This window comes from Salvelinus namaycush, chromosome 6 (genome assembly GCF_016432855.1).
Source record: "Salvelinus namaycush isolate Seneca chromosome 6, SaNama_1.0, whole genome shotgun sequence".
Classification (NCBI taxonomy): domain Eukaryota; kingdom Metazoa; phylum Chordata; class Actinopteri; order Salmoniformes; family Salmonidae; genus Salvelinus; species Salvelinus namaycush.
The window spans coordinates 15416586-15477533 of record NC_052312.1 but is presented as its reverse complement, the minus strand read 5'-3'; the positions used below and the strand labels follow the sequence as shown (position 1 = coordinate 15477533).

Sequence of the window (60948 nt, the reverse complement as noted above, 5' to 3'; positions counted from 1 at the left end):
AAGAACGGTACATCCGGTCTTTGGCCTTTTATACAGGCCCTGATTGCGCAATCGACTCCATTCAAATTGTCACCTCTTACTGACATCTAGAGGAAGGCGTGGGCAGTGTTTGTATCCTCATAGGATTTACAGGGACTTTAAAACTGACCTGGGACCAGAGGCCAACATTTCTGAAATCTCACTCCATATCAGGAAAAGTGCTGTAGAATGAGTTCTGTTCCACTCAGAGACATAATTCAAACGGCTATAGAAACTAGAGAGTGTTTTCTATCCAATAATAACAATAATATGCATATTGTACGAGCAAGAATTGAGTACTAGGCAGTTTAATCTGTAGAGCAAATTATGCTAATGCGAAACAGCACCCCCTATAGTGGCAAGAAGTTAATTTAAACCGTTTTATAGCAATTTATATCCGTTTAGTGCGATTTTGAGGCATTGCTTTGTGATGCACTTTGAAGCGCCGGGCACGTTTCGGGGTCCCGGTCGAACGTTAGTGGGCATTTCGACGGACAAGAGGACATCTTTCGACCAAAAGAAGATTAGACCCAAGAAAGGATACATTGCCCAAGATTCTGATGGAAGATCACCTCATAGTAAGAAATATTTAAGATGATAAATCGTTGTTCTGTCGAAAAATTTTAAACGCATATTCCGCCATTTTTTTTGGTATAGCTTCGCTTGGCGAACCCTGTATTGCACAGTAAGGATAATTTTAGAAATGTAATTCAGCGATTGCATTAAGAACTAATTTGTCTTTCGATTGCTGTCCACCCTATATTTTTTAGTAAAGTTTACGATTAGTTATTCATTACGCCAGATCACTGTCCAAAATGGCGCCCGACATTTTCAGGCTAGTTTTGCTAGTATTGTCATTGTATAACCACGGTTTTTTGTGGCTAAATATGCACATTTTCGAACAAACTCTATATGTATGTTGTAATATGATGTTACAGGAGTGTCATCGGAAGAATTCTGAGAAGGTTAGTGAAAAAATTAATATATTTTGGCGATGATTACGTTATCGCTCTCTTTGGCTTGAATCAATGCTCGGGTAACGTTTGCACATGTGGTATGCTAATATAACGATTTATTGTGTTTTCGCTGTAAAACACTTAGAACATCTGAAATATTGTCTGAATTCACAAGATCTGTGTCTTTCCATTGCTGTGAGCTGTGTATTTTTAAGAAATGTTTTATGATTAGTAATTAGGTAATACACGTTGCTCTCTGTATTTATTCTAGTCGAGTTGTGATGGTGGGTGCAATTGTAAACTATGATTTCTACCTGAAATATGCACATTTTTCTAACAAAACCTATCCTATACAATAAATATGTTATCAGACTGTCATCTGATGAGGTTTTTTCTTGGTTAGTGGCTATCAATATCTTTATTTGGCCGAATTGGTGATAGCACCTGATGGAGTAAGAAACTGATGGAGTTAGAAAAGTGGTGTCTTTTGCTAACGTGGTTAGCTAATAGATTTACATATTTTGTCTTCCCTGTAAAACATTTTAAAAATCTGAAATGGTGGCTTTATTCACAAGATCTGTATCTTTCATTTGGTGTCTTGGACTTGTGATTTAATGATATTTAGATGCTACTATTTAATTGTGACGCTATGCTAGCGATGCTAATCAGTGTGGGGGGGGGTGGGGGGTGATCCCGGATACGGGGTTGAGGTTCGTGAAAGGTTAATAACAGCTACCCCCAAGCCATAAGACTGCTGAACAATTAATCAAATAGCCACCTGGATTATTTACATTGACATGCCCACATCCCTATGGTTTAAGATTGGAACCCACCCATGTGGGTCTGGGCGTATACCTTATTTTACTATTTCAGTATTGATACAGGAACCGGTTTGGGTTTTTACTTTACCTTCTATGACGGCATTGTTTGTTTTGTTAAATGTGATATGCAATTCTGGAGCGTGTAATGTCCGACGTTACGGTTTACTGTTTGCTGCTTGAGTTGTCTTTCTCCCTCTCGTCCTGCTGAATGCTGCTTTGCACACCAAGCCCTGCCCCCTGTCACTCAAGGAGAGAGCAGTTGCTCAACCACGTAGTTACAAGTGCCGTTCATTCTGCTGTCTCCATGGTCAAATGCAAAAAGATGTTTGTGAGAACGATGCTGCTTTCTACAAGCATTCTATAATTACACTTTTAGTTTGTGTATTTTAATGTCTGTAAACTACTGTCTGCTAGTTTTTCTTTTCTTAGCAAGTTCTAGCTCAAATAAATTGCGTTAGCCGCTAATGCTAATCGCTAGATAACTGGCTAGCTAGTGTGCTAAATGTACTAAGTCAGAGCAAACTTAGCTAGTTATTAGAATACCACAGTATAAGTCATAATAGCCATAAAACCTCGCAGTCAAACAAGAAAATGGTTCCAATCATTTTTCCCATAGATTTTATAAACACTTAAAGGGCTGTTTTTCGTGTAGGCTTATCCTGGCGTGACATTTCGATAACCGCGTAAATTTCTCTACAACAAGGTGACTTATAATCAACATATTCGCCTGTATTTATCCATGCAAAATTAAATGCTAATTAGCTGTTAATGTGGCTGTCATAAAGAACTACAAATGCCATGATGATCTGGACAAGACTGTCAAATCGAGGCAAAGGTACAAATCTCTGGATTAGCTATCTAATGTTAGCAACATTTGTAATGAATGAATTGGCTAAGTTCCGTGAACTGTCTTGTGCAGGTTTTAAATTGACACAATAATTGTGAGCAAAGGTGTCAGCTAGAGATGACGTGCAGGAGCTTGCAGGGATGTGTAGTCTTGCATGATGTCTACTTTGATGCTAATTAGTGTTTTCAAATCTGAGAGTAAATAGAGTTGAATATAGTGATAAAAGTCACCTTTTACATGGTTATCAAAATGTCACACCAGGGTAAGCCTACTCAAAACACAGCCCTTATTTGAATGAATGGTGGGAAAATGATTGGAACCATTTCCCTGTTTCACTGCTAGGCTTTATGGGTACTAGGACGTCTCCATTGTGGAGTTCTATACAGCCTGGTACCAGTGCTGGTGTAGGCCTACATAAGAATGTTGTTTGTGCAACGGTATCTTCCAAATCAGAGAGGAATAGGCGAATCATGAATATGTTAGCTAGATAGCTACACGAGGTAAGAAAACATGTGATGTAACATCAGATTAGTGTCCCTGGAAACACTGACCAACACTTTGGTTCCTACCCTGTCAAGAATTCCTCCCTGGCTTATTAATTTATTGTCATGTCAAACAATGTATTAAAGGTGCTGCCCACTATATTCCAACTATAGAATTAGATTAATCATTATGTTTCCATGATTCCAACACCAGCAATTATTTAGGCATAGATATTTGGACCATATTATGCAGCTCTGTGGGGCACAGTGGAAATTATAACAAAAATGCAGAAATTGATGAAAATGCTGAAAATTATTTTTGTTTGAAGTTGGATTGAACAATATAAAACATTCAGAATGGAGAAAGAGCATGTCACGATCGTCTTGAGGATAATGAGTGGACCAAGGCGCAGCGTGTGAAAAATACATCTCTTTTATTAGAGACGAGTGAAACACGAAACGAACACTTATAACCAAACAAAACAACAAACGACCGTGAAGCTACAAACGTAAGTGCAAATACAAAAGCTACAAACGTTCTACATAGACAATTACCCACAAAACCCAATGCCTATGGCTGCCTTAAATATGGCTCTCAATCAGAGACAATGAACCACAGCTGCCTCTAATTGAGAACCAATCTAGGCAGCCATAGACATACAAACACCTAGACAAGACTCTGACCCATTTAACATACAAACCCCTAGACAATCCAAAAACACGTGGTGCCGGAACTGGTGGTACCGGGCTGGGGACACGCACCTGAAGGCTAGTGCGGGGAGAAGGAACAGGGCATACTGGACCCTGGAGACGCACATTAGGCCTAGTGCGTGGTGCCGGCACTGGTGGTACCAGGCTGGGGACACGCATCTCAGGGCTAGTGCGGGGAGCAGCAACAGGACGCACAGGACTCTGGAGACGCACAGGAGGCTTGGTGCGTGGTGCCGGAACTGGTGGTACCGGGCTGGAGACACGCACGATAGGGCGAGTGCTTGGAGGAGGAACAGGGCTCTGGAGACACACTGGAAGCCTGGTGCGTGGTGTAGGCACTGGTGGTACTGGGCTGGGGCGGGGAGGTGGCGCCGGAAATACCGGCCCGTGCAGGCGTACTGGCTCCCTTGAGCACTGAGCCTGCCCAACCTTACCTGGTTGTATGCTCCCCGTAGCCCGACCAATGCGGGGAGGTGGAATAACCCGCACTGGGCTGTGTAGGCGAACCGGGGACACCATGCGTAAGGCTGGTGCCATGTATGCCGGCCCGAGGAGACGCACTGGAGGCCAGATGCGCTCTACCGCATAACACGGTGTCTGCCCGTACTTTTGCGCTCCACGGTAAGCTCGGGGAGTTGGCGCAGGTCTCCTACCTGACTTCGCCACACTCCCTTGTATCCCCCCCCCAAGAATTTTTTGGGGCTGACTCACAGGCTTCCTACCATCGTCGTGCTGCCTCCATTCACCGGTATCCCTCCTCGCACTGTTCCAGAGAATCCCAGGCGGGCTCCGGCATTCGCCCTGGGTCGATGGCCCACCTGTCGATCTCCTCCCACGTAGTATAGTCCAGATCCTGCTCCCATTGCCATAAATCCTGTGTATGTTCCTGCTGCCGCTTGACACGCTGCTTGGTCCCGTTCTGGTGGGTAATTCTGTCACGATCGTCTTGAGGATAATGAGTGGACCAAGGCGCAGCGTGTGAAAAATACATCTCTTTTATTAGAGACGAGTGAAACACGAAACGAACACTTATAACCAAACTAAACAAAACAACAAACGACCGTGAAGCTACAAACGTAAGTGCAAATACAAAAGCTACAAACGTTCTACATAGACAATTACCCACAAAACCCAATGCCTATGGCTGCCTTAAATATGGCTCTCAATCAGAGACAATGAACCACAGCTGCCTCTAATTGAGAACCAATCTAGGCAGCCATAGACATACAAACCCCTAGACAAGACACTGACCCATTTAACATACAAACCCCTAGACAATCCAAAAACACATACATTCCCCATGTCACACCCTGACCTAACTAAAATAATAAAGAAAACAAAGAATACTAAGGCCAGGGCGTGACAGAGCAATTGAAATAACTTATAATTCGTATTTCCACTCAAGGGTCATGATCTACTCAAAGCATATTCAGAACTTTTTTATTGTTCAAAAACATAAAATACCTGTCAAACTGTAAAAAATTCAAAAAATATTGTGACATGATATTTTGTCAATTGGTAGTATTAGACTTAGCATCCCTTCAGCAGAAATGCTTTCCCTTTCATTTCCTCTCAGTCTCTCAGTTTGTTGGTAAGCTAACACATATTTTTTTAATTCTTTCTTCAGTCTGCTGCCTCCAGCCTTTTGCCACTCTTGTTTCCTTTGTGGTGGGTGGGATGGAATTTCCCCACCATACATTGTACAGGTTGGCACTGGTTTCTACAGTGCCATATCCTGTGGAAGCTTTAGGGTGCAGCGTGATTACATTTATGTATTTATTATTTACAGATTATTTATTTGCAGGAGCTGTGAAAATGTGGCGAAAAACAGCAGATAATCATGTTACTAACGAACAGTACACGGTACAACTGCAAAATGATATGCAATCATGCAAACACCCCAGTTACCATAATCAAAGATGTAGTGAAAGTGTATTCTGTGGTGGGTCTTTCTCAGTCATTTGGTTATTTTGCTACTTCTAGCCCCTGTTCTAGATGGGAATCGTGGTTGTTTGTATGTTTGAGAGGAAATCCTTTAGCTCACAGCCCATGGGTGGTGGTTGCAGCTCACCCCAACACAAAGCACTTGGATAAGGCCTCGAGTCTGCCTTTGCTTCCTCTGTTGCTAAATGCACTGATGAAATGCGCCCAATAAAAAAAATACAAATCGTGTGCAGTCAAAATGACTGCTTTAGCGGTTCTAGTGTTAACCACACCTATAACCTATGAGTGAGCTCAGAATTGGCAAGACATCTCACCTTAATTTTGTCAATAGGGGGGCGCTATTTTCACTTTGTAAAAAATTGTGCCCAAATTAAACTGCCTCGTACTCTATTCTTGCTCGTACAATATGCATATTATTATTACTATTGGATAGAAAACACTAAAACCGTTTGAATTATATCTGTGAGTAAAACAGAACTCATTTTGCAGCAAACTTCCTGTCAGGAAGTGAAAAATCTGAAATCGAGGCTCTGTTCCAGGGCCTTCCTATTAATTTGCCTGAAATCTATGGATATACATGCACTTCATACGCCTTCCACTAGATGTCAACAGGCAGTGAGAGGTGGAATGGGGTGTCTAGCTTGATCTGAGGCCGAAAAAGAGCTTTTGGAATGACGTGTCTGGAAATGTCATTGTCTTCGAAGGCGCGAAAAGGAACCCCAGATTGCCTTCTGAAAAGCTTTCGGTATACACGTTAGATATCTCCGGCTCTGATTTTATTTGATAGATGTGATAAAAACATCATAAAGTAGTTTTTTTCAACGGAGTTATATCAGTTTATTGAACGTTTATTGCGAGTTTTGGAATTTTCTTTTCTTTGCGTCATGTGAAGTTGGGCACGTTTGCGCCACATGGCTAGCTATCGTTGCTAATTCGACAGGAGAAGAGGACATTCTAAAACCAAACAACGATTATTCTGGACAAAGGACTCCTTGTACAAGATTCTGATGGAAGCTCAGCAAAAGTAGGAACCATTTATGATGTTATTTCGTATTTCTGTGGAAAATGTTTAGTCCTATTTTCCGCCCTCAATGCGGGCGCTGTCTCGCTATAACGTAAGCTGTATGTCGTACTAAAGTTATTTTTAAAAATCTAACACAGCGGTTGCATTAAGAACTAGTGTATCTTTCATTTGCTGTACAACATGTATTTTTTAGTAAAGTTTATGAGTTATTTGATTAGATTAGGTGACTGTCCAAAATATCTCCGGACAATTTTGTGCAGTTTGGCTACGTATTCACATTGTAAAACCACTATTTGTACCGCTAAATATGCACATTTTCGAACAAAACATATATGTATTGTGTAACATGATGTTATAGGACTGTCATCTGATGAAGTTTGTCAAGGTTAGTGATTAATTTTATATCTTTTGCTGGTTTTTTGCGATCGCTACCTTTGCGGTGAATGAATGCGTTTGTGTGGTTGGCTATTGTGGTAAGCTAATATAATGCTATATTGTGTTTTCGCTGTAAAACACTTAAAAAATCTGAAATATTGGCTGGATTCACAAGATGTTTATCTTTCATTTGCTGTACACCATGTATTTTTCATAAATGTTTTATGATGAGTATTTAGGTATTTCACGTTGCTCTCTGTAATTATTCCCGGCTGCTTTGGTGATATTTTTTATGGTAGCTGCAATGTAAAACTATGATTTATACCTCAAATATGCACATTTTCGAACAAAACATAGATTTATTGTATAACATGTTATAAGACTGTCATCTGATGAAGTTGTTTCTTGGTTAGTGACTAATTATATCTCTATTTGGTCGGTTTTGTGATAGCTACCTATGCGGTAAAAAAATTGTGAAAATATGCGGTTGAGTATTTTGCTTTTGTGGTTAGCTAATAGAAATACATATTGTGTTTTCGCTGTAAAACATTTAAAAAATCGGAAATGATGGCTGGATTCACAAGATGTGTATCTTTCATTTGTTGTCTTGGACTTGTGATTTCATGATATTTATATGCTAGTATTTACTTGTGGCACTATGCTAGGCTATGCTAGTCAGCTTTTTTACTGATGAGGATGCTCCCGGATCCGGGATGGTGACCAAGTAGAAGTTGAAGCCCATGCCTCCCATAATCTGAATTCACTCATCAGTTACTGTCCACACTACTTCCTGTTAAATAGAGAAACTGTCAACATGCACACACACCACAGGATCATTAATTTGTCAAGAAGGCTTTCCAGTAAATTGTCCCCCTAAATTTGAACTCTGACACAGCCATTTCCACTTCCCCTGTTAACAGCTAGACTTCCACATAATAAGGAAGATCACAGACAAACATAGAGAAACAAGATGGCAGACATTGTTGTCCAATGGATAGGGTTGAATATGTAAAGGCAAATAGGCAAAGATCTTACGGATGGCAGCGTCAATCTGGACTGCATGGACCACAACAGTGTTAGTTGCCAGCCAATGAAAATTAGAAGCTGTGTGTGTTGTGTATGTGGTGACCTGTCCTCTGTGACAGTACATCATGGCCATGTGGGCCACCTTTTCCTGGATTGCTCTATAGTTGTGGATCTTGTCAAACTGGATCCTGTTGGCAGCATGGTCCGCCTGAGGGAGACAGGTCCTAATGAGCATGAGGGGGATCTGACTTAAGAAAAAAGACTGCAAAAAGTCAAGATATATTCATGTATTCTTAACCCGCAGTAAGAGAGTAGTTCTCCTTGCCACCATTGTGCTTTGACTTCTACCTATTGGGGTTTCCAAAAGAAATGCCCCAAAATCTATAAAAGGTTGAATTGAGTGACACAAATACTATTGTTCATTGTCACAAATTGAGGAAGCTTATACTTAATCTAGCTTTGTCAGAGAAAGAGGACTGTGAACAATAAGAAACATCACATCTTGAGACACAGGCTTGAATACTGGGTCTTGGTTGCATGTTTTGGGGATTGCCATTATTTAAGTCATGTCACCCTCTGTCCTTTACTTTTTATAAAGAAGACTTTACAGTATAACACACTGTTAGTGTTAGAATCTTAATATCACGCAGAAATGGAGTTAGAACTAGTTTTAGGAGGGCATGTCATTTAAAAAAACAAATGTTTTCCCCCAGTTTCCCCTCCTCCTTGACAGAAGGGTCTGCTCTGCTCCTTCTGACAGTTGAAAGTGCTGTGTCCAGCTAATAATCACCCCGATAATTGCCTCGAAACTGAACCTAAACCATACCGAAACTAATTTCACACATAACAGATTAAATAAATTAAGTAAAGGATGATGGGGAGAATGGGCGAGTTGATGAGCGAGGGGAAGCAAACGATGCTAATTGCCTATTTACTGAATGAAACAACCAACTGTGAATGAAGAACAGGGCTGAACATTCTATTGTATTGATACACTAATTATAATCAAATGTTATGTACTCTATATCAGTCCACCGACTAAAAGCAGTCTTATCAGTCTACTCTGGCCTACTTGGAGTATGCTCCTGTCACGTCGTTCGTAATAATGATGGTCGGACCAAGGCGCAGCGTACGTAGAGTTCCACATACTTTTAATGAATAAAGTGAAACTTAAGCAAATACAAAACAAATAAAGATTAAACGAACCGTGACGACAATGCAGTGCTAACAGGCAACTAAACATAAACAATATCCCATAACACACAGGTGGCAAAAAATGCTACTTAAGTATGATCCCCAATTAGAGACAACGATAACCAGCTGCCTCTAATTGGGAATCATACAAATCACCAACATAGAAAATCAAACATAAGAACCCCACATAGAAAATATAAACTAGAACAACCCCCCAGTCACGCCCTGACCTACTCTACCATAGAAAATAAAAGCTTTCTATGGTCAGGAGGTGACAGCGTGCGTAATTATACATGCTTAACGGCTTTCAATATCTGGAAAAAATATCCGCAGCAGCTGAGCGATTGTAGGAGAATGTAGTGATGATGTAGTCTTATGTTGACAAGGGGAGAAATGTCACCATCGACAATTTATTCACTTCACTGTCAATGGCAATGCTTGCAAAGAAAACAAGTCTGGCTTGCACCATGAACAAAGCGAGATGGGAGCTTCCTCCCTCTGCGCAAAATAAGTAACCTGCACAGCCGTTGCAACCTTGCTGAAGAAGAACAAGGCGACTGGGACACAATAATGAGAAAACCGGAGACTATTAGCACTACCAAACAAAGATGTGTCAAGCAAGTGAAAGTTACAACATTTGTCAACTATTAGAAGGGATAACAGCTAAAGGAAACTCAACTGATGCCATTGTGTGAAGACGCAAACAAGCACCAGCTGACAATAATTGACTATTTTTGACTGCTGTCATATTATATTCATTATAATGCCATTATTGCTTTTGTGCTGAGTTTTACTATTTATCAAGGCCACTTGGCGCTTATAATGTTGTTTAGGCAGCTGATGTCTTGACCATGGTAGGGGTATTTTTGTTATAAAAATAAGCTGTTACCTTGTTCCAACACATGCTTTCTTTTTCATAATTGTAATAAAGGCACTCCACAAATAAAATAAATTGAAGTATACATTTTTTATTTATTATTTGTGTAACGGCTTTCCTCCTCCTCTTCATCCGAAGAGGAGGAGCAGGGATTGAACCAAAATGCAGCGTTTGAATTCGACATAATATTTATTTACAAAACGGAAAAACACGACAACACTTTAATAAACTACAAAACAATAAACGACGTAGACAGACCTGGACGACGAACTTACATTAAACACGAAGAACGCATGAACAGGAAAACTGACTACATAAAAGAACGAACGTACAAACAAACCGAGACAGTCCCGTGTGGTGTGACAAACACAGACACAGGAGACAACCACCCACAACAAACAGTGTGAAAACACCTACCTTAATATGACTCTCAATCAGAGGAAATGAAAACCACCTGCCTCTAATTGAGAGCCATATCAGGTCACCCTCAAACCAACATAGAAACAGAAAACATAGACTGCCCACCCAAACTCACGTCCTGACCAACTAACACATACAAAAACTAACAGAAAACAGGTCAGGAACGTGACAATTTGTTTATTTTTTATATATATATATGTATATATATATTTTTTCTTCGTATTATTATTATTATTTTTAAATGTAGCCTACAGTAACATAAATGAGTGGCGCAGCGGTATAAGGCACTGCATCTCAGTGCTTGAGGCGTCACTACAGACACCCTGGTTTGAGTCCAAGCTGTATCACAACCGGCCATGATTGGGAGTCCCATAGAGCAGCATGCAATTGGCCCAGCGTCGTCCGGGTTTGGCCAGTGTAGGCCGTCATTGTAAATAATAATTTGATATTAATTGACTTGCCTCGTTAAATAAATACAAACTGTACGCAACCACATTATTATTTTTGTGGCACTCCAGATAGAATTTACGAACACAACCGAATTCGTAAAATGTTTAGTTAGTCATTTGTTATGCTAACAAGCTAGCAAGATGTAGCATAGTAACAGCATCAACTTCCGATAGACAGGTGAAGCTCTAGTACACTCAACTGAAACGATACCGTTCGTTTACAGTATACTAAAATGAACTAATAGTATATAGTATGTATACTCATTAAGTATGTAGTATACAGTATGTTAGTATGGGTATTCGAACACAGTTCTAGGGTTGCTACCCAAGCCGGCTGGTCATTCGCTCTATTAGTTTGGTTGCCAGAGACGCGACCCAGTCGTTCAGTCTTTTTGTTCTGTATCTATGGACGCGACCCAGTGGCTGGCAACGTTCTTATCCCTTGCTTGCTAGCTAGCCAACTATGGCTAACTTACAGTCACTTCAAACAGTGCAGACAGAATAACAACAGTAGCTTCATTTGTTTAAGCTGTTTTCTAGTGACATTTATTTGGATACATCCATAACAATGAGCTAATGAGGCACGATTTCTCCTGACATAGAAAATGTGCTCTCTCGTTAAGAGGCTGTTGTTCAGAGGAGCTAGCCAACAATGTCATAGATTTAGCCAGTGATAACTTGTGCAATAGACACCGTCTGGAATGCACTTTTAACACATCAGCCTCCAGGATTAGACCCACCCGAATAAACAGCAACGCACACTTCAGAAACCTAAGTCATGTTCAAACAAGGCACTGTTGTTAGGGGTCATGGAAACATTGCTGAAAATGACATACAAGTTCCGAGGAAAAAGTTGTGAAAGATCGTTGAAGATGATACAGCACCAAGAGACGAGCCTCGCTGAGCTAAAATGTAGGTCGCAGACACAATGTTGGTCACTGTTTGTAAAGGTATGTGTTTAAAACCTCTTGGCCCCAGCTCATAGAATAAAAGGTACAACCCAAATTATACCAAGCAAGATATTGCCCTATCTTGATCAGGTCGTTATTGTAAGAGAGAATATGTTCTCAATTACTAACCTGGTTAAATAAAAATGTAATAAATAACAGATCATTAATCTGCTCACCATCCCTGGTCCAGGGAAGCCCCTGGGTGTGCAGGCTTTTGTTCCAGCCCAACACTAATACACAATCTTTAACTAAGCCTAATCGATGAAGTGTATTATTGATGGACTGGAAACAAAAGCCTGCAAGCCAGGTAGCTCCCCCGTACCGGAGCTTGTGACAACTGCTGTAGGTCGTCCTCTATTAGTTATTGTACTGCACTGTACTGTTGACCATTAATCAGGAATACAGCAGCTCAGTTTAGTATTAGTAGAATATAAACTGGGTGGTTCGACCCTGAATGCTGATTGGCTGACAGCCGTGGTATATCAGACCATATGACTAAACATGTATTTTTACTACTCTAATTATGCTGGTAAACGGTTTCTAATAACATCGTACATCTGGCCAGTGTGAACACGAAGCCAATAGACACTACAGTATGTACCACTCAGTCTATTTTCAGAGCAGCGATAGTTCCTCTTCTGCTTCCTCTCAGCTCACTGTGTCTTCTCAGAGTGATACTGTCAGCGACAAAAACATACTCATTGCAAGCGGAGTTGGTTGCATCATATTGTTGGTTCTACGTCCAACTGGCCAAACCGTTCACTGTTCATGGGATAGTTCAGAAAATAAATAAAGATGTCTAGGTTGTTAAATTGAGCTTCACGCAGTTTGAGTTTGAGTTTATTTTTACAGGGACAGTGCACATTAATCAACGTTTCAGTAAAAGTGCCGGTTTTAGCCAGCCGGCTAATTTTCAACCGCAGTCCCTGGGCAGGTTATTAAAAACAATTACAATATAGACAATAGCAACATAGAACAAGACATAGCATACAGACATAGCAACATAGGACAAGCAAGACATAGCATACAGACAGAGCAACATAGAACAAAAAGCAGCAAGACAAAATTCATAAAAGCAACAAAGTGTTTCCACACCTCACAAGTTACAGACAACAGACATGGAAAGCGGCAACACACAGCTAGGGACCATGTTCACAAATCTGATTGACCTTTAGCCATGTCTTCAAGCATTTTGTGAAAGTGTGATATGTGGTGCAGTTATGTGTGTCTGATGGCAGGGTATTCCAGACATGGGAAGCTCTCACAGAAAAAGCAGATTTACTAAAGGTGCTTTTCCTTAGGGGAACTACACAGTCACCTCTCATGGCAGACCTTGTGGATCTGCTGCCATATGTTTGGGTTTTCTGTTTAACAAAAATACTGAGTGGAGGGGGAGCCAAGCCATTTAGGATCTTGAATACAAGACATGCATCGGTGTATTGCACAAGATTTTCCCAACTCAGGAGCTCATGCTTTCTGAGGATGTGACAGTGATGATGGCTATTGGGCTTCCTATCAAGCACTTTGAGAGCCTGTTTGTAGACAGACTGAATAGGTCTTACTGTTGTACAGCAAGCTTGGGCCCAACTAGTCAAGCAGTATGTTAAGTGGGGGAGTATCATAGATTTGAAGTACAGTTTTGCTACCTCTGTAGTCAAACAATTTCGTATAAATCGGAAATTAGCTAGGTTGAATTTGGTTATTTGAATTACCTTTTTCACATGCTTTTTAAAAGAGAGGTTGGAATCAAGTATGATGCCAAGGTACTTAAAATCAGATACCACCTGGGGCTTCTCCCCTGACACATAGACATCTGGCTCAGTAGCATCTGTTGCTCTCTTTGTGAAGAACATGCAAACAGTTTTTTTCACATTGAGATGCAAACACGAGTCACTGAGCCACTTTGTAACCTGGACCATTACAGTAGTGAGTTCTTGTGCAGCTTGTTGTTTGCTCTTTGCATGCACATATATCACTGTATCATCTGCATACATTTGAACTTCAGACCCAGTACAGACAGAAGGCAGATCATTAATGTACAGGCTGAACAGGAGGGGCCCCAGTATTGACCCTTGGGGCACGCCCACATCATAGCTAAGAGTGGGCGACAGCTCATTGCTCACTCTGACACACTGAGTTCTGCCTTCAAGGTATGATTTCATCCATCTCAAGGCATCGGGGGAAAAGTTGAACTTGGACAATTTTGTGATGAGAATCTCATGGTTAACAGTATCAAAAGCCTTCCTTAGGTCCAGAAACACAGCCCCAACAACGCCCCCTTTGTCCATCTTGGACTTCACATTTTCCAGAAGAAAGCAGTTGGCCGTTTCTGTGGAGTGTTTCGCTCTGAAGCCAAACTGCATGGAATGTAATGTGAAGGGGCTGTTGTTGAGGTGGGCAATCAGTTGTTCTGCTACACACTTTTCAACAACCTTTGACACCACAGGTAGTATACTAATGGGCCTGTAGTTACTCACGTCAGCAGGGTCGCCTGATTTAAAGATGGCCGTTATTATGGCCGACTTCCATACCCTTGGAAACACCCCGAGACCAATAGATGTGTTGGTGACCTTAGTAATGGGGCCAATGAGTGACTCTTTGTAGTTTTTAAGAAAGGTAGAGTCCATCCCAAACACATCTTTGGCTTTAGAGTTCTTTAGTGAGCTAATCACCTTGTCCACCTTTGACTCAGAAACCTCCCTTATGATGAAGACAGGTTGAGCATCATTTACTAGCACTGAGCCCAAGAAACCAGTGGAGGGGTTCTGTGTCAGTACCCTGACAGAGTCAATAAAGTAGGAATTGAAGGCTATTGCTATTTCGACTGCATCCTGTGTTAGATTGTTATTCACCATGATTTCTAGTCTTTTTGCAGTGTTACTATGGTCTTTCCCTGTTAACTTTTTTAGATTCTCCCAGATCAGTTTAGAATTTCCCTTTGCTTCACCAATTATGTTAATAAAAAAGTTTGCCTTGGCCTGTCTGATTTCTTTCATCACCTTATTTCTCAACATGGTAAACCTACGTCTGTCATGCTCTAATTTGGATCTTAGGGCTATTTTTAGATAATAATCTTGTTCTTTCATCAATTTCCAGATTTCTCCATTTAGCCAAGGAAGAGTGCTCTTTTGGCCAGGTTTGGATTTGATTTTCTACTACTAAGAATATTAGTAGTCAATCTTAGCTTAGATTCAACCTCCTCAACTTGAAATGTTGACACGTTTTGTTGTTTTGTGTGTGTGTGCATGTGTGTGTGTTCGTGTGTGTGTGTTTGCTTGAGCACAGAATCTTCCGGATCTTCAAGGGAACTAGTGGCATCCTCTGGCGATTCATGGCTCTCAACAGTTTCCGGCTAACAGAGAGAGTCAAAGGTTACTAAGTAGAATACCAGGAAGCAAAGATTTAATGAAACATATTTGTCAGAATGTAAAGTCCCCTACTGTACTGTGAGCTGTGTGGACTGTATCAGGTGCAGTAACCTGCTTTGATATTATTTTCTGTTCTCTTCCTTTCTGACTTGAACTCTGTGTACATACCATTTATAGCATCACTCTTAAGATGTGAATCTAGCTATACAAATTGAACACAAATTGTGTGTGTACAGAATGCTGATAATCAGCTAAAACGCCTACAGAAGACTGAAAAACCCACTGGGCACCGGTAGGTTGCTGGTTTGAGAACTCACCAAGCAGGCCAAGAGGTTGGTCACACACACACACACACACACACACACACACACACACACACACACACACACACACACACACACACACACACACACACACACACACACACACACACACACACACACTTAACGAACACACACTTTACGGACATCATGCCTTGTTCCTCCATCCTTCTCTCTCCCTGTCTCTATGTGTCGGAAGGCAGATTGGGGCACAGGGCTGACACTACAGGGAACCCATAGTGGAGAACTGGTGAGTATATTAGTGTGTTTGTGCCTGACTGTACGTGTTCCTCAGTTTGCTGTTAATATTTTTTTGTTCTGTCTGTATTCTGTGGACGGTTCAAGCCAGTGAGCAGTTGGGAGCCCTTGTTGAAGTGCTGCTCCTCAAACACGGCAGGAGGATCCTAGTTGAGTGAATAAGAGCGCCGTCCACGTGACTGGATGGGTGCTGCTATGACAGTGGATTGGATGTTGATACTGTGGTATGTAAGCCACTGCAGTGGTGAACATGGTTGTTGTGTGATTGTGTCAATCAGAAGGGTGTTTGATTGTATGACTCTGTTTGTTTGTCGTTGGTACAAATGCGCAGTTTGTGCTGAAGAGACTTGCTGACAGTGCCATTGACCTGTACGCCATGGTGGTCGTCCTGTTTCGCTATAAAGTAGTACACTGCTACACACATACTCAATCTCTGTCTCTGTACCTCACACGTTCATCATCACACTGTGTGTGTTTGGTGGACTTCGGTTTAACCCAACCTCTCTGATTCAGAGGGGTTGGGTTAAATGTGGAAGACACATTTTGATTGAATGCATTCAGTTGTGCAACTGACTAGGTTATCCCCTTTCCTTCTTTCCTTTCCCAGGGTGTCATGTTCCCTGAGTCAGGGCTATCCCTCTGCCCAGCATGAGAAGATGTTGTGTGAGAACTGGTATTTTGAGATGTGCAGGTGCAATGTTCTGTCTGATTATAGATAAAGACAAGTACTCCTCTTGCCTTCTCTGCTTCTCACCGTGCTCATTTAACATTCTCCTCTTCTTCTTTTCACTCTCTCTCCTTTCTCTCCTCCCCTCGTCAGGCCCGTGAGAGGATTATGCAGAACATCAAGACTCTGAGCTCCCGCAATGCCGAGCAGATCTTCAAGAACCTGAGGGCCATCTCTACAGTTGTGGTGGAAAACGGAGGAGCGGTCTCCCCTCCGGCTCTGGGCTTCTAAATGCCCCCTCTCATCCCTGTTCTTAGCTCTCCCTCCTCTCTTTATTGCCTCTCCCTCCCTCTTTCCATCTCCCCTTTCCTCTCTCTCTTTGACTACAGCCACACTCTGTTTCTCTTACATTCCGACCTCCACCTCTGACCTCCTTCTCGAAACTTTCACCTCTGCTCTGTGCATTCTATATCAGTTATATCATCCTCCATATAGTGCCAAGGGACTGAATATGACACCCGATTCCATCCTGAGAAATGTATACTTGTTTTTATTAATTGGCCAGAGCAATGACAGTACTGTCAATGTGTCTCAAATCTGTAATCCAATGCTGGAACTTGAGGTTGGAGCTCTTAAATGCACCATGAATGTTAAAGCTCATATGTACGTAATGTCAACACGATCGTTCTATGATATATATATGATTGTTCAGCTTAATGTAACACTGCAAGCAAGATGATCTGTTTATCAAATGCTCCGTCCGCATCGCCAGTAAGCTGAATGTGTTAAATTATGTTTATATAATTATTTAAGTCAATGAGACGCAGAGACTTTAAGCATTCCTCCCATTGCCGTTCTATGGATAATTTCAAAGGAAGGCTATTTTGTTTAGATACATTGATGTATTGAAAGCTGGGCTTCTATGTGTATCTTCATACCTTTTTGTGTGATTGGTTAGTCCTGCTTAGTTTCAGTCCATATTAATTCATACGGTACATGCAACAGCTTAACCCGTTAGGTTATAAAATCTTTGCCTTGGAAACAAATCGCAAAATGCTGTGCAGTACCTCTTTGTGACTTGATATCGAGAAAGTTCTACACGTTAGCTAGAAACTCAAATGACTTTCATAATTTCTTAAACAGGAAATGTTTTCTGTAGAGTAAATGTGCTGGTAAAGTCATTCCTTCACATCTACCATTACTATAACCAAAGTGCAGCCGTTTCCTCAGCTAAAATTAATATTAGCTCAATAAACTGTAATAGGGTCTAATCTACCAAAATGACTTCAATTTACATCGAGATATTATGGACATTTTGCTACATAGTTTCTGATGCCCTCGCAGGATTCTAACATGGCTCTTATTTGCCCCGTTCTACCCCCAGAATGTCTGCTAGCCTTACAGTGCCCAGTTCAATGCTGTTTTTTAAATATTTTGATTGCAAGGAACAACAATATTTAGTATTGTTGTCAGTTACGTACTACATACATATTAAGTGAAGATAATAGTTTTAACTGAGTCATTGGAGAATTGTCAGGTCTTTTGAAACCACACACACACATTTGGCCAGTGCCTGTTCTCATAGCAGTCGCATGATGGTAGTGTGTACTCTGTAATGTTCAAGGTTCGGAAGGAAATCTCTGTCTTCTGTCTGTCTGCACCAGAATGTAGCATTGGAACATTTCTGCAAACTGAGCTGTCCTGCTAGCTTATTGTCTCTAAGCTTGGCCAGTGCACTGCACCACGTGGCAAAGGAGGTATTGTGATGTGTTGACAAAATAAATACAATGTCTAAACTGAAGTATAGTCACTTGAACTGCCCTTTAAAAGTTGTTTGTTTGATAAATGTTACCCTTTGTTATTTATTATATGTTTCCCCACATGTGAAACGGAAAAGAGGGCGGCCATGAAACACCTGGAGGCGAGAGCTAGAAGAAGACAACAAAAGATCCAGCATGGGGTGGAACGAATTGGAGAAAGCTGCCCAGAACAGAGTGCAGAACAGTGCGATTCGTCTATGCCTTATGTCACCTGGTGGTACCCCAAGTATTCATAACAGTATAATTCTGTTAGTTTGAGAGAAAGGCCAGGTACACTAACACTTAACCTAAACAAAAAAACATGTTGAGACAAGTCTTCATTAAAAGCAATTTATAGTCCAGGACTAAAACCTTTTGTAATGTGGGTCTGAGCAGGGAAACCCCTCCAGTCCACTCATCTGAACCTTAATGGTAGTTTCACTTCATCAACACCCTCGTTTACCGAACCTAACCAGGCAATTACAGGAATGAGTTGTGGTGTATGAAGACTGATAATGTGTCGATGTCAAACATTGTCCCCTGCTTCATTCTCTGTGAATGTGCACTACGAATCATAGTTTGGTTGTGTTTTTTCATGTAGGCTATCTGCTGCACCAGTAATGAGGAACTCTTGCGGTTTGCCGTTGAGAATTTCCCCTTGTCTGAGTGTACAGTGAGCGCCAAGTCTGACAAACTGAAGTGAAGCGAGCTCAACCACAGAGCTGCTACTGCTCCAGATCACATGCTGTTCATAGTATTAACTCTTGTATTACTGAAAATCTCTCACGCGTCCATATGGTGGTGATGGGCAATAATGTTCAATCTGGCTCCTGCTTGAATTAATTGGAGTCTTTTAATTTCAAGTAGTATGTATTGTCTTGACTTTATCTCACAAATAAAGTAATTGCTGCTTCAATTATCATTAAGGAATCAACTTTTGCATAGTAGGCTAAATTGCACAATGCTCATGCAGTCAATTCTGGTGTCTTCTGGGGGATTTGTACTAGCGGAGTAGGCGCAGGGAAGCCACACCCACCCAATGAGATTGCGCAAAAATGCTCTTTACTTGTCTGTTTTCCAAACAAGACATTATTTGTCTTTTTACCTAAACGTGCAAACACCATACGATAAAATTCATAGCAAGCAGTGCACTGGGTTAGTCAGATTTGATGAAATATAACAACAGATTCACTGAAATGACATTCACTCTTACGGGATGGGTTGCCAAAAAGAACTAACTGAAAGCCACACCCCCAATAAGCCACGAAAATGATTGCATTGAGGCATAATGTCACTGTGCTTCTATGGCTATATATACACCATGTCGCGGTCTATTTCATTTGTTCATTTAGCACACCAGACAGCTCATAATCCAGTGCCTTTAATACAATCAACACACCTATTTTTTTTGTTGTTGCTTCAATTAGCTTTATAAATGCTAAATTTTCTCTCAGCCTTGTGGAAAAATGTGTAGAATAGAATGAAATGAGCTATAAAACTATACATTTTCCTCTATTGTAGGAAAAATATATATACTACTGTTCAAAAGTTTGGGGTCACTTAGAAATGTCCTTGTATTTGAAAGAAAAGCACATTTTTTGTCCATTAAAATAACATCAAATTCATCAGAAATAAAGTGTAGACATTGTTAATGTTTTAAATGACTATTGTAGCTGGAAATGGCAGATTTGTTATGGAATATCTACATAGGAGTACAGAGGCCCATTATCAGCAACCATCACTCCTGTGTTCCAATGGCACGTTGTGTTAGCTAACTATGTTGTGTTAGCTAGCAACACAACGCTGTGTACTACTCCCTTCACAGAACAGCGCAAACTGTCTCTAACAAGAATAGAAAGAGGAGTGAGAGGCCCCGGTGCACAACTGAGCAACAGGACAAGTACATTAGAGTGTCTAGTTTGAGAAACAGATGCCTCACAAGTCCTCAACTGGCAGCTTCATTAAATAGTGCCCGCAAAACACCAGTCTCAACGTCAACAGTGAAGAGGCGACTCCGGGATGCTGGCCTTCTAGGCAGAGTTCCTCTGTCCAGTGTCTGTGTTCTTTTTCCCATCTTAATCTTTTCTTCTTATTGGCCAGTCTGAGATATGGCTTTTTCTTTGCAACTCTGCCTAGGCCAGCATCTCAGAGTCACCACTTCGCTGTTGACTTTGAGACTGGTGTTTTGCGGGTTATTTTAATGGACATAAAAATGTGCTTTTCTTTCAAAAACAAGGACATTTCTAAGTGACCCCACACTTTTGAACGGTAGTGTATATTTTTGGCCCACCCATCAACAAATCTCTGGCTGTGCCACTGTTTTGTACTGTATATTTTCGGTCAAATTAGTCAAATCCTCGTTGGACTCTTCTCTGACACTGTACAGTTAACATAATACAGGTCTGGGGCCGGTATGTTCACAGTGATACCCATTCCTATAAAGTCACTACATCCGGGGTAGAACAGAAGCACTTTCATAGCTTTGTGCAGATGCTGGATATTCAAGTACTGTATGAATGAATCAACAAAAGAGGGTGAATCCACACTGTATGGATATACAATATGCTCCCAAATGTGTTGTGATGTCTAGTTGCTACACCCTCCATTCCACCAGCGTCTCCATGGCATTCGGGTGGCAGTATCAGTCTGGTACAAAACGTCTTTAGCCCAGCCTATGGAGCACTGGAGACATACTGATGGGTCTGTTACAGGAGTAGTTGAGTTAGTAGTGAGGGCTCCCTCTTCCCTTATACTGGTGTCTGTGGAGGCTCCAGTGAGATGAGTGTCTGGGATGTCAATGTTCTTTCCCTGTGGAAAATAAGCCAAACATGCATCTGAGTAAAACAAGATGTCTCCGAAGCCATGTGATGTTTGTCAGAGACATTATTGTTTCATTTTTTTCAACTATGGTAAGAATAGCTTGGTCTGTAGTCTCACATCCCACATTTTCCAAAACTGAAGTACAAAAAGGGGAAGCAGGAAACACAGCAAATGATAGCTATCAACTTTCTTAACTTTGTCAGAGAATATACAGTATAAAATCATAAGGTTTTGTGAATAATCCCTACTGTTTCTGGTTGGTCTACACAAGTGAGTATTTAGTCATGCCTATTGTCTTTCAGTATTCATCCATTCATCATTCTCCAAGCCACTGGGCTCGACAAATGAGTGTGCATAAAGTGAGTAACACATTTTGGCATTTAACCACAAATATTTCAACACATACCGTGGCTGTGGATGCAGACGAGGCGTCGTGGCACGCACGGTCCACTCGAGAACGCTTTTCAGTTGGCGGGAACAACAAGGGAACCGGCGATGCACCTGCTCCAAGAGTTCCTCTTTACGCAAACCGTAGACGATTGGTGCTATGCACTGCGCCAAACTAAAGAAGGCAAAGCTAACCACCGCTGACAGTTCTTTGGTCCCCGGCTGAAGGTGTTCTTGTTTCTGGATAACTATTAGCACAAAGTTGGGGAGGATGTACACAGCGAGTTGAGTAAAGTGCAGGGCGATGGTCTTGCATCCGACACTATTGCGTCGATTTATCACTCCCAACCTTCGCCCCTCAAACAGTATCCTTACATAACTGTACAGAATCAGTATCGTACACACAGATATCAGCAAGATTTTTTTCACTTCACCTTTCTTCAACTGTTCCCGTCCACATTCCCCATTTGGACCAGTGGCGTCCAGCTCCGTCTTGGGGAGCAGAGTGAGGGGAATAACCAGCGCGAGCCCCCACGTCAGTAGTCCAACTAACCAGGGCCAATGCCAGACAGAACTGTACTTCATAGGGTGACAGACAGCAAAATAACGGTCCAGCGCCATAGCAGTGAGAGTCAGGAGTATATTGGACGCGCTGGTGATTAGGACAGTTACCATGGCCACACAGATGGATGCCACCAGCCTGGCGCCGAGGTAAATCTGGAGGTAGAAAACAGAGCACATGCCAAAGTACACCAGAGCTGACATCAACAGGTGAAAAACTAACACAAAGCGCGCATGGCCCCGAAGTCGCTCCTCGCGCACTATAGTCCAGTTAATGACGATGTTGAAGAACGCCAATATTATGAAGGAGACGGTCGACGCACAAACCCGTACATAGGTGTAGTCCTTTACGCCCGTTTCTCCAGTCCCGTTTGGTATCGACATTATCCCTCTTTTGATGGTGTATTTTGGGTATTGGATTTTTTCATCGTGGCCTCTTTCTTCTCATAGTTTCCAACACGTGTAAAAATTGAGTGATTATCTCGTCAATCTGAGTACGTCCAAGACATTCAATGCAATGGTCTAGTCTGAGTGAGAGAATTCTCTCTCTTTCTCACCCCCCCCCCTCCGTCCTCTTTCTCTGTCTGGCTGTTTGTCAATCACAAAGTGAGCGAGTGTGCAAAGTGCCTAATGCCCACATTTCAATATAGTACTTTTCCCATCTTCAACTGGAGACTATGCTTTTGGGTATCTATATAACCAAAACTCATGCTAAACAATAACATTTCTCCATCAACATGTGCTGCTCTGATACAGGATAGGACTTTTACTCTGAGGGGTACAGGCCCTTTATGTTACCACATACATAATTTACTTTATCAAAAAACGTAACAAATATTCCAATACAATAAATTCGATACAATCACTTTTTAAATTCAATTCAAATTAGGACTAACAGGGGAAGAACATGTGTGACGTTAAGTGACGTGCAAGGCTCTTTTAAGCACGATCCTAAAACAGTTGGGACGTTGCCATCTAGTGCAGTTTTAGCAGAATTACGACCACATATTAGACAGTGCATTCGGAAAGTATTCAGACCCCTTGACTTTTTACACATTTTGTTACATTATAGCGTTATTCTAAAATGGATTCAAAAAATATTTCCTAATTTTCCCCACTACACACTATACCCCATAACGAAAAAAACGAAAACAGTTTAAAAAATAAAAATAAAAAACAGAAATAAGTATTCAGACGCTTTTCTTTGAGACTCGAAATTGAGCTCAGGTACATCCTGTTTTCATTGACGATCCTTGAGATGTTTCTACAACTTGATTGGAGTCCACCTGTGGTAAATTAAATTGATTGGACATTATTTGGAAGGGCACACACCTGCTACATAAGGTCCCACAGTTGACAGTGCATGTCAGAGCAAAAACCAAGCCATGAGGTCGAAGGAATTGTCCGTAGAGCTCCGAGACAGGATTGTGTCAAGGCACAGCTGTGGGGAAGGTTACCAAAAAATGTCTGCAGCATTGAAGGTTCCCAAGAACACAATAGACTCCATAATTCTTGAATTGAATGCACTCTACATTGATAAATGGCTACGACAAGTTGTCATCTATCGACAGATATATGTAGTATATAATTGAGATTTGTCTGTCAGAAGAGCGCAAACGGTCCCAGTTCCATTGATTGATATACAATTTTGATGTGACTGATTAATTTGCGCACCCTATTGATTACAGTAGAACAAGCTAATCAATTCCAGGCTTGAGTGACCATTTGGTAAATATTGGTGCGTGTGTATTTTATAAGGTACTAATTTAGTAAAATACAAGTAATCTGAACACAAGTGTGACGTGTGTGTAGCGAGTAACTTTTATGTATTGGTCTTCAAAATATCAAGGACTTATTGCAGGATATTGATTATGAATGTGGATACCTGAAAGCGGTATTTTGACACATAACCAACAATAAAATAAAAAAACAGGAAGCAGCAACACTATCATTTTCAATGTATGTTTTATGACTATAAATTGTACTTTTACCATACTTTTTCAACATGATTTTACTTTATCAGGTCAAATGAACCCAAAAACGTGCTATGATTTATTGATTTTGAAGATATTACTCGTGAAAATATGTTTGTCCTGACTATAAAGAGGAGGACCCTAACAATTATAATATGAGTACGTATTATATCCAAATACTATCGTCCTGATATCCACCAAAATGTCACTGGACACACAATAATTAAAGTACTCCGAAAGGTTTTTTGCTACAATATGGTGGATTTAGGCAGAGACAAAAGTGTAACCTATGCCAACTTTTATAATAGGAACCGATTTTCCAGCTTTCCGCAATGACCTTATAGATGTGATCATCGGTTCTTTGGAATAGCCTGCTGCACACAGTTGTTCACTCTGCTGCAACCAGTGTCCACCCTTTCTCTACCCAGGCTGTAGTTGAATACCAAGAAAGGTAAGACTACAAATTCCGTAAATGTATATTAATGTATTAAAGAGTACGTTCTTTCATATTGCATGACTTATTAACGGCTTTTTGTTTAAATCGAATGAGATGAGTTTATACTTTTCCCATTAGAAACCGGAACTATTGGATTAGAGATGGATATAAACTTTAACAGTTATTTAGAAAATAAGTGTTCCTGGTTGGTTGCATTTTATTTACAAAACATTCAAGATTCGACAAGATAAGCGATATAAATGAAGAAGCACGTTTTGTTTTTCAACAGTTTTTATTTTTCGTATGAATTTATTATTCAATATGAATGTTCGACATTATTTGATACAGGCAGAGGCTGTTTGCAGCAACAACAAAACATTTTTGGAAATGCTAAACGTGTATTTTATATAAATACATTACTATAAACATTATTTAAGTTAGAAATGATTATTGTTCAAGATAGTAGTTAACCATTTAACATGCAAATGTATAATATCTAACTACATCCTTTCATGCATGTAAACGCCCTTATCAGCCCAGTACATCTCTCTCCCCACTAAATGTAAGCTCTTCTCTTCCTCCCCTCCCTTCCTTCCTTCCTTCCTTTCTCCCGCTGCCCTGTCTTACTTCCCTCTCTCTCTCTCTTCTTTCCTCATTCCCTACCTCCTTGGGTGTGGTGTGGTGTAGCCATGGCTGTCCAGCAGCAGATCACCACTGTAACCACCACCCAGAGCTCAGGGCAATGGAGCACAGGACTGTTTGACTGCTGCTCTGACATGGGCACATGTAAGTCACATCGAGTCACTTCCATAATATGCTCATCTCCAAACCCAGAACCAAATCTAGATGTATGTTTTATTTTGAAATGTATATTTCTATTATTATTATTTGTTCGATTAATTCAGAGTAGGCCTACACATTCATTATACAGTTCAATTGAAAAAAGAAAACTGCAGGCCTACCCGGGGAGGGGTCTGAGCTGTGTTTTCCTGTGCGAATCTAACATTTACTGGAAGGGCCATGGGGGGGTGGAGGGTGGAGGGTCAAGGAGAACCCGATTGGAGAATTACAAACACAAAGCCAGAGCTAAGGGGTTGACGTCATCAGGAACCATGGAGACCAAGGGGGGCTGCGCTCCAGGAATGTCAATAAAAGGGAGACAGACACCAGATAACGAATGTACAGCGTTACAGGGAGTGTTGACAATTTACCACCGTGTTGACAAGCACGGTGGCTAGGAAAAACTCCATAGAAAGGCCAAAACCTAGGAAGAAACCTAGAGAGGAACCAGGCTATGAGGGGTGGCCAGTCCTCTTCTGGCTGTGCCGGGTGGAGATTATAACAGAACATGGCCAAGATGTTCAAATGTTCATAAATGACCAGCATGGTCAAATAATAATAATCACAGTAGTTGTCGAGGGTGCAACAAGTCAGTACCTCAGGAGTAAATGTCAGTTGGCTTTTCATAGCCAATCATTGAGAGTATCTATACCGCTCCTGCTGTCTCTAGAGAGTTGAAAACAGCAGGTCTGGGACAGGTAGCACGTCCGGTGAACAGGTCAGGGTTCCATAGCCGCAGGCAGAACAGTTGAAACTGGAGCAGCAGCACGGCCAGGTGGACTGGGGAAAGCAAGGAGTCATCATGCCAGGTAGTCCTGAAGCATGGTCCTAGGGCTCAGGTCCTCCGAGAGAGAGAAAGAAAGAAAGAGAGAATTAGAGAGAGCATACTTAAGTTCACACAGGACACCGGATAAGACAGGAGAAATACTCCAGATATAACAGACTGACCCTAGCCCCCCGACACAAACTACTGCAGCATAAATACTGGATGCTGAGACAGGAGGGGTCAGGAGACACTGTGGCCCCATCCGATGATACCCCCGGACAGGGCCAAACAGGCAGGATATAACCCCACCCACTTTGCCAAAGCACGGCCCCCACACCACTAGAGGGATATCTTCAACCACCAACTTACCATCCTGAGACAAGGCCGAGTATATCCCACAAAGATCTCCGCCACGGCACAACCCAAGGGGGGGCGCCAACCTACCTCTAGCAACTTACCCTGAAAATTAGTTGGCAACACTGGTTACAGGGAGGGATAGAGTTTGTTTCATTATGACATTTTACATGAACATCACTGCCCGCCCGCTCATTAAACGGGATACGGCAGCAGATTGACGAGGTCATGTTAACAAACATATCCTAAAAACAGGACAGGTAAAAGTCAAATGGACAATATGGAATGGACAATCACAACTGTTGTCCAGGAGTTTCACCCCATTGTCACCCCATTGATCAGTGGTTTCAAGTTTGTATCTGTCCATTTTTGACAAGCTGATCATAGCAAAACATAATACTCCTGCATTTCCCGCTGTGCAAATACATTGCAAATAGGCTTGCAAATAGGCTCCTGCTAAAGTTGTGTAGCTGATATTCAGAGCTTAAATGACCAAATTGATTAGTCACTGGAATCAGGACTAATAAAGCCAACGCAATGGCACGTTTTACGAACTGTGGGCCTACGTGACCACGAGCTGATGTCTTAGGGACATATTTTTGTTGGTCCTGTCTGGATGTTGTTTTGGGGGTTTTACAAACGGTAGACTTACCACATAGATTGGAATTCATACAATTCAATTTCAGGCAACACCGTAGGCTACATCTTTTTTTATGCAGTTCCTGGACCGGCCTTGATTTCCACATCCATGGACATTGGTTTTTGGTCCGATCTGGACCAGCCTTGATTTGGCCTAAACATAGACGTCTATAAATTACTTATTTTCAACTTTCATTCAGAACCCAATAATTAGCCTGATTTCAACATCCAGAAAATACATATTTTCAATGTCTGTAAAATATGAATTTTCAACATCAGGAAAATAAGTATTTTCAACTTTCATTCAGAACTGAAAATTAAACTGATTTCAACATCCGGAAAATATCTATTTTCAATGTCATGGAAAGTTTATTTTAAACACGGAAAATACCTTTTCACCTTTCATTCAGAACCTAAATTGGACCTAACTTCAACGTCTGGAAAATACAGTTGAAGTCGGAAGTTTACATACACCTTAGCCAAATACATTTAAACTCAGTTTTTCACAATTCCTGACATTTAATCCTAAATAAAAATTCCCTGTCTTAGGTCAGTTAGGATCACCACTTTATTTTAAGAATGTGAAATGTCAGAATAATAGTAGAGAGAATGATTTATTTCAGCTTCTATTTCTTTCATCACATTCCCAGTGGGTCAGAAGTTTACATACACTCAATTGGTATTTGGTAGCATTGCTTTTAAATTGTTTAACTTGGGTCAAACGTTTCGGGTAGCCTTCCACAAGCTCCCCACAATAAGTTGTGTGAATTTTGGCCCATTCCTCCTGACAGAGCTGGTGTAACTGAGTCAGGTTTGTAGGCCTTCTTGCTCGCACACGCTTTTTCAGTTCTGCTCACACATTTTCTATAGGATTGAGGTCAGGGCTTTGCAGAGGTGGGACCAAGTCATTGTTTTACAAGTCACAAGTAAGTCTTAGCACTCAAGTCCCAAGTCAAGACAGGCAAGTCCGAGTCAACTCTCAAGTCAAGACCGTCAAGTATCAAGTCAAGTCTCAAGTCTTTAACTTTGAGTTTCGAGTCCTAAACAAGTCATAATGTGCTCTTCACCAAATGTAATACCATTTCATTTTTTTAACAAGAGTAATAGTATATTACATGTACGCAAATCATGAATGCTTTAAAAATATCTATATATTTATTACTTTCCAAATAAACGTTATATTTCCATGGAATGACATGGGTAGCCATGAGAAAGAACCCCCCCCCCCCCAATAGTGATCGACTATCGAGGATCGCTATGGGGTGCAATCGGGTGGTGTAGGCTTGTACACAATCGCCCAACCACAATCGCCCAACCTTGTTTTAGGAACATCAGGCCGGATTTAGGCTTCCAACTGCCTAGCCAGCTGTAGCTCAATCTTGGGTGCAATGATCATGTTCCCGTGCTGACTGACTGTGTGGAGGCTCCTTGATTTAACGTTACGCTAGCCTACATGATACACTAGTAAAGTAATAAAATATATAGCTGTAGGCTATATTAGCCACGACTTACTGTTCTTTGTGCAGCTTCAAATGTCGAACAAAGTTGGAAATTGTTGCGCCTCCGTCTGTAAGTTTCTTCCCGCATGTTTTAAATAATAATTTTGGGTATCATCTTTCCAAGGGCTCCATCTGAATTCACCCGCCGACGTTCTTCTGCACTGCCACGCACAACTTTTTCTCAGCTGGCATAATTTGATTGGCTGATGTCCGATTCAAACTGTAATCCGTTAAATGAAGAGTTGATGCACTGCACACTTTTTTTAATAGCATCATTTTTTATATTTGGGCTTGGGGAGGGTATCAAGTCAGGTCGAGTCATAAGGCTCAAGTCCAAGTCAAGTCACGAGTCATTGGTGTTAAAGTCAAGTCGAGTTGCAAGTCATCATATTTGTGACTTGAGTCTGACTCGAGTCCAAGTCATGTGACTTGAGTCCACACCTCTGGGGCTTTGTGATGGCCACTCCAATACCTTGACTTTGTTGTCCTTCTGCCATTTTTCCACAACTTTGTAAGTAAGCTTGGGGTCATTGTCCATTTGGAAGACCCATTTGCAACCAAGCTTCAAAATGTTTAACTTGAAAAAGTTTTTTTTTTTTTTTACTTTATACTTAAGTATATTTTAGCAATTACATCTAAACTCAGCAAAAGAAGAAACGTCCTGTCACTGTCAACTGCGTTTATTTTCAGCAAACTTAACATGTGTAAATATTTGTATGAACATAACAAGATTCATCAACTGAGACATAAACTGAACAAGTTCCACAGACATGTACCTAACAGAAATGGAATAATGTGTCCCTGAACAAAGGGGGGATCAAAATCAAAAGTAACAGTCAGTATCTGGTGTGGCCACCAGCTGCATTAAGTACTGCAGTGCATCTCTTCCTCATGGACTGCACCAGATTTGCCAGTTCTTGCTGTGAGATGTTACCCCACTCTTCCACCAAGGCACCTGCAAGTTCCCGGACATTTCTGGGGGGAATGGCCCTAGCCCTCACCCTCCAATCCAACAGGTCCCAGACGTGCTCAATGGGATTGAGATTCGGGCTCTTCGCTGGCCACGGCAGAACACTGACATGACAGGAAATCACGCACAGAACGAGTAGTATGGCTGGTGGCATTGTCATGCTGGAGGGTCATGTCAGGATGAGCCTGCAGAAAGGGTACCGCATGAGGGAGGAGGATGTCTTCCCTGTAACGCACAGCGTTGAGATTGCCTGCAATGACAGCAAGCTTAGTCCGATGATGCTGTGACACACCGCCCCAGACCATGACGGACCCTCCACCTTCAAATCGATCCTGCTCCAGAGTACAGGCCTCGGTGTAACGCTCATTCCTTCGACGATAAACGCGAATCCGACCATCACCCCTGGTGAGACAAAACCGCGACTTGTCAGTGAAGATCACTGTTTGCCAGTCCTGGTCCAGCAACGGTGGGTTTGTGCCCATAGGCGACGTTGTTACCGGTGAGGTCTGGTGAGGACCTGCCTTACAACAGGCCTACAAGCCCTCAGTCCAGCCTCTCTCAGCCTATTGCGGACAGTCTGAGCACTGATGGAGGGATTGTGCATTCCGGGTGTAACTCAGGCAGTTGTCATTGCCATCCTGTACCTATCCCGCAGGTGTGATGTTCGGATGTACCGATCCTGTGCAGGTGTTGTTATACGTGGTCTGCCACTGCGAGGACGATCAGCTGTCCGTCCTGTCTCCCTGTAATGCTGTCTTAGGCGTCTCACAGTACAGACATTGCAATGTATTGCCCTGGCCACATCTGCAGTCCTCATGCCTCCTTGCAGCATGCCTAAGGCACGTTCACGCACGTTCTTCTGGTGTTTTTCAGAGTCAGTAGAAAGGACTCTTTAGTGTCCTAAGTTTTCATAACGGTGACCTTAATTTCCTACCGTCTGTAAGCTGTTAGTGTCTTAACGACTGTTCCACAGGTGCATGTTCATTAATTTTTTAGGGTTCATTGAACAAGCATGGGAAACAGTGTTTAAACCCTTTACAATGAAGATCTGTGAAGTTATTTTGGATTTTTACAAATTATCTTTGAAAGACAGGGTCCTGAAAAAGGGATGTTTCTTTTTTTGCTGAGTTTGCTTTTGACAATTAAGTATATTTAAAACCAAATAGTTTATTTTACTGGGTGACTCACTTTTACTTGAATCATTTTCTATTTAGGTATCTTTACTTCACAAGTATGATTTTTAAAAACTTTTCCCACCACTGTTCGGTTGATGGTTGATGGTTTTCCGTTATTGATCTGTAGTTGTTGAGAGCTCTCTAGAGAGCTGGAGAGTGAAGAAAAGAGGGAGAGTTGAGATCTGACTCACTCTGTCTCAACCATACCCAGCACTTAGTGGTGGGACTGAGGGAAAGAGGGAGAGGCTAAGTGGGAGGAAGTGGGAGAAACGAGAGAAGGAATTGAGATGAGGTAATATATACAGTTGATGTCGGAAGTTTACATACACCTTAGCCAAATACATTTAAACTCAGTTTTTCACAATTCCTGACATTTAATCCTAGTACAAATTCCCTGTCTTAGGTTAGTTAGGATCACCACTTTATTTTAAGAATATGAAATGTCAGAATAATAGTAGAGAGAATGATTTATTTCAGCTTTTATTTCTTTCATCCATCACATTCTCAGTGGGTCTGTAACGTTCTTCGTCGGGCGAAAGAGAGGAGGACCAAAATGCAGCGTGATGGCGCGGACTCCGGCCGCAAAACCTAAACCTATAGGGGAGGGTCTGGGTGGGCATCTGTCCGTGGTGGCGGCGCGGTACGTGGACCCCACTCCACCTTAGTCTTAGCCCTCTTCATTGGCCTCTTTAGAGCGGCAACCCTCGCCTCCGACCTTGGACCGAGGACCCTAATAAAAGGCCCCACTGGACTGAGGGGCGCCTCTGGACTGAGGGGCGCCTCTGGACTGAGGGGCAGCTCCGGACTGAGGGGCAGCTCCGGACTGAGGGGCAGCTCCGGACTGAGGGGCAGCTCCGGACTGAGGGGCAGCTCCGGACTGAAGGGCAGCTCCGGACTGAGGGGCAGCTCCGGACTGAGGGGCAGCTCCGGACTGAGGGGCAGCTCAGGCGCCTCTGGACTGAAGGGCGGCTCAGGCGCCTCTGGACTGAAGGGCGACTCAGGCGCCTCTGGACTGAAGGGCGGCTCAGGCGGCTCCTGACTGAAGGGCGACAGGCGGCTCCTGACTGAAGGGCGGCTCAAGACAGACAGGCGGCTCAGGACAGACGGGCGGCTCAGGCGGCTCAGGACAGACGGGCGGCTCAGGACAGACGGGCGGCTCAGGCGGCTCAGGACAGACGGGCGGCTCAGGACAGACGGGCGGCTCAGGCGGCTCAGGACAGACGGGCGGCTCAGGCGGCTCAGGACAGCCGAGGCGCACTGTAGGCCTGGTGCGTGGTGCCGGAACTGGTGGTACCGGGCTGGGAACACGCACCTCAGGGCGAGTGCGGGGAGGAGGAACAGGGCATACTGGACCCTGGAGGCGCACTGTAGGCCTGGTGCGTGGTGCCGGAACTGGTGGTACCGGGCTGGGAACACGCACCTCAGGGCGAGTGCGGGGAGGAGGAACAGGGCATACTGGACCCTGGAGGCGCACTGTAGGTCTTGTGCCTGGTGCTGGAACTGGAGGCCTGGTACGTGGAGGAGACACCGGATAGACCGGACCGTGGAGGCGCACTGCAGGTCTCGAGCACCGAGCCTGCCCAACCCTACCTGGCTGAATGCTCCCCGTAGCCATGCCAGTGCGGCGAGGTGGAATAGGCCGCACTGGGCTGTGCTGGCGAACCGGGGACACCGTGCGTAGGGCTGGTGCCATGTACCCCGGCCCGAGGAGACGCACTGGAGACCAGATGCGTAGAGCCGGCTTCATGGCACCTGGCTCGATGCCCACTCTAGCCCGGCCGATACGAGGCGCTGCTATGTACCGCACCGGGCTATGCACACGTACTGGAGACACCGTGCGTATCTCCGCATAACACGGTGCCTGCCCGGACCATCTCTCTCCACGGTAAGCACGGGAAGTTGGCTCAGGTCTCCTACCTGACTTAGCCACACTCCCCGTGTGCCCCCCCCCCCCCCCAATACATTTTCGGGGCTGCCTCTCTGGCTTCCAGCCGCGCTTTCGTGCTGCCTCCTCATACCACCGCCTCTCGGCTTTAGCTGCCTCCAGCTCTTCACGAGGGCGGCGATATTCTCCAGCCTGTGCCCAGGGTCCCTTGCCGTCCAGAATCTCCTCCCAGGTCCAGGAGTCCTGCGATTTCGGCTGCTGCTGCTGCTGCTGCTGCTGCTGCTGCTGCTGCTGCTGCTGCCCGTTACCACGCTGCTTGGTCCTTTGGTGGTGGGTGATTCTGTAACGTTCTTCGTCGGGCGAAAGAGAGGAGGACCAAAATGCAGCGTGATGATTATCCATTTTAATAGAATACTTTAAACAACGAACAAAAACAATAAACCGACAAAATGAACGAAGACGAAACAGTCCTGTAACGTGAACACAGAACACAGAAACACAGTAACAGGAACATACAAAGCAAACTATGGTCAGGGCGTGACAGGGTCAGAAGTTTGTATATACTCAATTAGTATTTGGTAGCATTGCCTTCAAAATGTTTAACTTGGGTCAAACGTTTCGGGTAGCCTTCCACAAGCTCCCCACAATAAATTGGGTGAATTTTGGCCCATTCCTCCTGACAGAGCTGGTGTAGCTGAGTCAGGTTTGTAGGCCTCCTTGCTCGAACACGCTTTTTCAGTTCTGCCCACACATTTTCTATAGGATTGAGGTCAGGGCTTTGTGATGGCCACTCCAATACCTTGACTTTGTTGTCCTTATGACATTTTGCCACAACTTTGGAAGTATGCTTGGGGTCATTGTCCATTTGGAAGACCCATTTGCAACCAAGCTTTAACTTCCTGACTGATGTCGTGAGATGTTGCTTCAATATATCCAAATAATTTTCCTGCCTCATGATGCCATCTATTTTGTGAAGTGCACCAGTCCCTCCTGCAGCAAAGCACCCCCACAACATGATGCTGCCACCCCCATGCTTCACGGTTGGGATGGTGTTCTTCGGCTTGCAAGCATCCCCCTTTTTCCTCCAACCATAACGATGGTCCTTATGGCCAAACAGTTCTATTTTTGTTTCATCAGATTGGATGACATTTCTCCAAAAAGTACAATCTTTGTCCTCATGTGCAGTTGCAAACCGTAGTCTGGCTTTTTATGGCAGTTTTGGAGCAGTGTCTTCTTCCTTGCTGAGCGGCCTTTCAGGTTATGTCGATATAGGACTCATTTTACTGTGGATATAGATACTTTTGTACCTGTTTCCTCCAGCGTCCTCACAAGGTCCTTTGCTGTTGTTCTGAGATTGATTTGCACTTTTCGCACCAAAGTACATTAATCTCTAGGGGACAGAACGAGTCTCCATCCTGATCGGGATGACGGCTGCGTGATCCCATGGTGTTTATACTGTACAGATGAACGTGGTACCTTCAGGCGTTTGGAAATTGCTCCTAAGGTGAACCAGACTTGTGGAGGTCTAAAAAAAATAAATCTGAGGACTTGGCTGATTTCTTTTGATTTTCCCATGATATCAAGCAAAGAGGCACCGAGTTTGAAGGTGTGCCTTGAAATACATCCACAGGTACACCTCCAATTGACTCAAATGATGTCAATTAGCCTATCAGAAGCTTCTAAAGCCATGACACCATTTTCTGGAATTTTCCAAGCTGTTTAAAGGCACAGTCAACTTAGTGTATGTAATCTTCTGACCCACTGGAATTGTGATACAGTGAGTTATAAGTGAAATAATCTGTCTGTAAACAATTGTTGGAAAAATAACTTGTGTCATGCACAAAGTAGATGTCCTAACCGACTTGCCAAAACTATAGTTTGTTAACAAGAAATTTGTGGAGTGTTTGAAAAACGAGTTTTAATGACTGCAACCTAAGTGTATGTAAACTTCCGACTTCAACTGCATGTGTTGAAAATGAGTTTATTTACATACCTTTTTGTATAGTTTTACCTCTATTTTCACTCGGAACAAAAGTTTGTTTCCTCACGTTGTAATCCACTGCATATGAATCATCAAGTATTACGTACTTATTACATAATACTATGATGACCTTGAATTGTGCCCCCCCCCCCAGGTTGCTGTGCCACCTGGTGCTTCCCCTGTTTTCAGTGTCAGACGGCCTCCCACTACGGCTGGTGTGTCTGTATGCCCCTGCTGGACCCATGTGCCTTTATGGCTGTCTCCTGCTGCATGCGCTCCTCCATGAGAGAGCGCTATGGCATCCAGGTACAGTACGAGCCCTGGGAGAGGGTAGGGCGGGGTGGGTGGGTGGGATGGGTTGGGAAAGAGGGTAGATGGAGGCGGGGAAGCGGGGAGGGGAGGTGGGTGTGGACAGAGGGTGCAGGGGCAGGTGGGGGTGGTACCCACAGCACCTCTTATTTACCCTTCTGAGGGGAAATGGTGTTGGAAACTATCAGACGTTTGAGACGTTAAGAAATATCATTGGTGTGCTTGGAAATGTTGTTGTTCTTAGTGTTGTCAGTGCCTTGATTCCCCTTTAAATATAACGCTAAATATGGTATTAACTACAACCGTATCTCTCTCCTTCTTCCCTGAACTTTTCTACACGCCCTATTCTTCTCTCCACCTCTATCCTTATCCTCCTTTTAACTCTGTCCTCTTGGCATGTTCTTGTCCTCTGCTTTCATTTTCTATCCATCTCTCCTTCTTTCTTCCCCCTCTCAGGGTTCGACCTGTGTGGACGTCGGGTTGGTGTGTTGCTGCTACGTCTGTGCCTGGTGCCAGATGGCTCGTGAGGTTAAGACGCGGACCACATCAGGCATCCAGCAGGTTCACGTGGTCACCCAACAGCTTCACATGGCTTAGGACCCAGAAAAGAGAGTGGTAACTAGATGGCCAAGCAAGAAGTGCAATTTCATCAGAAATGTTGAGCAAGTGCTTTAACTTTTTGTTCCTTATCTTGTGTGACGGTTAACATAGGGCGTACTGTTTGCATTTATTGTTTGAAAAAGAATTCCATAATTCTGCTATCATGGCCGAATAGTGACGTCCAAGAAAGAGGGCCATACATATAATACCCCTCCAATCTATAGCAACCATACTGTGTGTTGAATGTACTGTATACTTCAGATGTGTCTTTTGGAGAGAAATGTTATACCATTATTAATGTCTTAATAACCATCGAATGTTCATGTCAGGCTTAAAACATTTTAAACAGCTTACCATGTTCTTGCCCTTCTTGTGCGCTTCTCTTTTCTTACTAGTCCTGACTTTGCTGAAAGCTGCTCCATCGAGGAAAGGTTTGCTTAAAATGACTGCGATATGTGGTTGTCTTACCTAGCTACCTTAAGAATAATGATATGTGGTCGTCTTACCTAGCTACCTTAAGATTAATGCTCTGGATAAGTGCGCCTGCCAAATGACTAAACGTGTAACCCATGATTCAAATGCCAACCACATTTCAGTTGAATGTTCTTATGTGTAAATATATGCCATTTAGCAAACCCTTTAATTCAAAGCGAGTTACAGTTTTGTGTGCATACATTGATTGTTTGGGTGGTCCCAGGATTCAAACCCACTATCCTGGTGTTGCAAGCGCCATGCTCTACCAAATGATCTACAGAGAACCACTCGTTTCTGGTTGATTTCATTGCTTTCTTCTCGATTTGATCTGCTTGGTCCATATGTGTTTTTAAATAAAGCATTTACCTGTCTTACCTTGACAGACTTGTTAAAAAGTGTATTGGGGATCATTTTGTGTGTGCGCTAGTGTGCGTGTGTCTGTACGTGTGTCTGTTTTTCTCTGTGCGTGCAGTGGTAGACCATTAACATCTACTTTTAGACAATGCCTACATGTGACCAATGGCGGGTATTCATTGATGCCACGGGAAGCCTGGCTAATTTCTCTTTCATCTCTCTGTGTTTCATAATTGTCCTTTAATTTGCATGAGGCTGAATGTATCTCACAGGAGAAAGCATCCGAGCGAGCGAAACAGCGCCCCTCTGTCTCTCTAAGTGTAGGCCATCTATCTGATGCTGTCTGGTCCAAATGAGTATGACATTGTTGCCGCCTGTAGCATTGAACGGAATGCAAGGGAAGCCAGCGAGCATCTGGCCTCTCTTGATAAATCAAGTATAAAACATTTGCCAATCAGTGTTGAGCTAAACTGAGCGAGCTCAACTGTGAATGGTCCTGGCGAGAAAAAATATTGTGTCAAGGGAAGCCATCTTGGATTTGGCATCTCTCCTATCAAATCATTTTGAGAGCATACTTCCTTAACGGAAACAACTTGAGTTGTTGCATCTCGTTGTGTTTTTGTCCTCCGATGGCTAGCTAGCTAGCTAAAATTGTCCCTTTCTCAAATTAGCCATGGATGGAGATAGGGATTTGGACTTGTGGTTTTACTTAATTCCCCGTACTGGTCAATGATTATAACAGCGACTCTGGTCCAACTATTAATTCATACATTGTTGTGCCACTGGCCTGAGAGGATGGAAGTTCAATATGTAGCTAGTAGATGTAGAATGCTATTGTTAACTAGCTAAGGTTGCCCATGTATGGAGGTTAGGCTAGCGAACAAGCATTTTAGCCAGGTAGCCTAGGACAACAACAAATAAAAGCGTGCACTGTATGACAGAGTGATAGACCGTTTTGTCAACATGAGAGGAGGATGGCATAGATGTTTCTCTACAAGTAGGGTGAGTCAGTATGTTTTTCTACTTGCACGAACGCGCACACACACACACAAACACACACACACACGCGAAAAAGAAATCAGAACCATGGACAGCCACATAATATTTAGCTTATGTTGATTGGACTAAATTGTTTTTGGTATCTTTTAGTTGTCACTGTATTAGACTAAGCAGAGGTAATTTGATGTTGAAATGCTGAAGTTGAAATGGTGCTGGAATAGTGGAGGCAGCTCCTGTTTTCTTTGCGACTTGCGGTAACTCTCTGTGGTTCTAAATCAATAGCTGTTTAGCTGTCCGGAAATGTCGGAAACATTAACTTGCTTAACCATGCTATAGGTCATGTAACTGTGTGTTACATGCAATATGTGTCTTGGACTTCACCTGATAGAGGTTGCTATTAAGTTTTGTGATAAAATAAAAGTGTGGTTAAATTTATTCTGCCACTCTCTTCTTATTGTCTCTGCCTTTAGGCCTATATATCACAATCTCAAGGCATATGAATTAACAGGTTATGGAGCAAACAAACAATTATCACAACGCTTCCCCAGTGACTATACCCACGCACCTCTACTGCATGTGACTTGAGGCCAAAGTGTGAACCATTAATTTAGCATACAGCAGGCTATCGTAAAATACTTACCTACTTCCCTTTACTGAAAAGTTCAAGTTGTAAGGAGGAAGTGAATGTGCAGTTAATTTGATCTCTGTGAGAATGTAAGAATGGAAAATATTTGCAGACAAACAATTGATTTCAACGGTTTCAATCAAGACAAAACTATGTTTCTCATTTCTTTTTGCTCTCTCCATCCATTATGTTGGAAGTGCAACGCTGGGACAGTACAGAGCTGGACACACAAACACAGGCACGCACGCACGCTTGCACGCACGCACGCACACACACACACACACACGCACACACACACGCACGCGCACACACACGCACACGCAACCTTACGATCATTTCGCTACACCCACAAAGCACCTGCTAAATATGTGTATGTGACCAATAACATTTGATTTGATTTGACACACACAGACACTCTGCATACAACAGTAGTAGAAATAGGTAACACACTCACTCCTAATTGTTGGGTCAACTTGGTTCACTGCTACTTGTTGGGTGTCAGCTTGATTCACTCCTACTTGTTGAGTGTCAGCTTGGTATATCTTACCAACACACCTCGCTCCAGTCCCATTTTCTAATTGTTTTCACCAAACAAACATTTTGTTTTCATCGTCATATTCAGCAATCACCATTTCATTTGGTTGCATAAAGGAGACACTAAAACAACACTAATAAGACTTGAGGAAATGTTGTTGTTTTCTTTTAGCAACCAATAGGAAGGGAACTCCTCTGTAAGGCAGATTATGATCATTTTGGAAAGGCTGAAATAACAACAGACTCAAAATGTCTGCTGTTTTCTCTCCTCTCTCTTCCTCAGAAGCCTCTCCCTCAGGTGACCTCTTTCACTGTTCTCTTGCTTTCCTTCCCATGCAATTTGCTCTCATCTGTTGCCTCAACTTCTTTTTCTCCCCTCCCCCTTCCTTCAAGCCCATCTGTAAATAATTTCCAACTGGCCATATCTTCAATTGCTCCTCCTCTCTCTTTATCAGCCTCCCTCCCTCCCTCCCTCCCTCCCTCCCTCCCTCCCTCCCTCCCTCCCTCCCTCCCTCCCTCCCTCCCTCGGCTGTCACCACACTGCGATGCATCTGCTCCATCTTCCATTTGACATGCTCTCTCTCTCTCTCCACTCTCCTGCACTACTCCTAAGAGAAAGGGAGGGAAGGATGGCAACTCCCATACTGTTCAAGGTCTTTTCTTTTCAGTTGACCTCTTGATTCTTCTCATGTTTACTTGACGCTTGGTCAAACTGGCTGTTGATTTCCCAACTTGTAATTGTTATATCGATGTACATTTTGCTTGTTTCTTCTTATGTCCAACAGACAGCCCACCCAGTGGGCACAAACTGATTGAATCAATGTTGTTTCAATGTAATTTGTCAGCGTATTGTGACGTGGAATCTACGTGGAAAATACATTGGATTTGAAAAAAGTAATCAACTGTTATTTTGAGGGTGAAATGTCAACTACAGGATTATGTCATAATTGTAACCAATTTTCAACAAAGATAAACCTTGCATAAAATGTTGAATTTGTACCTTTGAAACAACGTTAGATCGTCAACGTTATATCCAATATCAGAACAATATATAGGCGGGGCAGCACCTCCTACTAGTTGATCAATATACAGCTATTCTGTCACCTTTATATGGTCTCTGACTACTACCAATGTGCTATCGCGAGATTGATTGTTGAGAGATCTTATATTCACTGTTGCTCTCGAAGTCATTCCAAAGGGTAGGTTTAACAGAGCAAATGAAATGTAACCATACTTTATGCTGTCCCTGTACTGTATCAATTATACTATTTAGGCCTATGTAACATTTGCAAAGTCATCAGCTATTGTTTCAATAAAATAAACAATAACATAAACAATACAATAGGCCTCGGGATTCAAGCTTTGGTTGATTTAACATTTTGTGTTTGATTCACATCTTCATCTCAACCTAAAAGCTAAATCAAATATTAGGACTAAATCAAATGAAACTTTATTTAAAGAGCGTTTAAAGTTTGATTCGATTTAGTCCTATTCTTTAACTTGGATATTGGGTTGAGATGGAGATGTGAATCCAACATATCAATTATAAATGTTCAGACAAACTGGATATTGAATTGTGTTTGGTTGTCAACACAACTGTAACGTAGATTCAAGGAGTCAGGAAGCAAGTGCAGTTAGTGAGTTTAATGACGAAGAACATTGAACGATACAAAACAAGACGTGTCTAAACATGGAACAAACAAAATTGCCTGGTTGTTGATAACAATGGAGCGCTATATAAAGGGGAAGTAGTCAGAGAGGTAATGAAGTCCAGGTGTGCCTAATGAGGCGCAGGTGTGCGTAATGAAGGTTGCCAGGTGTGCAAAGGATCGGTTGCCGGGACCGGTGGTTAGTAGACCGGTGACTTCAAACGCTGGATAGGGGGAGCGGGAGTTGACGTGACAACAACCAAATATCAACATTTGAATGAGATATATCTTCTGCTTGGATAATTCCATCTGTGCCACTGAATCCAACGTATTCATAATTCATCTGTAGACAAACTGGGATTAAGACAGACTAAGTTAGTTGCCCAAAATACAACAAACACAATTCAATATGACTTTTGCAACACAGTAAATAGCCTATTAACAAGTTAACCAAAAATCAGAAGTTAATAAAGAATAGCCTTAAGCCAGATGAAGCTATCCAAGCATTAGATATCTGCGGTGCTGCTCGTGGCAACGTCCTTTCGCTGAGTCTACCTTTAAGTTAAGGCTATCTCACAAACTAATGTAACAGTATTTATTCAACCTAGCATGCAAAGGTCTCAGGTCTGGGGAGATCTCCACAATTGCTATTATAATCTGTGCAGAATCTAAAACAGAGTTGATCTCCTGCACTATATAATTTTAATGTAATCTCATTCACATCGACAGGGCTAGAATGGAGACGGTCAAGAGCTTCAAGTTCCTCGGTGTCCACATCACTAAAGATCTATCATGGTCCAAATACAGTCATGAAGAGGGCCTACAATGTCTCTTTCCCCTCAGAAAGCTGAAAAGATTTGGTATGGGCCCTCAGATCCTCAAAAAGTTCTACAGCTGCACCATTGAAAGCATCTTGACTGGCTGCATCACCGCTTGATATGGCTACTGCACGGCACCTGACCGCAAGTGGCTACAGAGGGTGGTGCGAACGGCCAAGTACATCACTGGGGCCGAGCTCCCTGCCATCCAGGACCTCTATACCGGGCGTTGTCAGAGGAAGGCCCTAAAAATTGTCAAAGACTCCAGCCACCCAAGTCATAGACGGTTCTCTCTGCTACTGCCAGGCAAGTGGTACCAATGCACCAAGTCTGGAACCAACAGGACCCTGAATAGCTTAAGACTGCTAAATAGTTAGTTAAATAGTTAACCAAATAGCTACCCGGACATTGATCCTTTTTGTACTAACTTTTTTGACTCATCACATACGCTGCTGCTACTGTTTACTATCTGTGACTTTATTCCTAGTTATATGTACATATCTACATCCTCGTACCCCTGCATGTTACCCCTTCTATATGTTCAAGTTATCATTACTCACTATGTATCTATTTTTGCTTTTATTATTACTTGTTTTACTTATTATGTCTCTATTTTCTTTCACTCTGCGTTGTTGGGAAGGGCCCGTAAATCCAGGTCATTTGGTTTTGCTATTTGATGAAGCACAGTGACAACACGTTAACTTAACTATAAATACAAAATATCTGACATGGTATTCCCATTTGAACTTTCTTGTGCTTTTAATTGGTTGAAAGCGCAGTGGTAACACATTTAGATGACAACTAAACCAAATATCAGACATTGTTTATCCACTGTAATTTGGTCGTGCTTTCGGATGGTTGAAAAAATAGTGATAACACATTCGAAATTCAGCAAACTTCTAGCTATCTTTTTGAGTGGGTGAATAATGGTTGAAATCTTATTGATCGACATCTCAACCAAATATGACCCAAGTTTCCATGTTGAATGGATGTGGTGTGCCCTGCGGGCAATTTGCTCTTGCTCACTAAGGATGGTGTCTGGTTGCAGTGTCTTCATTTCATGAATGTTTTCTGAGAGAAACCTGGCAAGATGCCAGCACTAGGAACTGAAAGAGGAGTTTGTAGAGAACACACATCTCCAAATGATCATTTTGATGAGGTTAAAAGTATCAACATTTGCTCTGTTTCTTCTTGTCAGTTGTTGATCATTGTTTAACCAGACAGAGTTAAAATAGTATTTGTTGTCTTTCAAAAAACATTAGCTGCACTCTGTTGATCTCAGAGGGAACCAGTCTCTTGGGTAAACTATGGAACTCCTGCAAGGACAAAAGCCAAAGAAAATACTAAACACTGTCAGAAACGAACAAGACAGAAGTATATTATAACGCTGCTTCATCTTAAGCCAGAGGAACAACAAGGGTATTCAAAAGCCAACTAGAAACATTTTCCACTTCCTGTGTCGTGGCTTTGAGCACAACCTCTAGGTTCCTTTGCAAATGTAAAAACACAGTAGCTTCAAACCAGAAGTAACGCATTTAAACAACCCAAACCCTTTGGCTGATTCTATAATGACAAAAGTGGATTCTCTTTATAAGTGCTTTTACAAGGGACTCATTGAATAACATCGAATGGAGGTAACTTGTGTTGTCCCCCCCAACCCCAAACATCAGTTCTTCAATGTCTGTGCTCTTCAATGTCTGTACCTGCAGGTATGGGGATGGGCTCTCAGTGGAGGTCCCCTTCACATCCTGCCTCCTCTTCTTCTTATTATTATTATTATTTTTATGTGCTTTGGGCATTACCACCACCGACTCTTCTTCCTCCTCCTCCTCCTCCTCCTCCTCCTCCTCCTCCTCATAGATGGACTGGAGGGACTCCTAATCCTCGTCATCCTCAAGGTGTGTGGACTCACTGGTGCTGTCCCTCACGTCCTGCCAGTTCTCCTCATAATCTGTCCCTACGCTCTATTTCCCATCACTGAACTTCCCCTCCCCTCCAGGGAAAGTGGTTTGTCCTCCAGGGAGAGCCGGCTGCTGTGGGAGCTCCTGGGGTTCAGGGTGGTGTCGCTGGTAGGAGAGCCGGCTGCTGTGGGAGCTCCTGGGGTTCAGGGTGGTGTCGCTGGTAGGAGAGCCGGCTGCTGTGGGAGTTCCTGGGGTTCAGGGTGGTGTCGCTGGTAGGAGAGCCGGCTGCTGTGGGAGCTCCTGGGGTTCAGGGTGGTGTCGCTGGTAGGCTGGAGCTCCACTCTGGAGTCTGACAGAGCAGCGGAAAAGGGAAAGTCAAAGGTAGGTACTTTAATGGGCCAAAACTGGGCTGGAACAGAAGCCTGCACACACTTGGAGTTGTTCAGGACTGGAGTTGTCCACCTTGATTTGAGTTTCAAATGACACCCTATTACTCGTATAGTAGTAGACTAATTTTAAGACCAGAGGATCTGTACTGGTCCAAGAGTAGTGCATATGGGGAATAGGATTCAATTGGAGATGGTTTAAAGTTTAAGCCAAGGTGGACAACTTCAAACCTGAAGTGTTGCACTGTGCTACACAGCATATGGGGAACTGGGAAATATTAGCAGAAACGTGACATGGATATAGGAATACGCCGGGTTGATCCTATTTCACCAGGATTAAGTTTGTTGATTTACGCACACATACAACTGACTGGAATAAGATAGCACCAGTGGAGCCTGCTGAGGTGAGGATGGCTCATAATATTGGCTGGAACGGAGCAAATGGAATGGCATCAAACACGTTTGATTTATTTGATACCATTCCATCCATTCCGCTCCAGCCACTAGAAGTGTTTAATCTTGCCAAGCATCAAATGTTATGTATCCCCCCACCAACACCCTTCCACAATGCACTACCCTCCTCTGTGACTCAGTTACATAGTAAACAAGTCTAGAACCAATAGGACCCTGAACAGCTTCTACCCCCAAGCCATAAGACTGCTAAATAGTTAGTTAAATAGTTAACCAAATAGGTTTTTTGAGACAATCTTCATTGACCCTTTTTGCACTAACCTTTTTGACTCATCACATACGCTGCTGCTACTGTTAATTATCTATCACTTTATATTTACATATCTAGGAATAAACTTACAGTATGTTACTAGCCGGCTGCCACCTGCAATTCTACCCTGCACCTTGGAGACTGCTGCCCTATGTACACAAAGTATGGGGACACCCCTTCAAATTTGTGGATTCGGCTATTTCAGCCACACCTGTTGCCGATAGGTGTATAAAATCGAGCAAACAGCCATGGACTCTCCATAGACAAACATTGCCAATAGAATGGTCTTGGTGTAGAGCTCAGTGACTGTCAACGTGGCACCGTCATAGGATGCCACCATTCCAACAAGTCAGTTTGTAAAATTTCTGCCCTCATAGAGCTGCCCCGGTCAACTGTAAGTGCTATTATTGTGAAGTGGAAACGTCTAAATGCAAAGTGATAGCAGCCGCACACAAGCCTAAGATCACCATGTGCAATGCCAAGGGTCAGCTAGAGTGGTGTAAAGCTCACCTCCATTGGAGTATGGAGCAATGGAAACGCGTTCTCTGGAGTGATGAATCACGCTTCACCATCTGAAAGGCCACTCAGGTTTGCAACTGCACATGGGGACAAAGATCGTACTTTTTGGAGAAATGTCATCTGGTCTGATGAAACAAAAATAGAACTGTTTGGCCAGAATGACCATCGTTATGTTTGGAGGAAAAAGGGGGATGCTTGCAAGCCGAAGAACACCATCCCAACCGTGAAGCACGGGGGTGGCAGCATCATGTTGTGGGGGTGCTTTGCTGCAGGAGGGACTGGTGCACTTCACAAAATAGATGGCATCATGAGGCAGGAAAATTATGTGGATATATTGAAGCAACATCTCAAGACATCAGTCAAGAAGTTAAAGCTTGGTCTCAAATGGGTCTTCCAAATGGACAATGACCCCAAGCATACTTCCAAAGTTGTGGTAAAATGGCATAAGGACAACAAAGTCAAGGTATTTGTGGCCATCACAAAGCCCTGACCTCAATCCTATAGAAAATTTGTGGGCAGAACTGAAAAAGCGTGTACGAGCAAGGAGGCCTACAGACCTGACTCAGTTACACCAGCTCTGTCAGGAGGAATGGGCAAAAATTCACCCAACTTATTGTGGGAAGCTTGTGGAAGGCTACCCGAAACGTTTGGCCCAAGTTAAACAATTTAAAGGCAGTGCTACCAAATACTAATTGAGTATATGTAAACTTCTGACCCAATGGAAATGTGATTAAAAAAATAAAAGCTGCAAAAAATGATTCTCTCTACTATTATTCTGACATTTCACATTCTTAAAATAAAGTGGTGATCCTAACTGACCTAAGACAGAGAATTTTTACTTGGATTAAATGTCAGGAATTGTGAAAAACTGAGTTTAAATATATTTGGCTAAGGAGTATGTAAACTTCTGACGTCAACTGTATATACTGTTTTATAGTCAAGGCTCATCCTATATAACTACTGCTGAACACACCTTTTCTATTCGTATACTGTCCATACTGTCTATCTATACACACCATCATGTACAGTGCCTTTGGAAAGTATTCAGACCCCTTGACTTTTTCCACATTTTGTTAGGTTACAGCCCTATTCTAAGACTGATTCAATTGTTTTTTTCCCTCATCAATCTACACACAATACCCCATAATGAAAAAGCAAAACAGGTTTGTAGAAACATTACATTTACATAAGTATTCAGACCCTTTACTCAATACTTTGTTGAAGCACATTTGGCAGCAATTACAGCCTTGAGTCTTCTTGGGTATGACGCTACAGGCTTGGCACATCTGTATTTGGGGAATTTCTCCCATTCTTCTCTGCAGATCCTCTCAAGCTCTGTCAGGTTAGATGGGGAGCGTCGCTGCACAGCTATTTTCAGGTCTCTCCAGAGATGTTCAATTGGGTTCAAGTCCGGGTTCTGGCTGGGTCCCTCAAGGAAATTCAGAGGCGTGTCCCGAAGCCACTTATGCATTGTCTTGGCTGTGTGCTTAGGGTTGTTGTCCTGTTGGAAGTTGAACCTTGCCCCAGTCTGAGGTCCTGAGCGCTCTGGAGTAGGTTTTCATCAAGGATCTCTCTGTACTTTGCTCCGTTCATTTTTGCTTCGACCCTGACTAGTCTCCCAGTCCCTGACGCTGAAAAACACACCCACAGTATGATGCTGCCACCACCTTCAATGCTGCAGAAACTTTTTGGTACCCTTCCCCAGATCTGTGCCTCGACACAATCCTGTCTCTGAGCTCTATGGACAATTCCTTCGACCTCAAGGCTTGGTTTTGCTATAACATACACTGTCAACAATGGGACCTTATATAGACAGGTGTGTGCCTTTCCAAATCATGTCCAATCAATTGAATTTACCACAGGTGGACTACAGTAAAGTTGTGGAAACATCTCAAGGATGATCAATGGAAACAGGATGCACCTGAGCTCAATTTCGAGTCTCATAGCAAAGGGTCTTAATACTTATGTAAATAAAGTTTTTCCATTTTTCATTTTAATATATTAGCAAAAAAAAAAACATAACTATTTTCGCTTTCTCATTAGGGGGTATTGTGTGTAGATTGCTGAGGATTTTTTATTTATTTAATCCATTTTAGAATAAGGCTTTAATGTAACAAAATGTAGAAAAAGTCAAGGGGTCTGAATACTTTCCGAAGGCACTGTACATGTATATTTCTATTCCTGGCTCTGACATTCCTCGTTGTAAAATGTCTATATTTCTTAATTCCTTTTTTTTTCTTTTTTGGATTTGAGTGTATTGTTTTGTATTGTTAAGTATTACAGTTGGAGCTAGGAACATAAGCATTCCGCAACACACTCAATAACATCTGCAAAATATGTGTACGCGACAAATAACATATGAATTTGATTTGATATCTACCTCAATTACCTCGTACCCATGCACATCAACTTGGTACTGGTGCCCCGTGTATATTGCTAAGTTATCATATCATTCTAGTCCTAGTCAATGCCACTCCGACGTTGCTCGTCCTGATATTTATATATTTCTTAATTCCATTCTTCTACTTTAGATTTGTGTGTATTATTGTGAATTGTTAGATACTACTGCACTGTTGGAGCTAGGAACACAGGCATTTCACTACACCCGCAATAACATCTGCTAAATATGTGTATGTGACCTCATTATGTATCTATTATTACTTTTATTATTACGTGTTTTACTTTTCTATTATTTCTCTATTTTCTTTCTCTCTGCATTGTTGGGAAGGGACAGTAAGCAATTCACTGTTAGCCTACACTTGTTGTTTACAAAGCATGTGACAAATACAATTTGATTTGATTTGAACTTTTCATGTGAGCAGAGATGGGAGATTTTATTTAACAGCCATCTCCTCTGTTTACTTCATTAGTGCTCTGTATACACCCTAACATCATTATGGGGACATTAGACCATTTGTAACACACACACACACACACACACATGCACACAAGCACTTAGGCAGACACACACACATGCACACACACACAAAGGCTCAAGGGGTTTGAATTTGAGTGCACTTGTAAAAGTCCTTAACCCCTTCCTCTCCCATTTCCTGTGTCGTTTGTGTAAAATGGGTGTGTTGTATCGTTGACTTTCCTTTCTCTAGAAATTAGTATGTGTTTAGAGAAAGTGGGGGAAGGGAAAGCCGGAAAGAGGGGGAGGGAGAGAGCGAGAGCGAGAGAGAGAGAGAGAGAGAGAGAGAGAGAGAGAGAGAGAGAGAGAGAGAGAGAGAGAGAGAGAGAAATGACTCTGAGGAGACAGGAAGGGACTGTCCCATAACGTTATGCAGGGTTAAGGTGAAAGGATTGGTGAGTGTAAGAAACTGGTCGTCCATCCACAGAAAGCAGTAAAGAAGATGATGAAAGCCACTCAAGGACATTCACGTTAGAGAGAGAGACCCCAGGATGAGTAGCGGCTGCATTAGCAACAGCTAATGGGGACCCTAATTAATAACACCCCAGAAATAATAAGAGAGTGAGAGAGAGACAGAGACAGAGAGAGAATATAAATCCATGGCTAGGTGCTTGGTCCATACCTGAGTGTAGCAATCCCACCCCCTCCAGGCTGTCTAGGGAATGTGCACTGTGTGCGGACTGCGGCTGAGAATTGCTGAGAAGGTCCGTGGAGGCGAAGGAGCGGCAGATTCCCAAACGCCAATGGTGTGACTGTGTTTGACCAATTCTGAAATATACACACAGCAAAACAGCCCTAAGAGAAAGGAGAGAGATTGAAGGAATCATCAAATGAATAATCTTGGTAAATGTTTAGCTATCAGTCATCTTCCTATCAATAGGCTAGGTTACAAGTAGGCCTAATAAGGCCTGGATGCCAATGTATGCACTTGATGGAGATGAAATATTATCACAGAGTAGCAGAATATTATTGGACCTATAAAATATAAATTCGTAGCAAAGAGATGATAGTGATTTATGGTCTTGAAAGCTCGTATCTTAAGCACCTGTCGAGCCTTCCCAGCTAGCAATGAGGAATCGGCCAGGAAGCGGCCCTCTTCCGGGGGACCGGAACTGATTGAATCAGCCCAGAATCGGGTGTCGGACTCAGCCCGGAATCAAAATGAATGACTGCCCAGAAATGGCCCAAGTACATCGGGCCGTTTCCTTCTACCAGAATTCAGGCTTTGCAGGCATCTTAACAGAATCCCCCCCAGAAGCGGCCCGATGCAAATTTTAAAAAATGTATACAAAATTACCCGATTTAGTCATTTTAAATATTAATATTATACATTTTATACATACAGTGGGGCAAAAAAGTATTTAGTCAGCCACCAATTGTGCAAGTTCTCCCACTTAAAAAGATGATAAATCTTTGCAAATAAATTCATTAAAAATCCTACAATGTGATTTTCTGGAATTTTTTTTCTCATTTTGTCTGTCATAGTTGAAGTGTACCTATGATGAAAATTACAGGCCTCTCTCATCTTTTTTAAGTGGGAGAACTTGCACAATTGGTGGCTGACTAAATACTTTTTTTCCCCACTGTACAAATTAATACCCATCCACAAAAAAAAATGTTTTGTGTTGGAGGAAACGCCATACACCTGGTGACCGTGTCAGCATGCATGCGCCTGGCCCGCCACAGGAGTCTCTACAGCACGATGGGACAAGGACATCCCGGCCAGCCAAACCCTCCCCTAACTCAGACGACGCTGGGCCAATTGTGCTTCGCCATGGGTCTCCCGGTCGCAGCCGACACGGTTCTCGAACCAGCATCTGTAGCAACACGATGCAGTGTCTTAGACCGCTGCGCAACTCGGGAGGCTCCTATCCCAAAGTTGTAATGCTTATCAACTGCCTTGCACAAGTATCAAAATACTAAAATACAACACAGGACAGGAATTTCATTTAAATGTGAATTTTTTAAAAATGATCACAGAAACAATGAGAAAATATGGAAAAAGAAATAACAAAATGTTAATTATATAAAGCAGCCCGTGTAATCATCTGCCAGAGAGTAGGCCCAATGGCCTGAGGGCCAAGTAATACATTTGGTCCAAATAACTCACACCGGAATCGGCCCGAGCTCAGTCCCCGCGTCCTATCCATAAGTAATACTGCTGAAGGTGGCCCAGGGCCACATGACGTCTGCCGAGTCTGACTCTCAGCCGAGTGCCCCGACTCTCAGCCGGCCCAGGTCCACTGTGCTCCCTGGTCTGTCGCAACTCCCGAGATAGAGGAGGGTCCTGAGAGAGAGAGGAGAGGTCATGAGCAGATGAGTTCCTGCATTTTTTAGCATTTTCTTTAAAAAAGATAGATTTAGAGTTAGATAAACTTGGATTTTTTTTGTCAGGGACCTAAATAGGATGCTACCCTCTACAACATAACCTTCACTCCAAATCAAAACCTACAACCTGATTTTGAATGGAATTACGGAATCACCTGGAAGGCTTACAACTACCAAAGATTATTATTCCAAAACTATACAGCAAATGCTCTGGAAAACAACAGAAACCTGAAAACACCATCCAACCTGGAACTGAGTGACTCATGTTTAGTCTGAAGCTATATTTTATTTCCAAAAGCCAAGAAGAAAAATACATTACATTACTTTATAAGGACTGAATGCTAAATTAAGGCTGCCAAGCTTGATACAACTTCAATTAGCACTGATGTGTCAAGTGAGAGGTGTCAAAGCCCTTTAGCCCAACAATGGCAGGAGAGTCGCACAGTCTACTCCAACCAAATGGAGAGGCCTTAAAAGCTGCCTCTGGCTGTTCAAAAGTAATTTAAATACAGTATCCTGTGTATGTAAAGAATGATATGACACGAAAAGAGCACAAAATGAAGCTCCTTATGGAAAACCAAGAGACACTTTTTGCTATTATAAAAATGGGACCATCAGCAACCTCATCTTGCACACAGTTAAGAGGGGGGGGGGGGGGGTTACCGATGGGTGGAAACTCAGGATACTAGACAACAAGGACTCTGAGTCAGCTAATATGAATCGCTATAAGTCTGGAACAGTATTGGTACAGGGCAACCTCAAACAGTTTCAGCTAGACTTTCACCTAATCAAAGAATTAGCTCAGCAGGAGAAGCTCTCCCTTGAGAAAGATACCCCCACCCCGAGCAGGTCAGACCAGACCTCTTCATTATAAACCCCACAGATGAGCAACCCCAAGAGGAAAGTCAACCTCCCAGAACAGAGTACAACTCCCTCGTTGAAATGAAGGATACATTTACCCAGCTGGAGGTAAGGCAGTTGGAGCTGGAACAGCAGGTGATTACACTCCAGTCAGCACAGACCCAGCCAACAGTCCAGCACAACAATACCCCCTTAACCAGACCCGGAGAGCTGGAGGTGGAGAGAGACATATCTGCACTCTGGACTGTGGTGAGACAACATCTACAGGAGAAAGAGTAGGAGCAGGAGAAGAACAGAGCACTATAGGAGAGGATCAGACTGCTGGACTGCTGGAGGAGAGCGTAAGGGGGATGGCGTGTGACAGAGAACAACCCACTAGAGAGGTGGCCACCCCCGCATAGAACAGCAGAACAGCCCGCCTCAGCTCCTGACAAAAGTCTCGACACCACGGCAGAACAGTCCACCCCAGACCCTGACCACGTCGACAGATAAATGAAGAACCCCAAGCCCAGGGGATCTCACCCCTCTGAGCACCCCCCCTGTCAGCCACCCCTGATAGCCCCCCTAACAACCCCCCCACACCCACTGAGGACATACACAAGACACAGACGGTACTCCTTATGGACTCAAACGGGAGTCCACTTTTTCCCAAACACAGTGTGTCTAAACTCTGGTGTCCATACAGCGGCTAAACACAAGTATTTCCCGTGACTGGTCACAACTCCTGCAGCTCTGTCACACGCTGGGTATATACATAGTGAATGGTAGGCTTCGATGGGACTCCTACGGTAGGTACACCTATAGTTCATCTCTTGGCAGTAGTACTGTAGACTACTTTATCACTGACCTCAACCCAGAGTCTCTCAGACCGTTCACAGTCAGCCCACTGACACCCCTATCAGACCACAGCAAAATCACAGTCTACTTGAACAGAGCAATACTCAATCATGAGGCATCAAAGCCAAAGGCACTGAGTAATATTAAGAAATGTTATAGATGGAAGGAATGTAGTGTAGAAACCTACCAAAAAACAATTAGGCACAACAACAAATTCAATCCCTTTTAGACAACTTCCTGGACAAAATGTTCCACTGTAATAGTGAAGGTGTAAACTTGTCAGTAGAACATCTTAACAGTTTTCTGTTTGACCTCTCAGCTTCGCTATCAAATCTAAAACTTTCAAACAGAAAACTGAAGAAAATGAACAACAATGACAAATGGTTTGATGTAGAATGCAAAAACCTAAGAAAGAAATTGAGAAACCTGTCCAACCAAAAACACAGAGACCCAGAAAACCTGAGTCTACACCTTCATTATGGTGAATCACTAAAACAATTCACAAATACACTACGGAAAAAGAACAGCACGTCAGAAATCAGCTCATTGTAATTGAAGAATCCATAGACTCTAACCACTTCTGGGAAAATTGGAAAACACTAAACAAACAACAACACAAATAATTATCTATCCAAAATTGAGATGTATGGGTAAACCACTTGTCCAATCTTTTTGGCTCTATAACAAAGAACAAAGAACAAACAGCAAAAACATATACATGATCAAATGCAAATCTTAGAATCAACTATTGAAGACTACCAGTACCCACTGGATTCTCCAATTACCTTGAATGAACTACGGGACAAAATTAAAAACCCTCCAACCCAAAAAGGCATGTGGTGTTGATGGTATCCTCAATGAAACGATAAAACATACAGACAACAAATTCCAATTGGCTATAATAAATCACTTTAACATCATCCTTAGCTCTGGAATCTACCCCAATATTTGGAACCAAGGACTGATCACCCCAATCCACAAAAGTGAAGACAAATTTGGCCCCATTAATGGGATATGCATCAACAGCAACCTTGGGAAAATCCTCTGCATTATCATTAACAGCAGACTTATACATTTCCTCAGTGAAAACAATGTACTGAGCAAATGCCAAATGGCTTTTTTCCAAGTTATCGTACGACAGGCAAGTATTCACCCTGCACACCCTAATTGACAAACAAACCAAAACAAAGGCAAAGTCTTCTCATGCTTTGTTGATTTCAAAAAAGCCTTCAACTCAATTTGGCATGAGGGTCTGCTATACAAATTGAAGCAACACTGATTGACAATAAATTTCACATGCTGTTGTGCAAATGGAATAGACAACAGGTGGAAATTATAGGTAATTAGCAAGACACCCCCAATAAAGGAGTGGTTCTGCAGGTGGTGACCACAGACCACTTCTCAGTTCCTATGCTTCCTGGCTAATGTTTTGGTCACTTTGAATGCTGGCGGTGCTTTCACTCTAGTGGTAGCATGAGACGGAGTCTACAACCCACACAAGTGGCTCAGGTAGTGCAGCTCATCCAGGATGGCACATCGATGCGAGCTGTGGCAAGAAGGTTTGCTGTGTCTGTCAGCGTAGTGTCCAGAGCATGGAGGCGCTACCAGGAGACAGGCCAGGACATCAGGAGACATGGAGGAGGCCGTAGGAGGGCAACAACCCAGCAGCAGGACCGCTACCTCTGCAAGGAGGTGCAGGAGGAGCACTGCCAGAGCCCTGCAAAATGACTTCCAGCAGGCCACAAATGTGCATGTGTCTGCTCAAACGGTCAGAAACAGACTCCATGAGGGAGGTATGAGGGCCCGACGTCCACAGCTGGGGGTTGTGCTTACAGCCCAACACCGTGCAGGACGTTTGGCATTTGCCAGAGAACACCAAGATTGGTAAATTCGCCACTGGCGCCCTGTGCTCTTCACAGATGAAAGCAGGTTCACACTAAGCACATGTGACAGACGTGACAGAGTCTGGAGACGCCGTGGAGAACGTTCTGCTGCCTGCAACATCCTCCAGCGTGACCGGTTTGGCGGTGGGTCAGTCATGGTGTGGGGTGGCATTTCTTTGGGGGGCCGCACAGCCCTCCATGTGCTCGCCAGAGGTAGCCTGACTGCCATTAGATACCGAGATGAGATCCTCAGACCCCTTGTGAGACCATATGCTGGTGCGGTTGGCCCTGGGTTCCTCCTAATGCAAGACAATGCTAGACCTCATGTGGCTGGAGTGTGTCAGCAGTTCCTGCAAGAGGAAGGCATTTATGCTATGGACTGGCCCGCCCGTTCCCCAGACCTGAATCCAATTGAGCACATCTGGGACATCATGTCTCGCTCCATCCACCAACGCCACGTTGCACCACAGACTGTCCAGGAGTTGGCGGATGCTTTACTCCAGGTCTGGGAGGAGATCCCTCAGGAGACCATCCGCCACCTCATCAGGAGCATGCCCAGGCGTTGTAGGGAGGTCATACAGGCACGTGGAGGCCACACACACTACTGAGCCTCATTTTGACTTGTTTTAAGGACATTACATCAAAGTTGGATCAGCCTGTAGTGTGGTTTTCCACTTTAATTTTGAGTGTGACTCCAAATCCAGACCTCCATGGGTTGATAAATTTGATTTCCATTGATAATTTTTGTGTGATTTTGTTGTCAGCACATTCAACTATGTAAAGAAAAAAGTATTTAATAAGAATATTTCATTCATTCAGATCTAGGATGTGTTATTTAAGTGTTCCCTTTATTTTTTTGAGCAGTGTATATCAACGAATTGGCGAGGGCAGTAGAAAAGTCTGCAGCACCCAGCCTCACCCTACTAGAATCTGAAGCCAAATATCTACTGTTTGCTGATGATCTGGTGCTTCTGTCACCAACCAAGGAGGGCCTACAGCAGCACCAAGATCTTCTGCACAGATTCTGCCAGACCTGGGCCCTGACAGTAAATCTCAGTAAGACCAAAATAATGGTGTTCCAAAAAAGGTTCAGTCGCCTGGACCACAAATACAAATTCCATCTAGACACCGTTGCCCTAGAGCACACAAAAAACTATACATACCTTGGCCTAAACATTAGCGCCACAGGTAACTTCCACAAAGCTCTGAACGATCTGAGAGACAAGGCAAGAAGGGCCTTCTTTGCCATCAAAAGGAACATAAAATTCGACATACCAATTAGGATCTGGCTAAAAATACTTGAATCAGTTATAGAACCTATTGGCCTTTATGGTTGTGAGGTCTGGGATCCGCTCACCAACCAAGAATTCACAAAATAGGACAAACACCAAATTGAGACTGAATGCAGAATTCTGCAAAAATATCCTCAGTGTACAACTTAAAACACCAAATAATGCATGCAGAGCAGAATTAGGCCGATACCCGCTAATTATCAAAATCCAGAAAAGAGCTGTTAAATTCTACAACCACCTAAAAGGAAGCGATTCCCAAACCTTCCATAACAAAGCCCTCACCTACAGAGAGATGAACCTGGAGAATAATCCCCTAAGCAAGCTGGTCCTGGGGCTCTGTTCACAAACACAAACAGACCCCACAGAGCCCCAGGACAGCAACACAATTAGACCCAACCAAATCACGAGAAAACAAAAAGATAATTGCTTGACACATTGGAAAGAATTAACAAAAAAACAGAGCAAACTAGAATGCTATTTGGCCCTGAACAGAGAGTACACAGTGGCAGAATACATGACCACTGTGACTGACCCAAACTTAAGGAAAGCTTTGACTATGTACAGACTCAGTGAGAATAGCCTTGCTATTGAGAAAGGCCGCCGTAGGCAGACCTGGCTCTCAAGAGAAGACAGGCTATGTGCACACTGCCCACAAAATGAGGTGGAAACTGAGCTGCACTTCCTACCCTCTTACCAAATGTATGACCATATTAGAGACACATATTTCCCTCAGATTACACAGATCCACAAAGAATTAGAAAACAAAGGCGATTTTGATAAACTCCCATATCTACTGGGTGAAATACCACAATGTGCCATCACAGCAGCTAGATTTGTGACCTGTTGCCACAAGAAAAGGGCAACCGGTGAAGAACAAACACCACTGTAAATACAACCCATATTTATGTTTATTTATTTTCCCTTTTGTACTTTAACCATTTGCACATCGTTACAACACTGTATATATACATAATATTACATTTGTAATGTCTTAATTCTTTTGGAACTTCTGTGAGTGTGATTTTTACTGTTCATTTTTATTGTTTATTTCTCTTTTGTATATTATCTGTTTCACTTGCTTTGGCATTGTTAACATATGTTTCCCATGCCAATAAAGCCCCTTGAATTGAATTGAATTATATAGATGGTAGTGCATCTTGAATGATCTGATTTTCTCTTCCCCTTATCTCTCAGAAGATGCTCTGAGGATAGAGAAGAAAAGGAAACCGGATCTAAAAATCTATAAAATAGACTTCTGAATGTATCTGTTCGCATGACAGTAACCAGCCATTCTAGAATTGTTATCACAAGACAGAGAACTTAACTTCACGATGCTATGTGATGTCATAATAGTAACTTCGACGCAACAGTGAGTAGAATCATAAAACAAGGCATGACGTGATCAACTTTATCAGATAAAAAAAAAATGTTTATCACAAGGTTGACCACAAGATGGCACTGTTGCATAAGTAAAGAACCCCTTTACCGTCCCTGTAATAAGCGATTGGTTCACAGTGACATTCATCTTTTATATCTAAACCATAGGCTATCATTGTGTATAAAAAAAACATATTCTACAACAGCATGTCAGTAGTTTTACCATACTTTTACAATTGCAGCGAGTTACTGCTGAAATTATTATTTTGCTTGTCATCAGTATCACAAGTGTTTCTGGGTCACAGTCTTGCTGCTGCATGTGTACGTGCCGTCCGTTTCCTGCCTGCACTGACCAAGGTGCTGCATTCGAGATTATGGTTAAAATCAACATTATGGTTAACCAACATGGTGAGCCGAGACGTCAAACTGAGCGGTGCTCACTGCTCTCATCCTGTGTAAAGTTGAAGTAGTTTATTTGTGAATAGGCTACGGAACCCATTGTCTTTTTCTTTTTTTTTACTTGGCAAATTAGGCTACTGGATATTGGTCCAGACAGTTTAATGTCAGACAATACTGCTTCGCAAATGTTTCACTCCTGTCCTGATAGGCTATCACCTCCCCCCTTTACCCCTCTTTTTTTGGTTCCACTGAAACAGGAAGTTTAACGGCTGCTGCTTACGAGTGTTCTCTTTATTTCGCCTCTGTAGATACACACTCTCAGTCGCCTCACCAAGACACCCAGAGATAGGGTTACAGTTATATCAGTGCAATGGAGCTATTCAAGGAGGCAGTGGATTACCTTGAGACACAGCATATCCCAGGCAAGTACATTAGTGTGTGTCTTGCCATAAGCGTGTGTTTGTATGCATGTTTTCTTTCTGTGTAAATGATGTGTGTGTTTCTACTCTATCTCAGTGGAGGCTGCTGGTGGTACAGGGCCTGATCCATTGGAGGATGATGTGTTCCAAGAGGAGGATGTGTTCTCCCCCCTCCAGACAGACAGCATGGACCTGCCCGACACCCCCGTGAGTTATTGCACTATGGCGCCTTCCATGTCGCCTACCTCTCCTATTGGTCAGACCTGCACACACACATTTACAGCAGAGTGTTTTCTCTGTCTTTAAGGTCCTATGTACCCTGGAAGAGATGCTGGTTAGGAGGCTCATGGTCCTGAGAACTGTCCTGGACAGTGAGAAGATCTACCTCAATGAGCTAGAGACACTGTTAATGGTAACACACACACACATGAACACACTGCTCAGGGGCTTTGGTGTGTTTATCTAAGGGTCCTTAAGCACGCGGTTATGTATTGTGGCATACAGCATCATTTGCAATAACAATTACAACACAAATTTTATATTGGCTCTGTTGTCGGGTGGCATACTGCTTCCTCCTGGAGCCACAACACTTCTGTAATTCTTTGTTGAGAGAATGACTTCTCTCTTTTGTCCAGGGCTTGATTTCATTATGAAAACCATGCTCCCTTCCCTCTCTACCTGTTGACTCCACCTCACAGTCCTGAAAGGGATAAGGTGTAAAATGTATGGTAGCCCATGGTGTAATATGGTAATATCTCCACCTAAGCTTCTGGAAAGGATTGTTTTCTCCATATTGCTTACACCTAGTGAACTAGGGCTGAGGGAAGTGGGTGAGGTTTGGTATTGGAATTCGACCAGAGTCCATTACAAGTAGGCAGCATTAGTAGTGAGTGAGTGTGATAGGAAGTGGTTTTGCAATAACGAGTGACCAAGTCCTTTTTTTATCTCTTAATTTCTCTTCTCCTTTATCTCCATCTCATTATAATAGTCATGCTTCTGCTTTTGTGTCAACAAGCAACACAAATAGAGAAATAACCCCCACTTGGGTTGGTATCGTAAGGTTGGTCAGACCCACCCATGTTGAAAAGTTCGGGCTGTTTTTCCAGACGCTTGTGTTTAGTGTGAGTACTGTATGACAGCGTGTAAAGCTTAGTGTGTAAGAGAGAATTTGTAGTGTGCGTTTGTGTGCGCTGTGAGAGTGGGTGTCAAAAAGGCTTTTGACAGATACATGTGTACTGTGTGTCTATATTTACTAACGTGTGAACATTTAAGCTGTGCTCGTTTTACTATTCTCACCTCCCTCTTTCTCAACTTTTCTCATACCCACTCTCTGTCTCTCTGTCTCTCTGTCTCTCTGTCTCTCTGTCTCTCTGTCTCTCTGTCTCTCTGTCTCTCTGTCTGTCTCTCTCTCTGTCTCTCTCTCTGTCTGTCTGTCTGTCTGTCTGTCTGTCTGTCTGTCTGTCTGTCTGTCTGTCTGTCTGTCTGTCTGTCTGTCTGTCTGTCTGTCTGTCTGTCTGTCTGTCTGTCTCTCTCTCTCTCTCTCTCTCTCTCTCTCTCTCTCTCTCTCTCTCTCTCTCTCTCTCTCTCTCTCTCTAATATTCCCTCCCTCCCTCACCTCCTTCCTTCCCCAGCCTATGAAGGCCTTGAAGGCCACAGCAGGGACGTCTCAGCCAGTTCTATCCAGCCAGCAGGTCCGATCTGTGTTCTATCAGGTGCCTGAGCTCAGAGACCTGCACAGAGACTTCTACACTTGCCTGAGGGACCGCCTGGGGCCGCTGGGGCCACAAATACACCCAGAGACAGACCCGGGGCAGAGGCCGGGGAAAGAACAGGGCCAAATGGGCTTCCACCTAACTGTTGGAGACCTCTTCCTTAAGATTGTGAGTTACTCCTTCTGCTCCATCCATCCATCCTTTTATTGACCCACTATCAGCTACAGGTGTCTTATTTCACACCTATTCTCACACACACAGGTGAGCCAGCTAGGTGTGTATCGTGGTTTCATAGATAACTATGAGAGTGCTGTGGAGATCGTGAGGAGGTGTACTCAGACTGACCAGCGCTTCAGAATACTGGCTGAGGTAAGATTCAGAGTACTGTCCGGGGTAAGCTTCAGAATACTGGCCGGGGTAGTTTCAGAATACTGGCCGGGGTAGTTTCAGAATACTAGCCGGGGTAGTTTCAGAATACTGGCCGGGGTAAGCTTCAGAATACTAGCCGGGGTAAGTTTCAGAATACTAGCCGGGGTAAGTTTCAGAATACTAGCCGGGGTAAGTTTCAGAATACTGGCCGGGGTAAGCTTCAGAATACTGTCCGGGGTAAGCTTCAGAATACTAGCCGGGGTAGTTTCAGAATACTAGCCGGGGTAGTTTCAGAATACTGGCCGGGGTAAGCTTCAGAATACTGGCCGGGGTAAGTTTCAGAATACTGGCCGGGGTAAGTTTCAGAATACTAGCCGGGGTAAGTTTCAAAATACTAGCCGGGGTAAGTTTCAGAATACTGGCCGGGGTAAGCTTCAGAATACTAGCCGGGGTAAGTTTCAGAATACTAGCCGGGGTAAGTTTCAGAATACTAGCCGGGGTAAGTTTCAGAATACTGGCCGGGGTAAGCTTCAGAATACTGGCCGGGGTAAGCTTCAGAATACTAGCCGGGGTAGTTTCAGAATACTAGCCGGGGTAGTTTCAGAATACTGGCCGGGGTAAGCTTCAGAATACTGGCCGGGGTAAGTTTCAGAATACTAGACGGGGTAAGTTTCAGAATACTAGCCGGGGTAAGTTTCAGAATACTGGCCGGGGTAAGCTTCAGAATACTAGCCGGGGTAAGCTTCAGAATACTAGCCGGGGTAAGTTTCAGAATACTGTCCGGGGTAGTTTCAGAATCCTGGCCGGGGTAAGCTTCAGAATATTAGCCGGGGTAAGCTTCAGAATACTGGCCGGGGTAGTTTCAGAATACTGGCCGGGGTAAGCTTCAGAATACTAGCCGGGGTAAGCTTCAGAATACTGGCCGGGGTAAGTTTCAGAATACTAGCCGGGGTAAGTTTCAGAATACTAGCCGGGGTAAGTTTCAGAATACTGGCCGGGGTAAGCTTCAGAATACTAGCCGGGGTAAGCTTCAGAATACTAGCCGGGGTAAGTTTCAGAATACTGTCCGGGGTAGTTTCAGAATCCTGACCGGGGTAAGCTTCAGAATATTAGCCGGGGTAAGCTTCAGAATACTGGCCGGGGTAGTTTCAGAATACTGGCCGGGGTAAGCTTCAGAATACTAGCCGGGGTAAGCTTCAGAATACTGGCCGGGGTAAGAGAGACAGACATTACTGATTTGGAAATGTGTGCATTGCAACATCTCTCTCTCTCTCTCTCTCTGTCTCTATGCACTTGTTATCTCGAAAGAAACACATGAATTATTAGCAATTTCATAGTTGAAGTAATGCGATATTACAACCTTCTCACACTCCCTGTCTCCTGTTTTCAGAGTATGATGTTTTATAATGGACCAGACAAATCTAAGACTGAATACACCTTTGAGGGTAAGATGAAGGTTTAACCTCTTGTTAAAGAGTCAATGCATGTCCCTCCTCCCGCCACTGTATGAATCACATGTTGTTTGAATCCCTCCAGCTCTCCTATACAAGCCTCTGGACAGAATCACCAAGACAACCTTAGTGCTGCATGTAAGAGAGCCCCCCCCCCCCCCCCCCACCCCATTCCGTGCATCCATTCATTTATCTGTACTCTTAACCACCGACACTCAACGCTACACTTACCACTCTATCTCCTGTCTTCCTCCCCTTCCCACTTTCTTTCATCCTTCCTCTTTTCTCCCTCCTCTCTCTCCCGTCTCCTATATAGGACCTGTTGAAGCACACTCCCCAGACGCATGGTGACCACCCCGTGCTGCTGGAGGCTCTGAGACTGTCCCAGAGCTTCCTGTCTGGGGTCAACGAGGGGTCACAGTGCA

At 43.1% G+C, this 60948-nt stretch overlaps 3 protein-coding genes and 1 long non-coding RNA gene across 4 annotated transcripts in view; 2 read left to right on the top strand and 2 right to left on the bottom strand.

The window, feature by feature from the left end:
• Nucleotides 1-20760: 20760 nt before the first annotated feature.
• zgc:194312 (uncharacterized protein LOC794943 homolog) lies at nt 20761-22787 on the bottom strand. Its single transcript, XM_038995483.1, has 2 exons — nt 21733-22787; nt 20761-21314 (listed from the first exon to the last, which is right to left on the bottom strand). Exons 1-2 carry the CDS (start codon nt 22656-22658, stop codon nt 21254-21256), a joined length of 987 nt encoding a protein of 328 aa, XP_038851411.1. The 5' UTR covers nt 22659-22787; the 3' UTR covers nt 20761-21253.
• Nucleotides 22788-24442: 1655 nt separating this feature from the next.
• LOC120049245 (cornifelin homolog A-like) lies at nt 24443-36570 on the top strand. Its single transcript, XM_038995482.1, has 4 exons — nt 24443-24698; nt 25371-25469; nt 34947-35098; nt 35558-36570. Exons 2-4 carry the CDS (start codon nt 25373-25375, stop codon nt 35696-35698), a joined length of 390 nt encoding a protein of 129 aa, XP_038851410.1. The 5' UTR covers nt 24443-24698; nt 25371-25372; the 3' UTR covers nt 35699-36570.
• Nucleotides 36571-49370: 12800 nt separating this feature from the next.
• LOC120049244 lies at nt 49371-52446 on the bottom strand. The gene is made up of 3 exons (XR_005477097.1): nt 52407-52446; nt 49706-49882; nt 49371-49412 (listed from the first exon to the last, which is right to left on the bottom strand). It is a non-coding gene; the product is annotated as an uncharacterized LOC120049244 (long non-coding RNA).
• Nucleotides 52447-56942: 4496 nt separating this feature from the next.
• si:dkey-33c9.6 (active breakpoint cluster region-related protein) overlaps nt 56943-60948 on the top strand; it is an 18392-nt gene continuing 14386 nt past the window's right edge. The window contains exons 1-8 of the mRNA XM_038995231.1: nt 56943-56994; nt 57089-57198; nt 57299-57403; nt 58623-58871; nt 58965-59072; nt 60463-60517; nt 60609-60661; nt 60840-60948. The exon at nt 60840-60948 is cut by the window's right edge and continues 29 nt beyond it. Coding sequence (XP_038851159.1) covers nt 56943-56994; nt 57089-57198; nt 57299-57403; nt 58623-58871; nt 58965-59072; nt 60463-60517; nt 60609-60661; nt 60840-60948 — 841 coding nt within the window. The remainder of the gene's footprint in view (nt 56995-57088; nt 57199-57298; nt 57404-58622; nt 58872-58964; nt 59073-60462; nt 60518-60608; nt 60662-60839) is intronic.

Coding starts and splice junctions, on each gene's coding strand:
- zgc:194312 (XM_038995483.1), bottom strand. CDS start 22,658: ATGTCGATACCAAACGGGACTGGAGAAACGGGCGTAAAGGACTACACC. Junction 21,315..21,732: donor CGTCTGCATCCACAGCCACG/GTATGTGTTGAA, acceptor TATTTTCCACAG/GGAAAGAACATTGACATCCC.
- LOC120049245 (XM_038995482.1), top strand. CDS start 25,373: ATGGCTGTCCAGCAGCAGATCACCACTGTAACCACCACCCAGAGCTCA. Junction 25,470..34,946: donor CTGCTCTGACATGGGCACAT/GTAAGTCACATC, acceptor CCCCCCCCCCAG/GTTGCTGTGCCACCTGGTGC. Junction 35,099..35,557: donor GAGAGCGCTATGGCATCCAG/GTACAGTACGAG, acceptor TCCCCCTCTCAG/GGTTCGACCTGTGTGGACGT.